The 71,618-nt window shown below is 46.4% G+C and overlaps 2 long non-coding RNA genes across 2 annotated transcripts; one reads left to right on the top strand and one right to left on the bottom strand.

Moving 5' to 3' along the window:
• Positions 1-16,365: 16,365 nt before the first annotated feature.
• On the bottom strand, positions 16,366-23,146 carry LOC145514396 (uncharacterized). The gene is made up of 2 exons (XR_014060123.1): positions 22,338-23,146; positions 16,366-21,260 (listed from the first exon to the last, which is right to left on the bottom strand). It is a non-coding gene; the product is annotated as an uncharacterized LOC145514396 (long non-coding RNA).
• Positions 23,147-23,781: 635 nt separating this feature from the next.
• LOC145514389 (uncharacterized) lies at positions 23,782-24,533 on the top strand. Its single transcript, XR_014060114.1, has 2 exons — positions 23,782-24,097; positions 24,211-24,533. It is a non-coding gene; the product is annotated as an uncharacterized LOC145514389 (long non-coding RNA).
• Positions 24,534-71,618: the final 47,085 nt, after the last annotated feature.

Genomic DNA, 71,618 nt, shown 5'->3' with positions numbered 1-71,618 from the left:
ATGTTATGTCAGAACTCTCCACCATGACCCGATCGTCTTGGGAGGCCCTACACAGCATGGCTCATTGTTTCACTGAGTTCAACAAGGCTGTAGTCCATGCGATCAGTTTGGTTAGTTTTCTGTGATTGTGGTTTTCATTCTGTCTGCCCTCTTATGAATAAGGATAGGAGAGTTGTGAAAGCTTCCTGATGGGGGACAATGACTGTGGGGGAAACTGGGTCTTGTTCTGACGGGCAGGGCCATGCTCAGTAATCTTTAATCCAATTTTCTGTTGATGAGTGGGGCTGTATTCCCTCCCTGTTGTTTGGCCTGAGGCCACAGTGTTGACCCAGGCTTCCACCAGAGACTCCTGGGCTCTCGCAGGGAAGTCTGGCTCCGTCACTTGCGGGGACCCTGCTCCTTCCTCCTGGTGCACACACGGTTTTGTTTGTGCCCTCCAAGGGCCTGTTTCCCAGTCCTGTGCAAGTCTTGTAATCAAATCCCACTGGCCTCCAATGTCTAATTCCCTGGAGGTTCTCAGTCCCTTTGCCAGATCCCCAGGTTGGGAAATCTGTTGTGGATCCTAGAACTTACTTAACAGTGCGAGAATTTCTTTGGTATAATTGTTCTGCAGTTTGTAGATCATCTGCTCGGTGTCTCTGTGATGGGTCTAATGGCAACTTCCTCCAAGAGGGCTTATGCCACATGCTGCTGGACCCAGGTCTGCTGCAGCCAGAGCCCCTGTCCATGCAGCAGCCCACTCCTGACCCTTGCCTCCGCAGGAGACACTCAAACACTCAAAGGCATGTCTGGTCAGTCTCTGCGGGGCCTCTGGGTCTTGGTGCACACAAGGTTTTGTTTGAGCCCTCCAAGTGTCTCTGGCGGGCATGGGGTTTGATTCTAAATGCGATTTTGCCCCTGCTACCGTCTTACTGGGATGTCTCCTTTCCCTTTGGATGTGGGGTATCTTTTTTTGGTGGGATCCAACATTCTCCTGTTGATGGTTGTTTCGCAGAGAGTTGCAATTTTGGAGTTCTCGCAGGAGAAGATGACCACATGTCCTTCTACTCTGCCATCTTTCCCCTTATAAGTTATTACAAGATGCTGAGTTTAGTTGCCTGTGTTATACAATAGGTCCTTGTTGATTATCTATTTTACCTTAATTTTTTAAAATGTTGATTTTACTTATTTCATTTATCTATTTTTGGCTGCACTGTCTTTGTTGCTGTGCGTGGGTTTTCTCTAGTTTCAGTGAGTGGGGGCTACTCTTCCTTGTGATGTGAGGGCTTCTCACTGCAGTGTCTTCTCTGGCTGTGGAGCACAGGCTCCGGGGTGTGTGGGCTTCTGTAGTTGCAGCCCATGGGCTCGGCAGTTGTGGCTCCCAGGCTCTTGAGCACAGGCTCAATATTTGAATGAGAAGCCGTCACACTGCAACAAGGAGAAGCCCACACTCTCCTCAACTAGAGGAAAGTCCACGCAGCAGCAAAGACCCAGTACAGCCAAAAAATAGACAATAAATAAATAAATAAGATTATAAAATAACAACAGCAATAAACCCCCACAAAAATCAGAGCTGGTATCAGGTAGTCCGGTAATTAGGTCTGTTTGTCTCTGGTTCATTGCACTGCTGCTTTCTTTGGGAAATGCAAAAAGAAGGAAAACTACAAGGGGTGGTGTGTGGTAAAGGCAAGCTCCAGGGTGTAAGTAGCATGGCGTTAGAGGAGAATAGGTGCAGGATGCAGCTCAAGCAGAGTTAGGGGCAGGAAAGCAGACTTGGTTGCAGAGCACAGAGCAGGGGCAGGAAAGGGAAACCTGGGGGGACCTGGCCTGCTCACTGTGCTCTTTATCTTCTTTGTTCTCAGGAAAGAAAAGAAAATCATTTCTCTCTTTTCCTTTTCACTGCAACACTGATAGAAGCAACTTAGATGAGAAGGAGTGGCCTTCAGGAGCCCAGCCTCGTTCTCCAGTTCCTGTATAAAAGCAGTGAGTTTGAGACATCACCAGGAGAAAAGCAGATGTTTAACAACTTGTATACCTCCTGTATATAGGGGAACTATCCAGGAAACCTGAGTCACTCCCTGAAATGTCCAAAGCCATCACCTCAAGTAAGATCTTCAGAGAAAAATAAAAGAAAGACCTTGGGGAAAGGGGGAAGCCTGTTATGACAGGTTATCATGCAAACATAGTAAAGAAATGTATGATTGTTGCAGATTTAAGTCAGGACCTCTCCACTGATAAGAATTACTTGAGAGTTACTTGTCATCTACTTCTGGTGCAAAGAGGGATAGCCCTTAAATATGTAGAGTTCTCTGTTGTAAATGTCCTTCACAAAAGGGCAATTGCTACTTAGTTTTCTGAGATTTCTGTTTTTTCTTTTTTAAAAGTTAGACTGAAATAATCCTTATGCCAGAGAGGCATATTTTGGGGTGGCATATTCTACTCATCTTATCATGGATGCACCCCAATTTGCTTATGCTTTCATATATTGAAGGATATCCTGATTTTTTTTTTCAATTTTTTAGCTATTGTGAATAGTGCTGCTGTGCATAATTGCATCCTTGTTTGAATATGGGATACACTTCCAAAGCAGTTGACAACACTGAACACATGATTGTTGGATCCAGTGTTTTGGCTTTGGAAAACACTGCCCAGCTGTGTTATAAAGTGTCCGTACATACATCCCACCAGCAGTGAGGGAGACTTCTTGTTCCTCATCCTCCAGCAGTGGATATTGTCATGTATATGGAGTTTAGCAGTCCTAATAAGTGCGGTGTGATATCTCATGATTTTAACTCAATGTTCCCTAGTTCAGTTCAGTTCAATTCAGTTGCTCAGTTGTGTCCGACTCTTTGCGACCCCATGGACTGCAGCACGCCAGGCTTCCCTGTCCATCACCAACTTCCAGAGCTTGCTCAACTCAAGTCCGTCGAGTCAGTGATGCCATCCAACCATCTCATCCTCTGTCATCCCTTTCTCCTCCCACCTTCAATCATTCCCAGCATCAGGGTCTTTTCAAATGAATCAGTTCTTTGCATCAAGAAGCCAAATATTTGGAGCTTCAGCTTCAGCATCAATCCTTCCAATGACTATTCAGGACTGATTTCCATTAGGAATGACTCGTTTGATCTTGCTGTCCAAGGGACTCTCAAGAGTCTTCTCCAACACCACAGTTCAAAAGCATCAATTCTTTGGCAGTCAGCTTGCTTTATGGCCCAATTCTCACATCCTTACATGACTACTGGAAAAACCATAGCTTTGACTAGATGGACCTTGGTCAGCAAAGTAATGTCTCTGCTTTTTAATACGTTGCCTAGGTTGGTCATAGCTTTTCTTCCAAGGAACAAGCATCTTTTAACTTTATGGCTGCAGTCACCATGTGCAGTAATTTTGGAGCCCAAGAAAATAAAGTCTCTCACTGTTTCCATTGTTTCCCCATCTATTTGCCATGAAGTGATGGAACCAGATGACATGATCTTAGTTTTTTGAATGTTAACTTTTAAGCCAACTTTTTCACTCTCCTCTTTCACTTTCATCAAGAGGCGCTTTAGTTCCTATTCACTTTCTGCCATAAGGGTGGTGTCATCTGCATCTCTGAGTTTATTGATATTTCTCCTGGCAATCTTGATTCCAGCTTCTGCTTCATCCAGCCTGGCATTTCTCATGATGTACTCTGCATGTAAGTTAAATAAGCAGGGTGGCAATATACAGTCTTGACATACTTCTTTCCCAATTTGGAATCAGTCCAGTGATCCATGTCCAGTTCTAACTGTTGCTTCTTGACCAGGATAAAGTTTTGCAAGAGGCAGATAAGGTGGTCTTGTATTCCCATCTGCTTAAGATTTTCCCACAGTTTATTGTGGTTTACACAGTCAAAGGATGTAGCATAGTCAATGAAGCAGAAGTAGATGTTTTTCTGGAATTCTCTTGCTTTTTTATGATACAGCGGATGTTGGCAATTTGATCTCTGGTACCTCTGACTTTTCTAAATCCAGCTTGAACATCTAGGAGTTCTTGGTTCATGGACTGTTGAAGCCTTGCTTGGAGAACTTTGAGCATTACTTTGCTAGCATGTGAAATCAGTGCAGCTGTGTGGTAGTTTGAACATTCTTTGGCATTGCCCTTTTTTGGGATTGAAATGAAAACTGACCTTTTCCAGTCCTGTGGCCACTGCTAAGTTTTCCAAATTTCCTGGCATATTGAATACAGCAGTTTAGCAACATCATCTTTCAGGATTTCAAATAGCTCAGCTGGAGTTCCATCACCTTCACTAGCTTTGTTCATATTGATGCTTCCTAAGGCCCAGTTGACTTCACACTCTAGGATGTCTGGCTCTAGGTGAGTGATCAAATCATCATGGTTATCTGGGTCATTAAGATCTTTTTTGTATAGTTCTGTGTATTCTTGCCACCTCTTTTTAATATATTCTGCTTCCATTAGAGCCATACCATTTCTGTCCTTTATTGAGCCCATCTTTGCATGAAATGTTCCCTTGGTATCTCTAATTTTCTTTGCACATATTCGAGTATTTTAACTGGGATGGGTGGAGAATGTTCAGGAGCAGCTAGCCTAGGGATCAGGCAGCATTTACTTCAAGATGCCTCTGCGTGGTCCCCCAGCTTCCCATTGAGGACCCTCCTTGTGGGAGTAGGAGTGGGAGGTTGGGAGGGAAGAGGAGGGGGTTGGGAGTGTGGAGGAGGGGTGGGAGAGTGGAAGGGCTGCTGTCTGCATGTAAGTCCCCACCCCCGACCATGTTCAGAATTGCTCATTGGTGTAGCAAGCGTCCTAATTGGGTTTTCACCTGTGTAACTGGTGGGTTCTTAATGAGCAATGTGAACAGTGACATTAAATGTCCTCAGTCAGGACTAGATACTTACTACACCACATACAGGTGTAAGAACCTGGGAAGGCATGTGCAGCCAGTAACCCTAGGGACAGGGTTCAGACTTGACCCCTCAACATTTTGGGGCCCAGCCATTGCTTTAGCATTTCTGAGGGCCCAGTGCTGACTCTAAGGGTTCTGTAATCCAGCCTCCATCTTCCTTTAGTGAGACCCACACTTCTAGGATCCCACAGAGCAGGGCCTGTGTGAGTTCTCTGTGGCTTCTCTAACAGACGACCACATGTTGGGTGATTTAAAATAACAGGAGTTCATCCTCCCCCAGTCCTGGAGACCAGACACCTGAGATCAAGGTGGTGCAGGGCTGAGGTCCCTCCAGAGGCTCCAGGATAGGGTCCTTCCTGCCTTTTCCAGCTTTGGGGCTCCAGGGGTCCCGGGGCTTGTGGCCCCCTCCCTCCCATCTCTGCCTCCATCTTCACGAGGCTTCTCGTCTGTGTCCTCTTTCATCTCTTATAAGGACTTTGTCAGTTGGATTGAAGGTCACCCTAACCCTAGATGACCTTACCTTGAGATCCTTAACTACATCTACAAAGACCCTTTTCCCAGATATGGCCCTGTTCTCGTTTCTGGGGGGACATATGTTTTGGGGCCACCATTCACCCCATTATCTGTATATAAAATAACCCTTATTTTAGGAGATCACACAGGCCCATATAGACGGGCACAGACAGCGGCCACACAGGTGGGATATGGAGAGAATGAGGATCCTGGATCACCTGGAACGGATCAAGGCCTGGCTTCATCAGGTGAGGGGAATCACAGGGAGGAGGGGGCACGGTCTTGCTCAGGCTTCAAAAGACCGTGTTGGGTGGGATGTGAGACGCACCGTGAGGGCGGGGAGCTTTGTCAGGGCCTGATGGAGGGATTAGGCTTGGGCCAAGGCTGAGGGTGCAGAGGGGAATTAGTGTGGGGGTTGGCCGTACGCCCTGGAGAAGGAGCTGACAGTCCCCGGGGCACAAGGAACTGGGAACCTGGGAGGCTCCGTGTTCCTGAACCAAACTGGAGTCCACACACCCGAGTGCAGCAAAGCCGGTTGCCTGACACCAGTTGCCGTAAAGGAAGTGCAGCATTAATTGTAAAGGCACCGATACGTGGAGACAGGTAGCTCGTGCTCTAAACCCTGAAGTCCCTGAAGGGTTTCAGGAAAGCAGTTTTACAGGCCACATGAGGGAGGGGGGTCACAGAGTATGTGATTGGCTGGTGCACAGTTCTCTGGTTGGTGAGGTAACAGGAGGCTAACCTCACAAATCCTCAGGTACTGGACACTCTGGGGGTGACGTGTTCATGCTCATCAAGTAGTTAACTACTTCCACTCAGTGGGGCTTTTAGCAGCTGTAAAACAACTCCCTGAGTGTGCCTCCGATACTATTATCTCCATACTTCAGAGAGGAGCTGCAGCAGAGGATACGGGACGGGATCTGTCCTGGGAGGGCCCCATAGGCTCCTGCTTGGTTACACCAGGTGTCTGGGCTCAGCAGTTGGAGAAGTTGGGGCTGCCTCCTGGCTGTGGGCAGCAGCAGGATCGCAGTCCTCGAGGGGCCTGTTAGCCCCCAGAATGAGATGGGGAGGCCATGGATGGACAGATGCACCTGGCCTGGAAGAGGGGTGCAGGCTGGAAATGTCACTGGAATCATCACAGGGAGGAAGGGAAAAGGCCAAGAGGGGGCAGGTGGCTTATAGCACCTACGTGCAGGTGATGGTGGTCCCGTTGGACACAACTCAGAGCCATAAGGAGTGGTGGTCAGGGGCTCAGCTTCATCCTCTTGTTCTTTGCTTATCTGTAACTTCCCAATCCTGCAGTGAGGAGCCTGGCCCCCACCATTTGCATTTGTCAGCTCTTTTCTCCTCTTCAGATTTCATGTACAGTGGGCTCAGAATTGCTAGCTACTGCACTCTGGAAAGATCTCTATAAAATGAAGCCCAGTGTTTATGTGCAGGCCATTTTGCCTTTTGTATATAGATTTCATTCATTTCCAAAGTCAACACATTTTGCCCCATCTCCTACAGTGAGATATTTTTTTTGTGCATTTCTAATGTGCTTAGGTTTTGTTGCATTGTGTATTCTGTCCTGTGACTCTCTTACACTCTAAATAACTGTACTTGAATAGATTGTTTGATCCCTTGGGCTATACAAATCGATGAGTGTAGACAAATGCATAGTGACAGGTGTCCATTCTAAAGCATCACGGGGAATACTTCAACCCCCTTCAGCAGATGATCTGCTTATTATCTATGTAGCTTTGCTTTTCCTAGAATGTCATAAATGAGGTCATACTGTGTGCTCTCTCTCCAGACTGTATTCTTTCACTGAGTGATATGCACGTGAGATTTTTTTTTTTGACTATTAAAAAAATATTTTATTTGATTGCACCAAGCTCTTTACTCACATTTTTTTCAATCCTCATGGCAAATATAGGGGACTTCCATACATACATATATGCATATGTAAATGTATATAAATGCCTGAGTCTTAAATAATTCACATATATTGGTTTGTTGGTTCCGATATATTGGCAAATTGTGTCCCCAAACATATTGTCTTGGTGCCTATTTCATAATTTTCACAATTCCAATACTGTTTTATTTTATTTATTTATTTATTTATTTATTTCTGTTTCACATATGATAATATACATGTTTCAATGCTATTCTCCAAGAACGTCCCACCCTCACCTTCTCCCTCAGAGTCCATAAAATTGTTCCATGCATCTGTGTCTCTTATTCTGTCTCGCATATAGGGTTATCGTTACCATCTTTCAAATTCCATATATATGCATTAGTATACTGTATTGTTGTTTTTCTTTCTGGCTTACTTCACTCTGTATAATGGGCTCCAGTTTCATCCATCTCAGTAGAACCGATTCAAATGTATTTTTTTTAATGGCTGAGTAATATTCCATTGTGTATATGTACCACAGCTTCCTTATCCATTCGTCTGCTGATGGACATCTAGGTTGCTTCCATGTCCTGGCTATTGTAAACAGTGCTGCGATGAACATTGGGGTACACGCGTCTCTTTCAATTCTGGTTTCCTCGGTGTATATGCCCAGCAGTGGGATTGCTGGGTCATATGGCAGTTCTATTCCCAGTTTTTTAAGGAATCTCCACACTGTTCTCCATAGTGGCTGTACTAGTTTGCATTCCCACCAACAGTGTAAGAGGGTTCCCTTTTCTCCACACCCTCTCCAGCATTTATTGCTTGTAGACTTTTGGATAGCAGCCATTCTGACTGGTGTGAAATGATACCTCATTGTGGTTTTGATTTGCATTTCTCTAATAATGAGTGATGTTGAGCATCTTTTCATGTGTTTGTTAGCCATCTGTATGTCTTCTTTGGAGAAATGTCTGTTTAGTTCTTTGGCCCATTTTTTGATTGGGTCGTTTATTTTTCTGGAATTCAGCTGCAGAAGTTGCTTGTATATTTTTGAGATTAATTGTTTGTCTGTTGCTTCATTTGCTATTATTTTCTCCCATTCTGAAGGCTGTCTTTTCACCTTGTTTATAGTTTCCTTTGTTGTGCAAAAGCTTTTAATTTTAATTAGGTCCCATTTGTTTATTTTTGCTTTTATTTCCAATATTCTGGGAGGTGAGTCATGGAGGATCCTGCTGTGATTTATGTCGGAGAGTGTTTTGCCTATGTTTTCCTCTAGGAGTTTTATTGTTTCTGGTCTTACGTTTAGATCTTTAATCCATTTTGAGTTTATTTTTGTGTACGGTGTTAGGAAGTGTTCTAGTTTCATTCTTTTACAAGTGGTTGACCAGTTTTCCCAGCACCACTTGTTAAAGAGATTGTCTTTTCTCCATTGTGTATTCTTGCCTCCTTTGTCGAAGATAAGATGTCCATATGTGCGTGGGTTTATCTCTGGGCTTTCTATTTTGTTCCATTGATCTATATTTCTATCTTTGTGCCAGTACCATACTGTCTTGATGACTGTGGCTTTGTAGTAGAGCCTGAAGTCAGGCAGGTTGATTCCTCCAGTTCCATTCTTCTTCCTCAAGATTGCTTTGGCTATTCGAGGTTTCTTATATTTCCATACAAATTGTGAGATGATTTGTTCTAGTTCTGTGAAAAATACCATTGGTAGCTTGATAGGGATTGCATTGAATCTATAGATTGCTTTGGGTAGTATACTCATTTTCACTATATTAATTCTTCCAATCCATGAACACGGTATATTTCTCCATCTGTTTGTGTCCTCTTTGATTTCTTTCATCAGTGTTTTATAGTTTTCTATATATATAAGTCTTTTGTTTCTTTAGGTAGATATATTCCTAAGTATTTTATTCTTTTTGTTGCAATGGTGAATGGTATTGTTTCCTTAATTTCTCTTTCTGTTTTCTCAATATTGGAGTATAGGAATGCAAGGGATTTCTGTGTGTTAATTTTATATCCTGCAACTTTACTATATTCATTGATCAACTCTAGTAATTTTCTAGTAGAGTCTTTAGGGTTTTCTATGTAGAGGATCATGTCATCTGCAAACAGTGAGAGTTTTACTTCTTCTTTTCCTATCTGTATTCCTTTTATTTCTTTTTCAGCTCTGATTGCTGTGGCCAAAACTTCCAAAACTATGTTGAATAGTAGTGGTGAAAGTGGGCATCCTTGCCTTGTTCCTGACTTTAGGGGAAATGCTTTCAATTTTTCACCATTGAGGATAATGTTTGCTGTGGGTTTGTCATATATAGCTTTTATTATGTTGAGATATGTTCCTTCTATTCCTGCTTTCTGGAGGGTTTTAATCATAAATGGATGCTGAATTTTGTCAAAGGCTTTTTCTGCATCTATTGAGATAACCATATGGTTTTTTTCTTTCAATTTGTTAATGTGGTGTATTACATTGATTGATTTGCGGATGTTAAAAAAACCTTGCATTCCTGGGATAAAGCCCACTTGGTCATGATGTATGATCTTTTTAATATGATGTTGGATTCTGTTTGCTAGAATTTTATTAAGGATTTTTGCATCTATGTTCATCAGTGATATTGGCCTGTAGTTTTCCTTTTTTGTGACATCTTTGTCTGGTTTTGGAATTAGGGTGATGGTGGCCTCATAGAATGAGTTTGGAAGTTTACCATCTTCTGCAATTTTCTGGAAGAGTTTGAGTAGGATAGGTGTTAGCTCTTCTCTAAATTTTTGGTAGAATTCCGCTGTGAAGCCGTCTGGTCCTGGGCTTTTGTTTGCTGGAAGATTTCTGATTACAGTTTCGATTTCCGTGCTTGTGATGGGTCTGTTAAGATCTTCTATTTCTTCCTGGTTCAGTTTTGGAAAGTTATACTTTTCTAAGAATTTGTCCATTTCTTCCAAGTTGTCCATTTTATTGGCATATAGCTGTTGGTAGTAGTCTCTTATGATCCTTTGTATTTCTGTGGAGTCTGTTGATGCACGTGAGATTTAACCATGCTTTTCAAGGTTTGGTGGTTCATTCCTTACAACTGATAAGTAATACTCCATTGCATGTGTATGGGAGGAAAAACAATTTTCACTCTGCCCTTCTGTAACAAAAGATAAATTACCGGGAGAAAAAACAGAAGCATACCTCCTCTATGCTTCCCTGGTGGCTTAGTGGTAAAGAATCTGCCTGTAATATAGGAGACTTGGGTTTGACCCCTGTGTTGGGAATATCCCCTGGAGAAGGAAATGGCAACCCACTGCAGTATTCTTGCCTGGGGAATCCTATGGACAGAGGAGCCTGGCGGGCTACAGTCCGTGGGGTCGCAAAGAGGCAAACACGACTTAGTGACTAAAACAACAAATAGCTTCTGTATATAGGGGAGCTACCAAAGAAACCTGAGTCACTCCCTGAAATGTCCAAAGTCATCACCTTAAATACCATCTTCAGCTAAAAACAGAAGACCCTGAAGAATATGAGAAGCCCATTATGGAAGGTAATTATACAAAACACAGTAAAGAAGGGTATGATTGTTTATAGATTTAAGTTGAGACCTCTCCATTGATAAGTTACTTGAGTTTCAATTATCCTTTTATTTCTGGTGCAAACAGGGACAACCCTTAAATGCAGAGATTTCTCTGTTGCAAATGTCCATCACAAAATGGCAATTGCTATATATTTTCCAGAGACTCCTCTTTTTTTTTTATGGAAGTGGACTTAAGCAATCCTCACAGCAGAGAGGCATATTTTGGGGTGGCATGTTCTACTTGCTTTGACATGGATATACCCCAATTTGATTATGCATTCATCTATTGAAGGATACCCTGATTACTTCAAGCTTTTAACTATTATGGATAGTGCTGCTGTGCCTAAGTTCATCTTTGTTTGCATTTGGGCATGGATTTTTCAAAGCAGTTTCCTAAATACTGGAAGTATGATTGTTGGATCCCAAGGTGAGGTTTGTTTAGCTTTGGAGAAAACTGCCCAACTGTGTTACAAGGTGGCTGTGCATGCATCCCACCAGCAGTGAGGGAGCGTTCCTGCTAGTCCTCAGCCTCCAGCAGTTGGTATTGTCATATATTTAGAGTTTAGCAGTCCTAATATGTTAGTGTGATAGCTCGTGACTTTAATTTGTAATTCCCTAATGGTGTATGATGTTGAGCGTGTTTCTGTTTTGTACTATCTGTATAACTTTTTTGCCTAGGTGTCTGTTCCGATCTTTTTTATTTTTTTAAAAATTATTTTTTATTTTTTAACTTCACAATATTGTATTTGTTTTGCCATACGTTGACATGAATCCACCATGGATGTACATGTTTTCCCCTTCCAGAACCCCCCTCCCACCTCCCTCCCCATCCCATCCCTTCGGGTCATCCCGGTGCACCAGCCCTGAGCACCCTGTATCATGCATCAAACTTGGGCTGGCGATATACAGTTTCAAGTTAATTATTCCTTAACTATTTTGGAGAAGTTTTGGATATTGGCAATATTTCAGTTTGAATTTCCATAGTTTAATGGACCTGGCAGAACTGCCCTGAGGGGCGGAGTCTCCACTTAGCTGTGCCTGCGCGAGTGAGGGAGGCTTGATCTGCAGTTCTCATTGGCTGGCAGGGAGCGAGGAGCCCGCTTCCCTGACCCACTCCCTCCCCAAGCGAAATTCCCGCTCTGACTGAGCACCTGGCTGCCTGTGGAGGCTGACAGGAGTCTGGTCTCCTCAGGACTCATTGGGGTTTCAGCTTTGGGACGTTGTGGGGTTCAGTTCAGGCTGAAGGCAGTCTGGTCTCCTCAGGACTCACTGGGGTTTCAGCTTTGGGACGTTGTGGGATTCAGTTCAGGAAGACAGGGAGTCTGGTCTCTTCAAGACCTGCTCAGGTTTTGTCTTTGGGACATTGTGGGGTTCACTTCAGGCTAACAGGAGTTGGGTCTCCTCAGAACCCATTGGTGTTTCGGCTTTGGGACATTGTGGGGTTAATTCAGGCTAAATAGGTGTCTGGTCTCCTCAGGACCTGCTGGTGCTTCAACTTTGGGACTTTTTGGAGTTCAGTTCAGGGAGACAGGAGTCTGGTTTCCTCAGGACCCACTGGGGTTTCAGCTTTGGGACTTTGTGGGGTTCATTTCAGGCTGGAGGAAGTCTGGCCACTGAGGACCACTGGGGCTTCAGCTTTGGGACATTGTGGTGTTCAGTTCAAGCTGATGGGAGTCTGGTCTCCTCAGGGACCACTGGGGTTTCAGCTTTGATACACTTGGGGGTTCAATCCAGGGTGATGGGAGTCTGGCCCCTCAGGACCCATTATGGCTTTGGCTTTGGGACATTGTGGGGTTAGTTCAGGCTGATGGAAGTCTGGTCTCCTCAGGACCTACTGGTGCTTCAGCTCTGGGACTTTGTGGGGTTCAGTTCAGGGAGACAGGAGTCTGGCCACTGAGGACCCACTAGGGCTTTGGCTTTGGGATGTTGTGGGGTTCATCTTAAGCTGACAGGAGTCTGGTCTTCTCTGGACCCATTGGGTTTTGAGCTTTGATACATTTTGGGGTTCAATCCAGGGTGATGGGAGTCTGGCCCCTCAGAACCCATTAGAGCTTTGGCTTTGGGACATTGTGGGCTTCAGTTCAGGCTGACAGGAGCCTGGTTTCCTCAGGACCTGAAGGGAGGTGGTGCCGCTGAAGGAAAGGGTGAGGAAAATTGGGAAGAAACTTTCTGTGTGTGGCTGTTGCTGAGTGTCTGTCTTCAGAGGACCCAGGACAGTTAGGGCTCGATGTGGAAAGCTGTGGGTTTTTAGTCAGTTTTTGTCTGTGGTATAGAATGGTGTCCAGTGTTGTTCCTTGGTGTGTGGTGTCCGTTTTTCCCAGCATGGTTTATTGAGAGGAGTGTCCTTTCCTGGGTATATGTTCTTAGCTCCTTCCTTGTAAATTGATTACAATTTACAAGTCTTGGACTCTATTGCAATGTTTGATGCAATTGTAAAATAAATTGGTAATCAATTTATTTCTGAGCTCTCTGGTATCTGTGCCTGTTTCTGATACAGTTCCACACATCCTGTGGTGCCTTTAGGTGCGTAATGTAGATTGAAGTCAAGGATGGAAATGCTGCCAGCCTGTTCTTCCTCAGGGTCACTTTGGCTCTTCTGGGTCCTTTGTGGTTCCACACGGATGTTAACATTGTTGTTGTTTCTGTGAAAAATGTCAATGAGATGTTGGTAGATGTGCATGAATGTGTACGTTACTTTGGTTAGAATGGAGATTTTAACAGTATTGTCACCCATGAGCATGGGGTATCTTTTCATATCTGTTCAGTTTAATTGAGCACTGTCTCTTGCAGTTTTTAGCTTGTAGCTCTTTCAAGTCCTTGGTTAAATTTCTAGTTTTAGGGGTATGCAATTGTACAGGGGATTATTTTCTTAATTTCTCTTTCTGATAGTTCATTATTAGTGTAGAGAATCACACATGATCTTGCAGTTCTACTGGTTTATTTTTTGGCCATGCAACTCAGCATGTTGGACCTTAGTTTCCTGACCAAGGATCAAACCCATATCCCCTGCAGTGGATATGCAGAACCTTCACCACTGGACTGCCAGGGAAGTCCCTGAATTCACTTTATAGTTCTGACAGTTGCTTTGGTGTGGTGTTACATGGAAAACTAGAATTCAGACATCTCATAGTTTCAGTTCCATCAGGACCATCCACAGCACCCAAGGCATGGTGGCTACTCTTCCTATGGTGACTTTTAATACCATGTGGACTACTACAAGGCAGTTAGCATCACTACTTTAGTTGAATTTGGTCTGGTTAAGTCTTGGACTCTATTACAATGTTTGATGCCATCTCTGATTTTCTGCCATGTGACTTACATGGTTGTACTGAAAAGTAATTTACTTTCTAGTAAAATTTCAAAAGTGTCAAGTTTAAATAGTGGTACAAAGTTTTCCATATTCACACTGAAAAATGCAATGTGTTTTACCCAAAACAGGGTCACTTTCCCAGGGAACCAGCCCATAACCCCAAAATGGGGGATAGTTATGGTGTCCACATTACAATCCTATCCATAGGACCACTTCAACTTGCATCAGCTGCCCAAACTTTGTGCGAATGTCTTTCTCCATTCTAATGCAGTTTTCTTTTTCTGGGACCACCACTGGGGCTTTCCCTCATGTTAAAAACTTCCGTAGATTTAAAGTGACAAGATGACTGTGATCTGCGTGGCTTTTTCTGTGTGGCGTCTTTCACTGAGGATGTTTTCAGTGCTTTTCCATGTTGTAACCTGTATGATTTTTTCATTGGGATTACAAACATATAATATTTATCATTTGAGTCATTTTCAGTATGCACTTCTATAGCATTAGCTGCACTCAAGTTGTAAAAATATCCTCACCGTTTATCTCCAAAATCTTTTCCTTTTCCCGAAGTGACACTGTGACCATTAAACACTCAGCACCCTCAATCCCTGGCTACCTTATTCTACTTGGAATCTGTCTTATATGGATATCTCGTACTGGTGGAATCATAGAACACTTTTCCTTTTGTGTCGGCTTTGTTTCAACTTCACATAATGACTTGAAGGTTCATTCACATTAGAGCATGTGTGAGAGTTGTCTTGTTTGTAAAGGTTGAATCATGTTCCGTTGTGTATCTACTACACTGTGCTTATCCATTCATCTGTGGAACGCTTGTGTTGCTTCCACCTTTTGGCTACTGTGAATAACGCTTCTGTGAATATGGGATACAGTTATCTGTTCCAGTTCTTGGTTTTAAATATTTTGGGTGTATTCCCTGGACCGGAATTGATGGATTCTATGTTAACTCTGTGTTTGTTTTTGAGGAGCCCCCTACTGTTTTCTGCAGCTGTGGCTCTATTTTACTATATTCCTTTATATGGCATCTTATGGATGTATCTACCTTATTTTGCCTATTCATTCACCTGTTGGTGGACATTTTCATTGTTTTTACCTTGGGCTGTTGAGAACAGTGCTGCTATGAATATTGGTGTACAACTTTATATTTGAACACCTGTTTCAAATTCTTTGTATGTATGTCTAGGAGTGGAGCTTCCAAAACATATGATAATTATATTTCTATATTTTTGAGAAAATGCTGAAGTTTTATACACATCGATTGCACCATTTTACATCTCCACAAGTAAAGTTGGAGTTCCACTTTCTGTACATTTTTGCCACCTTTGTTATTTGTCTTTATTGTCGGTTTTCCCCATGTCCGTCCTGTGCGCCGTATGACGGAGGAAGTCATGATGTGGGACCCACACTTGAGGAGGGGAGTTAGCCTCACACGCTTGATGGACGCTGAGCGTCTGCATCAGTTGTTAGAATCTCTCTGCACAGAGATATTTATTCAACACTACTCATAAAACCTATGTAACTTTTTTTTTAAACCAGTTTGGACACATGAAAATTATTTTAAACGTTTGGTTATAATCTAGCATTACGTTATTAGACTGCTTAATTTATTCTTGCTTTGGCTATTAAGAGCTTTTTCCATGCTCTCCTGTTTTTATTTTACATAATTCAGCTTTCATGGGGTTTTTTGGTGCTTCTTTCTCATATTTTAAGATGATCTTGCTTTACATATTTACTGTCTCAGTCCTAGTATCAGCCACATATTTAAAGAATCCTTATTCCTTTTTATTAGAGAATGGTAATAAAAACTTGTATGTGGGAACTTACTATTCTCAGCAGACAATGCATGAAAATACATATGCATGTATCCCAGACTATGCATACACACAGTTATGAAGATTTTCACAGGGAGCTATGTGTTTCTGTATTAGGCTAAAGATAGTTTATAATTATGTCTCCCACCTGACCTGTTATGACACAGGTATTGTAACCTTCTCCCTTTGTCCACCTGTAACTTCCCACTCCAGGGGTAAGAAACCTGGCTTCCACTACTTGTCATTTATCAAATCCAGTGCTTTTTCCATTCGATGACTGATACAGTAGTTCCAGTCCTGTTAGCTACATGCTCCCATAGGAAAGAACTTACAGAGTCCATTGTTTATGCATGGTACATTTTGCCTGTGGCCTGCAGATTCCATTCGTTTCCGCAATGAACTTAGGTCAGCTCATTTTGTCCTACCACTAAGAGTGGGTGTTTTCTTTTTCTTCTTTTTCAAAAAAATCTCTTGGCTGTGCTATATGGCATGTGGGATTTTAGGTCCCTGACCAGGAATTGAACCCACCTTTCCTGCATTGGCAACGTGGAGTCTTAACCACTGGACCACCAGGGAAGTCCTGAAGTTTTTCATACATTTCTCAATAAGTTAGATTCTTTGTTAAATTCTGCATTCCAGTCTTTGACACTCCCATACCATAAGTAAATAAATTTGAGTAGGTAATACTTTACTTGTTGGATTCTAAAAACAAAAATATATGTGCTTAGACAAATGCATAGTGGCAGGTATTCATCACTACAATACCATATGAAATATTTCAACCACATATTCCATAAATTGTTTATCATGTCTGTTTTGCCTTTTCTAGAATGTCTTATAAATTTGTACAGTGTGTAGCACTTGAGGCTGGGTTTCTTAGTAACGTAAATGTTAGATTCATGCTTTTTTTAATAAATGGGTTGGTAGTTCATTCCTTTGTACTCTGAATACTATTGTATCACATTAGATGAGAGGAAAGATCATTTTCCCTCTGCCCTTCGATGTTCTTCATTGAGATCCTCATAACGAAGGGGAGATGAACTGGAGAAAAACAATTGGAGGTTTAATATATGCCATGCATTCGTGTATACTTGAAAGATACCTGGAAAACTGAGTCACTTCCTGAAATGGTGCAAGTTAAGTTCAGTTCAATCACTCAGTTGTGACCAGCTGTTTACAATCCCATGGACTTCAGCACACCAGGCTTCCCTGTCCATCACCAACTCCCAGAGCTGGCTCAAACTAATGTCCATCGAGTCTGTGATGCCATCCAACCATCTCATCCTCTGTCGTCCCCTTTTCCTGCCTTCAATCTTTCCCAGCATCAGGGTTTTTTCAAATGAGACAGTTCTTCACATCAGGTGGCTAATGTGTTGGAGTTTCAGCTTTAGCATCTGTCCTTCCGATGAATACTCAGGACTGATCTCCTTTAGGATGGACTGGTTGGATCTCCTTGCAGTCCAAGGGACTCTCAAGAGTCTTCTCCAACACCACAGTTCAAAAGAATCAATTCTTCAGTTCTCAGCTGTCTTTATGGTCCAACTCTCACATCCACACATGACTACTGGAAAAACCATAGCTTTGACTAGACGGACCTTTGTTGGCAAAGTAACATCTCTGCTTTTTCATATTCTGTCTAGGTTGGTCATAACTTTTCTTCCAAGGAGCAAGCGTCTTTGAATTTCACGGCTGCAGTCACCATGTGCAGTGATTTTGGAGCCCAAGAAAATAAAGTTTCTCACTGTTTCCATTATTTCCCCATCTATTTGCCATGAATTGATGGGACCAGGTGACATGATCTTAGTTTTTTGAATGTTGAGTTTTAAGCCTACTTTTTCACTCTCCTCTCTCACTTTCATCAAGAGACTCTTCAGTTCCTCTTTGCTTTCTGCCAGAAGTGTGGTGTCATCTGTGTATCTGAGGTTATTGATGTTTCTCCCAGCAATCTTGATTCCAGCTTGTCTTTCATCCAGCCCAGCATTTCACACGATCTACTCTGCATATAAGTTAAATAAACAGGGTAGCAGTATACAGTCTTGACGTACTCCTTTCCCAGTTTGGAACCAGTCCCTTGTTCCTTGTCCGATTCTAACTGTTGCTTCTTGACCTCCATACAGATTTCTCAGGAGGCAGGTCAGGTGGTCTGGTATTCACATCTGTTTAAGAATTTTCCACAGTTTGTTGTGATCTGCACACTCAAAGGCTTTGGTGTAGCCAAAGCAGAAGTAGATGTTTTTCTGGAACTCTCTTGCTTTTTTGATGATCCAACAGATGTTGGCAATTTGATCTCTGGTTCCTCTACCTTTTCCAAATGCTGCTTGAACATGTGGACATTCGTGGTTCATGTACTGTTGAAGCCTGGCTTAGAGAATTCTGAGCATTACTTTGCTAGCATGTGAGATGAGTGCAATTGTGATAGAATTCCAGTTGAGCTATTTCAAGTCCTAAAAGATGATGCTGTGAAAGTGCTGTACTCAATATGTCAGCAAATTTGGAAAACTCAGTAGTGGCCACAGGACTGGAAGAGGTCAGTTTTCATTCCAATCCCAAAGAAAGGCAATGCCAAAGAATGCTCTAACTACTGCAGAGTTGGACACGACTGAGCGACTGAACTGAACTGAACTGAATTTGAACATTCTTTGACATTTCCTAGTCCTGTTGTCACTGCTGACCTGAATGTCTAGTGGTTTTCCCTACTTTCTTAAATTTAAGTCTGAATTTGGCAATAAGGAGTTTATGATCTGAGCCGCAGTCTTATGACTCAGTTTATGATCTGAGCTCCCATTCTTGTGTTTCCTGACTGTATAGAGCTTCTCCATCTTTGGCTGCAAAGGATATAATCAATCGGATATTGACCATAGAGTCTTCTCTTGTGTTGTTGGAAGAGGGTGTTTGCTATGACCAGTGTGTTCTCTTGGCAAAACTCTGTCGGTAGAGCAAAGGATAACAGGAAGAGCATCAGGGACTCAGATTCAGCAACAAGACATTAGTTGGGGCCAGCAACAGGGCCTTAATTAGGGACAGTGTTAGGACCTCAGAGATAACTTCATGGCCTGAGTAAGAGATAGTTCAGGCTGTTAGTTAGCTGCACTTCAGTGACTTTCTTAGGGACATAGTCAGGGCCTTAGTAATAAGATCAGGGTGTTATTTTGTGACAGCTTAGGCTATAAGGGGCAGTATCATGGCCTCAATTAGGGGCAGTGACAGGCTTAGGGCCATCATAAAGTATAGTTCAGGCCTTAGCTAGGGACAGTGTCTGGGACTTAGCTAAAGACAGTTTCAAGGCTTCAGTTAGAGATAACTTGAGGGCCTTAAAGAAGTTCAGGCTGTTACTTAGCAGCATCTCAGGACCTTAATAGGGCTAGCGTCACGTTCATAGTTGTGACCAGTGTCAGGGTGTTAGTTAGGGACAGCATCAGAGACCTACTTCAGTACATATTCAGGGCCTTAGTTATGGACAGGATCATGGCAAAAGTAGGCATATTGAGGGCTATTAGGGACACCATCAGGGCATTAGGATGAGTCTCAGGGTGTTATTTAGAGGCAAAATGAGGATGTTAGTTAGGGAAAGAGTCAGAAAATTGGTTACAGACAGTACCAGCCCCTCAGGTAGAGACTTCTTCAAGGCCTTAGTGCCTTGAAGTGAGGGAGAGCATCAGGGGTGCAACTTCAGTGCCTGAGAGAGGGAGTGCATCAGGCCGTCACTTAAATACAGAGTTAAGGGCTTAATGAGGGAGAGCGTCAGGGCCTCAGAGAAACTTTGAAGACCTTAGTAAAAGACACTTTAGACCATTTTTCCCAGGGATATTGTCAGGGTGTTCGTTACAACCAGCATCAGGGCCTTAGTTAGGGAGAGAGTTAAGAGGACAGTTTGGGAAAGCTCAGGCCATCATGGACAGCTGAGGGCCATAGTTAGTGTAGGGTCAGGGCCTGGTAGTGAAATCGAGTGGACCCTGAGGGGCTCCTGGGCCCAGAAGCCTTTCCCATGTTCCCTGTTTGTTTGTCGGGAATAGACTCCCAGCTCCATGACCTACCCTGAGCTCCAAAGGGCAGATTGGAAGAGGTGCTAATCAGGGAAGGGAGGGAATGCAGACAGAAGGAAAGAGCACTCAAAAAAGAGTATTTTGTCTTGAGTCAGGGTCCTGTTTCTGTCAAAAGTTCAGTTCAGTTCAGTCACGCAGTCTTGTCCAACTCTTTGCAATCCCATGAATCGCAGCACGCCAGGCCTCCCTGTCCATCACCAACTCCCGGAGTTTACCGAAACCCATACCCATTGAGTCGGTGATGCCATCCAACCCTCTCACCCTCTGTCATCCCCTTCTCCTCCTGCCCCCAATCCTTCCCAGCATTAGGGTCTTTTCCAATGAGTCAACTCTTTGCACGAGGTTGCCAAAGTATTGGAGTTTCAGCTTCAACAACAGTCCTTGCAATGAACACCCAGGACTGATCTCCTTTAGGATGGACTGGTTGGATCTCCTTGCAGTCCAAGGGACTCTCAAGAGTCTTCTCCAACACCACAGTTCAAAAGCATCAATTCTTCAGCACTCAGCTTTCTTCACCGTCCAACTCTCACATCCATACACGACCACTGGAAAAACCATAGCCTTGACTAGACGGACCTTTGTTGGCAAAGTAATGTCTCTGCTTTGAAATATGCTATCTAGGTTGGTCATAACCTTCCTTCCAAGGAGTAAGCGTCTTTTAATTTCATGGCTGCAAACACCATCAGCAGTGACTTTGGAGCCCAAAAAAATAAAGTCTGACACTGTTTCCACTGTTTCCCCATCTATTTCCCATGAAATGATGGGACCAGATGTCATGATCTTAGTTTTCTGAACGTTGAGCTTTAAACCAACTTTTTCACTCTCCTTTTTTCACTTTCATCAAGAGGCTCTTTAGTTCTTCTTCACTTTCTGCCATAAGGGTGGTGTCATCTGCATATCTGAGGTTGTTGATATTTCTCCCAGCAATCTTGATTCCAGCTTGTGTTTCTTCCAGCCCAGCATTTCTCATGATGTACTGTGCATATAAGTTAAATAAGCAGGGTGACAATATACAGCCTTGATGTACTCCTTTTCCTATTTGGAACCAGTCTGTTGTTCCATGTCCAGTTCTAACTGTTGCTTCCTGGCCTGCATACAGGTTTCTCAAGAGACAGGTCAGATGGTCTGGTATTCCCATCTCTTTCAGAATTTTCCACAGTTTATTGTGATCCACACCGTCAAAGGCTTTGGCATAGTCAATAAAGCAGAAATAGACGTTTTTCTGGAACTCTTTTGCTTTTTTGATGATCCAGCAGATGTTGGCAATTTGATCTCTGGTTCCTCTGCCTTTTCTAAAACCAGTTTGAACATCTGTCAAAAGGGATACACATAAAAATATCTCTCAACTTTTTACCCAACTAAACATCCTCTCCAGCAAAATGGAAAATTGTAGCATTCTTTATTCCAGAGAAGCTTACTAAGAGACCACCTGAGGTCAGATGAAGGGAGTTCCGGCCCTGTACACACCCTAATCCTTACAACTCTGCCCTTTAACCATTGCTATAAAGTGAAAGTCACTCAGTCTGACTGTTTGTGATCCCATGGACTATACAGTCCATGGAATTCTCCAGACCAGAATACAGGAGTAGGTAGCCATTCCCTTCTTCAGGGCATCTTCCCAACCCAGAGATCAAACCCAGGTCTCCCGCATTGCAGGTGGATTCTGTAGCAGCCGAGCCATCAGGGAAGCCCAAGAATACTAAAGGGGGTAGCCTATCCCTTTTCCAGGGAGTCTTCCCAACCCAAGAATTGAACCAGGGTCTCCTGCATTACACGCAGATTACTTACCAGCTGAGCTACCAGGGAAGCCCATATCTATAAAACTCCTAATTAAATCCTCCTGCCTTGGAGCAGTTTTTGAGGGCATGAGTTTTCTGTGGCCCTCTTTGCTAGCAAAGCAGTATAGCTTGCTTTTCTACTTCACATGAAACTCTATCTCTGAGATTTGGTTTAGCACTGGTGTACAGAGGTGGCGTTTTGGGATCAGACTTGGTGCTCATTGTTGGGCTGACTTGGGGATGGCCCCTGTGGGTCCTCTGATTTTATCAGATGCTCCAAGATTTTCTCCATGCCAGCCTCTTTCAAGAGAGTGGAAGGTTGGAGAATTCCATTAGAGGGCAGATCACCTGGCATTCTTGCCTGGAAAGGCTGAGACCGAGTCATACCCCAATCTGGCAATTGGAACTCCAGGGCAGGAGCAGAGAAGAGGAACTGCCCTAGCCGCTGCCAAGACCAACTCTGTCTTGAGGACGATCCTCTGTTCATCCTGTCTGGACTGTTCCAAATGTCCTACCCCAAGGAATTAATCTGGGAAACCAGGAAAGTAGCACTTGCGGTGTTTCTAGAACTTAGACTGTGTGATAACTCACTAGCATGCACTCTGTGGTTCTGTAGACTTAGGATAATCTTGGTTCCCATTTTGGTGGTTGTTCATTCCAGGAAATCTCATCTGGAAGGTGCTTCTGAATTCCTTTGCTTTGAAGTGATCTGTATTTGTGTTTGAAATAACTTCACTCTGTTTATGTAGGTATTGTATGGCATATTTTAACAGTTCTTTTAGAGTCAGACCCAAGTGAGGACCAGAGATAGAGTTGAAAGTGTAGTCAGCTCCATAGTAACAGCATAGCGAAGACCAGAGTCAGGTCGTAGTGAGGTCCAGAGACGTGAAATAGTGAGGACCTATGTCAGGATGTAGTGAGGACCAGCAGTTGGCCAATGAGAGGACCATTGGCAGGCGACGAGAGGGGACCAGCGGCGGGCCGTCGAGAGGACCTGGCGACCCGATTCTGGCCGATGAGAGGACCTGGGGGGGGACCCACGGAGAGAACCTGGGCGGCGGGGGGGTGGTCCGCGGAGAGGACCCTGAGGGGAGCAGTCAAGCGGACCTGGGGTGGGGAGTCGTAAGTGGACGAGTGGTGGCGGACGGGGTCTGTGGAGAGGACCTGAAAAGGGCAGTCAAAGGGCATAGAGAAAGGAAAGAAGTCAGGGCCGGTCACAGGCAGCGTCAGGTCCTAGAGAGGAAGGACGTCAGGGATCAGTGAGAGGCGGCGGCCGGTCCTAGAGAGGAAAGACGTCAGGGATCAGATCAGTGAGAGGCGGCGTTCGGTCCTAGAGAGAAAAGACGTTAGGGATCAATGAGAGGCGGCGACCGTCCTAGAGAGGAAGCACGTCAGGGATCAGCGAGAGGCGGCGTCCGTCCTAGAGAGGAAGGACGTCAGGGATCAGCGAGAGGCGGCGTCTGGTCCTAGAGAGGAAGGACCGCAGGGATCAGTGAGAGGCGGCGTCAGGTCCTAGAGAGGAAAGACGTCACGGAGCCGTGAGAAGTGGCGTCACATCCTAGAGAGGAGAGACGTCAGGGATCAGCGAGAGGCGGCGTCCGTCCTAGAGAAGAAGGACGTCAGGGATCAGCGAGAGGCGGCGTCCCGTCCTAGAGAGGAAGGACGTCAGAGATCAGTGAGAGGCGGCGTCCGGTCCTAGAGAGGAAAGACGTCACGGAGCCGTGAGAAGTGGCGTCATGTCGTAGAGAGGAGCGACGTCAAGGATCAGCGAGAGGCGGCGGCCGGTCCTAGAGAGGAAGGACGACAGGGATCAGCGAGAGGCGGCGGCCGGTCCTAGAGAGGAAGGACGTCAGGGATCAGTGAGAGGCGGCGTTCGGTCCTAGAGAGGAAGGACGTCAGGGATCAGCGAGAAGCGGCGTCCGGTCCTAGAGAGGAAAGACGTCACGGAGCCGTGAGAAGTGGCGTCACGTCCTAGAGGGGAGCGACGTCAGGGATCAGCGAGAGGCGGCGTCCGTCCTAGAGAGGAAGGACGTCAGGGATCAGCGAGAGGCGGAGTCCGTCCTAGAGAGGAAGGACGTCAGGGATCAGCGAGAGGCGGCGTCCGTCCTAGAGAGGAAAGACGTCAGATATCAGTGAGAGGCGGCGTCCAGTCCTAGAGAGGACGACCGCAGGGATCGGTGAGAGGTGGCGTCTGGTCCTAGAGATGAAGGACGTCAGGGATCAGGGAGAGGCGGTGTCCGGTCCTAGAGAGGAAGAACGTCAGGGATCAGTGAGAGGCGGTGTCCGGTCCTAGAGTGGAAAGACATCACGCAGCCGTGAGAGGCGGTGTCAAAGTCCTAGAGAAGATTAGGGTTAGAGAGTTAGGGTTTAGAGTTAGAGGTTGGGTTACGGTTTGGGGTTAGGGTTAGGGTTCAGTACCCACCTTGAGGCCAGGGTGCAGTCTCACGGTGTCGTCTCCCCGCAGCGGGGCAGGAGGCTAGTGTGCCAGTCCCAGCCACCTGCCCTGAAGACCAAGGAGCAGTCCAAGCACGAGCTGATGGACAAGGACAAGGAGGAGCAGCTGTTTTTCTTCACATAGCGCGCGGGGCTCCTGCTGGCTGAACAGAAGCAGAGACGGAGGCGTGCGGAGCAGAGGCAGAGCCTGCACACCAGCACTGGCCCCCTGCCCTTCGCCCCTTGCCCCTCGCCTTTCGTCCCCCGTGTTTTGCCTTGAGACTCACCTTAAATAAAAGCTGTGTTGCTCAGGTACCTCCAGGCCTGTCTCGGGAGGCAGGCACGGTAACAAAATGTCTGTCTCCCCTCATTTGTCACTTAAACCAACAAATGATAAGGGATAGAGGAAGAGATGGTTGGGTGGCATCACCGACTGAATGGACATGAGTTTTAGCAAACTCCGAGAGATAGTGAAAGACAGGGAAGCCTGGTGTGCTGCAGTCCATGGGGTCGCAGAGAGTCAGACGTGACTTAGTGACTGAACAATAATGATAAGGGATGATGAGCCCATTTGGATTTCTTGTCAGTCAGCTGCTGAGACAGACGTCCTGCGGTGACTGGGGTGAGATCAATTGCAGTTCTGCACAAGGTGAGATGGGAGATCAACTGCATGTTAACCTGAGGCGACAGGTAAAAACTCCAGTGTAAACCGAGGTGATGTGTGTGATTCAGCCTAGATCCACCCTGGGATCTTCTTCAGCTCCACCCAACACTGATGGGTTGTAGGATGACTCCTAGCTGCCAAGGAACTCAAGTGTGGGAACAAGCACTGTTACACTTGAGGTGAGATGTAGGCTCAGACTCAGGCTCTCTGAGGCTAATGGTGAAGTTCATCCATTTTTTCTACCCAAGGGATGTAGAGGATCATCTCTAGATGGAACTGAGTGGAGGTGTGGGGTCAGCTCAACACACAGGGTGAGGTGTGGGGTCAGCCCAAATCCACCACAGGGTGAGGCGTGGGGTCCACCCAACTCCACTGTGGGCTGAGGTTTGGGGTCAGGCCCAACTAGACAGGGGGGTGAGGTGTGGTGTCCGCCCCAGCTCCACTGTGGGGTTTGGAGTCGGTTCACCCCGAACTCCACTTGGGGTGAGGTGTGGGGTCAGCCCCCAAATCCAGGGAGGTGAGGTGTGGGTCACTGCAAGCTCCACCATGGGTTTAGGTGTGGGGTCAGCCCCCAACTACACATGGGGTGATGTGTTGGGTCAGCCCCAGCTGCACCATGAGGTTTGGAGTGGGTTCACCCCCAACTCCACTTGGGGTGAGAAGTGGGTTCAGCCCCAGTTCCACAGTGGGGTGAAGTGTGGGCCAAGTCTCAGCTCCACAGTGGGGTGAGATGTGGGATCAGCCCCAGGTCCACCTTGAGGTGAGATGTGGGGTCAGATCCAACTCCACCTGGGGTGAGTTGTGGGTCAGCACTAGCTCCATAGTTGGGTGAGGTATGTCGTCAGCCCTAACACATATGGGATGAGGGGTGGGTTCAGGCCCATTTCCACTGTGGTGTGAGCTGTGGGATCAGCCCCAACTCCACTTGGGGTGAAGTGTGAGTCAGCCCCAGCTCGATCGTGGGGTGTGTTGTGGGGTAAGCCCCATCTGCACCATGGGGTGAGGTGTGGTGTGAGCCCTAGCTCCAACTTGGGGTGATTGTGTGGTCAGCCCCTGGTCCACCAAGGCATGAGGTGTGTAGTCAGCCTCACTTCACCATAGGGTGTGATGTGCCGTAAACACCATCTCCACCATGTGGTGAGGTGTAGGGTCAGCCCTAGCTCCCCTGTCCGGTGAAGTGTGTGGTCAGCCACAGGTCCACCGTGGGGTGAGGTCTGGGGTCATTCCTCAACTCCGTGGGATGAGATGTCATCATCCCCAAATCCACTGTGGGGTGAAGTGTCGTGTCACCCCCAAATCAACTGTTGGGTGAGTTGTTGTGTCAGCTCTGAGTTCACCATGGGTGAGCTGTGGGTGCAGCCCCCATTCAGCCGTGGAGTGATGTGATGAGTCAGCCCTGGGTCCACCGTGGGGTGAGATGTGGTGTCCGCTACAACTCCACCATGGGGTGAAGTGTATAGTCAGCCACAACTCTACCTTAGGGTGTTGTTTGGGGCAAGCCCCAGCTCAACCGTGGGGTGAGGTGTGTGGTCAGCCCCTGGTCCACCGTGGGGTGAGGTCTGTGGTTTACCCACTACTCCTCTGTGGGGTGAGTTGTAGGGTCAGTCCCCAACTCCTCAGTGGGATGAGGTGTCGTGTCAGTCCCCAATTGACTGTGGGGTGAGTTGTTGGATCAGCTCCGGGTCCACCGTGTGTGAGTTGTGTGTTCATCCCCACCGTGGGATGAGGTGTGGAGTCAGCCCCAGCTCCACTATGGCGTGAGGTGTCGGGTCAGTCCCCTACTCCTCCATGGGGTTAGGTTTCAGGTCAGTCCCAATGCCACTGTGGGGTGAAGTGTGGGGTTGGCCCCCAACTCCTCCATGGGGTGAGGTATGGTGTCACCTCAACTCCACCATGGGATGAGGTATGTGGTCAGCCACAACTCCACTGAAGCATGTGGTGTGGGGCAAGCTCCAGCTCCACCATGGTGTGAGGTCTGTGGTAGGGCCTTGTTCCACTGTGGAGTGAGGTGTGTGGTCAACCCCACTGTGGTGAGTGTTGTGGGCTCAGACCCAACTCCACTGTGGGGTGAGGTATGGGGTCAGCATGAACTCCACCGTGGGGTGAGGTGTGGTGTTGGCCCAAACTCCACCATGGGATGAGTTGCTGGGTCAGATAGAGGTCCTCTGTGGGCTGAGGTGTGGGGTCAGCCCTGGATCCACTGTGGGTGGGGTGTTGGTTCAGCCCCAACTCCACCTTCGAGTGAGTTGTGGGGTCAGCCACAACTAACCATAGTGTGAGATGTGGGGCTAGCCTCAGGTCCTCTGTGGGGTGAGGTATGAGTTTGGACCCAGCTCCGCCATGGGGTGAGGTTTGTGGTAAGCTCCATCTCCACTGTGGGATGAGGTATCATATCAGCCCTAGCTCCTCCATGGGTGAAGAGTAGGGTCAGCCCTATCTCCACCATGGGCTGATGTGTAGGGCCATTCCACAACTCCTCCATGGGGTGAGTTTGGGATCAGTCTTAACTCCACCATGGGGTGAGGTGTGGGATCAGCCCCAACTCAACTGTGGGGTGAGGTTTGCATTTAGGCCTGTCTGAATCGTGGGATGAGGTGTGTGGTCAGCCCCTACTCTACCGTGGGGTGAGGTCTGGGGTCATCCTCAGGTCCTCTGTGGCATGAGGTGTGTGGTCAGCCTGAACTCCACCATTGGGTGAGGTGTGAGGTCTGCCCCAGCTCCTCTGTGGCGTGAGCTGTGGGGTCAGTCCCCAACTTCACCATGGGGTAAGCTGCGATGTCAGTCCGAATTCCAGCATGGAGTGAGGTGTGGGGTCCACGCCTAACTCCAATGAGGGGTGAGGTGTGTGGCCATCCACTGCTCCACTGTAGGGTGAAGTGTGTGGACACCCCAAGGTCCTCCATGGGTGAGGTTTGAGTTCCATCCCCAACTCCTCCGTTGGGTGATGTGTGTGGTCAGTTGGCAACTCCACCTTGGAGTGAGGTGTGCGGTCAGTTCCCACCTCCTCTGTAGAATGAGTTGTGGGGTCAGTTCCTAACTCCTCGATGGGGTGAAATGTTCTGTCAGCACCAACTCCATCGTGGGGTGTGATGTGTGGTCAATCCCAGTTCCACTTTGGGGTGGGGTATGGAGTCAGCGCCAGCTCCACTGTGGGGTGAGTTGTAAGGTCAAACCACAGGTTCACAGTTTGGTGAGGTGTGGGTTCAGTCCCCATCACCACCATGGGTTGAGGTGTGGATTCAGCACTAACCTCACTGAGGGGTGAGGTGTGGGTTCACCACCAAGTCCACCATGGGGTGAGGTGTGGGGTCAACCCACAAGAGTACCGTGGGATGAGGTGTGGGGTCAGCACCAGGTCCAACGTTGGGTGAGGATGGTGTCTGCCCACAATTCCTCCGTAGGATGAGTTGTGGTGTCAGCCCCAACTCCACCGTGGGGTGAGGTGTTGGGTCAGCCCCAGCTAAACCGAGGTAATGTGTGTGGTCAGCCCTGGATCCACTGTGGAGAGAGGTGTTGGGTCATCCCCGGCTCCACCGTGGGGTGAGGTGTGTCCACAGCCCCAGCTCCAACATGGGGTGAGTTGTGGAGTCAGCCCCCCAATCCTCCATTGAGTGAGGTGTGGGGCCACTCCCAGCTCCACCGTGGGGTTAGGTGTGTCCTCAGACCCAGCTCCACCGTTGGGTGCAATGTGGGGTCAGCCCAACTCCACCATGGGGTAAGGTGTGTTCTCAGCCCCAGCTCCACTGTGGGATGAGGTGTGGGCTCAGACCTAGCTCCTCCGTGGGTGAAGTGTGGGGTCAGCCTCAACTCCATCATGGAGTGAGGTGTGGGATCAGCCCCAGCACCACTGTGGGATGAGGTGTGGGATCTGCCAAGCTCCACCAAGGTGTGAGTTGTTGGTCAGCCCCAGTTCCACCATGTGGTGTGGTGTGGGGTCTGCCCCCAGCTCCTCTGAGTGGTGAAGTGTGGTGTCAGCCCTAATTCCACCATGGGATGAGGTGTTGGGTCAGCCCCAGGTCCACCATGGGGTGAGGTGTGTGGTCATCCACGACTCCACTGTAGGGTGTGGTGTGGGGTAAGACCCATCTCTGCCGTGGGGTGAGGTGTGGGGTCAGCCCTATCTCCACTGTGGAGTGAGTTGTGTGGTCAGCCCCAGCTCCACCGTGCACTGAGGTCTGGGGTCTACTCACAAGTCCTCCGTGGGTTGAGGTGTGGGGCCAGTCCCCAACTCTTCCATGGGATGAGGTGTGGTGTCAGCCCCAAATCCACCGTGGGGTGAAGTTTGGGTCAGCCCCACTGGGGGTGAGGTGTGGGGTCAGCTCCCAATGCCACCATGTGGTGAGGTGTGGGGTCAGACCAACTCCTCTCTGGGGTGAGGTGTGTGCTCAGCCCCCAGCTCTACGTGGGGAGAGGAGTGGGATTAGCCAAAACTCCATGTGGGTTGAGCTGTGGGGTCAGCCCCATCTCCACCTGGGTTGAAATGTGGTATCAGACCCAGGTCCACCGTGGGCTGAGATGTGGGCTCAACCCCCAACTCTACGTGGGTTGTTGTGTGGGGTTAGCTGCAGCTCCACGTGGGATGAGGTGTGGGGTCAGATCCAACTCCACTTGGGGTGAGTTGTGGCTTCAGCAAAAGCTCCACAGTTGGTTGAGGTGTGTCGTCAGCCCTAACACATGTGGGATGAGGTGTGGGGTCAGGCCCATTTCCACCGTGGTGTGAGCTGTGGGATCAGCCTCAACTCCACGTGGGGTGAGGTGTAAATCAGGCCGAAATCCACTTGGGGTCAGGTGAGGGGTCCACCGAACTCCACGTGAGGTGAGGTGTAGTGTCAGCTCCAAATCCACCATGGGGTGAAGTGTTGGGTCAGCCCCACTGGGGGTGAGGTGTGGGGTCAGCACCAACTCCACCATGGGGTGAGGTGTGGGATCAGTCCCCAACTCCTCCGTGGGGTGAGGTTTTGGGTTAGTCCCAACTTCATCATGGGGTGAGGTGTGGGGTCAGCCCCCAACTGCTCCATGGAGTGAGATGTGGGTTCATTTCCCAACCCCTCCATTGGTGAGGTGTGTATTCAGCTCCAACTCCACCATTGGGTGAGGTGTGGGTTCCTGCCTCATCTCCATGGGGTGAGGTATGGGGTCAGCCCCAGCTCCACCATGGTGTGAGGTGTGGGGTAAGTCCAACTGTGGGCCGAGGTTGTAGGTAAGCCCACCGTGGGGTTAGGTGTGGTGTCAGCCCCAAATCCCCTGTGGGGTGAGGTGCTGGGTCAGCCCCACCAGGGGTGAGGTGTGGGGTCAGCCCAGCTGCACCATGATATGAGGTGTTGGGTCAGCCCCAGGTGCACTGTGGGGTGGTGTGTTGAATCAGCCCCAGATCCACTTGGCTTGAGGTGTGGGGTTGGGCCCAGCTCCACCGACAGGTGAGGTGTGAAGTGAGCCTCAGCTCATCCGTGGTGAGACGTGTGGTGTCAGCCCCAGCTCCTCCGTGTGGTGAGGCGTGGGGTTAGAACCAGCCACCCCATGGGGTCAGGTGTCGGATCAGTACCAGCTCAACTGTTGGGTGAGGTGTGGTGTCAGCCCCAGCTCCACCGTGGGGTCAGGTGTGGGGTCAGCCCAAGCTCCATTGTGGGGTTAGTAGAGGGGTCAGGCCCAGCTCCGCCATTGGGTGATGTGGGGTCAGCCCCAGCTTCCCCATGGGGTGAGGTGTGGGGTCATCCCCACCGTGGGTTGAGGTGTGGGGTCATCCCCACCGTGGGGTGAGGTATGATGTCAGCCCCAGCTCCACCGTGGGGTGAGGAGTCGTAAAGGGAAGAGAAGGGAGTGACAGAGGGCGAGATTGTGTGGATGGCATCACCAACTCAATGGACATGAGTTTGAGCAAACTCTGGGAGATCGTGAGGGACAGGGAGGCCTGGCGTGCTGTGGCCCATGGGGTCACAGAGTGTGGGTCACGACTTGGGGACTGAACAACAAAGAGGTACTCATAAGCAAAACTCTTGAGGTTGCTATTGCAGGGAATGGCCAAAGGCAGCAGGGTTCTTTCATGCCCAGTTGTGATTACCTAGGAAATGAAAGCTTTCGAGTTTTAACTCAGGACTGTAATTTAATATGGAATGTACCTGAAGAAACACCCAACAGCTTGTGTGTTCTTCCTGAACATTTTTATTTATTTATTTTAATAATTTTATTTATTTATTGGCCATGCCCTGCAGCTTGTGGGATCTTTAGTTCCCTGCCCAAGGATCAAACCTTCGCCGTCTGAATTGGAAGCACAGAATCTTAACCACTGAACTGCAGGGAAGTCCCCCTGAGCATTCTTTTTTAAAATGAACCTTTATTTTATATTGTAGTAACACTGATATACTATGTGTTGTTGGTGGCAGGTGAACCGAATGTATTTTCTATTTTGTTGTTGTTGTTCAGTCGCCAAGTCATGTCTGACTCTTTTTGTAGGAGCATTCCCTTTTCGCCAGGCCCTGTTACACTAGTAAAACATCTATTTGTGTATACATAAGCGTACATAATTACAAATGTCTAGGTACATAGATATATAAATGTCCAGATTGATAGTGATATAAATATCTAGGTACATAGATATATAAATGTCTATATGCATAGATGTATAGATATATAAATATCTAGATGCATAGAAACATAAATATCTATATACATAGACATATAAATGTCTATGTACATAAAAACATAAATATCTATGTACATACAGATATAAATATCTATTATAGATACATATAGACATAGATATTTATATACATAGACATATAAATATCTGTATACATGGAAGAGGTTACACAGTGGAAAACGCAAGAGACAACCTTATGGACAAAATAAGAGATACAGATAATGGCATTTATAAGAGCATCCTAGGAGAGAGAAACATAAACAATTTCAAACAAAGAGAACAAAAGCTAACCACGATTCATGTAACTAGTTTTAATCAGGTGGCAATAAAACAAGTCCACAAGGGAGTCAGTAGATGATGGCAAAGTCTGGAAAGGGTCAGATAGTGAAAACAAGTTCAATGTTTCATCTTTGTTTACAAAGTATACCTTATCAATTTATGGATTCATAATGTTGATACCTCCTTAAGTATGTATCATCCTATATATATCCTCACATGCCCGCATTCAAACTGTTTCAACTCAAATCATTCCAAGCATAACTCCAACTTGTTGCAACTCTGGTTAGTCAGTTGTTGCAATTTCACGAAAAAGGCACATTGTGATTCTTTCGTATAGACCAGTAAAGGCTAGGATTTCTGTCTAATGTTTTTTTAGAGGCCTTAGAAATCATTGAAAATTTCAACTCTTCTCCCTGCTTCACCTTGTTCTGAATCAATTGATATGGGAAAAGCTATGGAAAGAGTGTTTAATATAATCTGAACTCACCAGGTATCTATTATTTGGTATATATGAAGATCTGAGAAGTAGACTTTGATGGATATAAAAAGAAATATTGTGGATGTAGAACATAATTAGAAATTGTGAGAGTCATTTGACCAGAGAACAATCACAATGGATCAACTTTATCTCCCACACCCATGAGGACAAGTTTATCTTGGTAATAAGATCAGCAACTGAGGAGTTAAAGTGTTATCACTGTGAAAAATGATTATGAAAAGAAATCTATGAAATGTTCTCATAGATAGAACACAACTTTCCAAGAGGCTTTACATTTCAGGTAAATGTTTTATTATTTGAAACCTTGAGTGGATTACAGACTTTGTGTAAGTTTTACAGACTGTTCAAAGTAACATTCTATTCCATCCTGGAATGAATACATCACTTTTTGATTCATGCCCTTGTGACACACTTAATCAGACTTGGAGACAATCTATGTTGGAGAGTGCTCTGAACCAATTTGTGCATACCAGCTGCAGATCTGACAAGAAACAGTTACTCTCACGTGGTTGTTGCTGTTCAGTTGCTAAGTTGTGTCTGACTCTTTGTGACCCCATGGACTGCAGCACGCCAGGAATCCCTGTCCTTCACCATCTCCTGGAGATTGCTCAAACTGCTGTCCATTGAATTGGTGATGCCATCCAACCATCTCTTCCTCTGTCGTCCCCTTCCCCGTTTGCCTTCAATCTTTCCCAGCATCATGGTCTTTTCCAGTGGGTCGGCTCTTCACATCAGGTGGCCAAAGGATTGGAGCTTTGGTTTCAGCATCAGTCCTTCCTATGAATATTCAGGACTGATTTCCTTTAGGATGGACTGGTTTGATCTCCTTGCAGTCCAAGGGACTCTCAAGAGTCTTCTCTAGCGCCACAGTTTGAAAGCATCAGTTCTTTGGTGCTCTGCCTTCTTTGTGGTCCTACTCTCACATCCATACATGACTACTGCAAAAACCAGTGGCTTTTACTCTCACATATGGGATATCAAATTTGCTTTTACATATTGCCTACTATATTTAGACTCTTGGTTCATACTTCATGTAACCATGAGGTGTTGTATTTAAATCCAATTTGAAACAAAGCTTTAAGAATGTTTTGCCTACCAGTAGCGTTCTATTTTCAGCAGTACCTCTTACCTTGGTGTGACATCTGAAAACTCAGAAATTCTTACATGTTGATATGAATGTCAATTTCATTTTAGCAGAGTTTGAACAGAGAAGTGAAAAAATCAGGATGCCTATTTTATCAGATTTCTCCAGGCAGAAAATTGAAGCTTGTTGCTGTTCAGTCACTCAGTCGTGTCCAACTCTTTGCGACCCCATAGATATCAGCACGCTGGGGTTTCCTGTCCTTCACCATCTCCCAGAGATTGCTCAAACTCATGTCCATTAGGTCGGTGATGCCATCCAACCATCTCATCCTCTGTCATCCCCTCTTCTTCTGCCCTCAGTGTTTGAAATTGAAATTGTCAGAAGGCAGAGTTCATGCAGCTTATGGGCTCCTTGACTCAATCTTTTTGCAGGAATTTTCTTATTTATTTTTTCAAGTGTGACCTTTCCTTCATATAACAGCAAATAACAGAATTAGAAGAAACTAATTTGAAATGATGGATTGTTTCTACCCTGACAATCTGAACACAAAGGAACCAGTGGGAAACGCAAAGATCTGGGGACCAGGCTTTTAAGAATATTTTAGGTTGGCAAATAATAACAATATGCTTTCAATTTCAACAATTTTTATTCTGATAAAGAATATCCTTTTCTAGAAGTCTTCCAGTGTGGCTGCTTCCTGCTGGAAGCCTTGGATGATGGAATCAGGGCACTTTCTGTCTGTCTGTACAGGACCCTGGGCTCAATTCTAAGAAATCCCTGGATCTCCCCTGGATCCTGACTGCCATGTTCTCAAAGATAGTGGTAACGGTTTGATTTTGCCTGTTGAAGTGTTTAATGACAAAGATTCTTTCAGTTTCCTGGTGTGGGTGACATGTGGAGCCCAGTGATGATTTTTTCTTTAAGAAACTTACTTGCTAGTTCCCACATGAGGGTGAGGCCCCTGTCCAATGATGAGAGACCCTGCATGTGTGTGACCTGTGCCTCCAGGGAGAGCAACCTTATGCTAGTTTAAACCTGACCACATTCTGCCTATATGGTAGATTTAGACCTCCCTAAGTCTTGTCTAGGGGCTTCTCTGGTGGCTGAGATGGTAAAGAATCTGCATGCAGTGCAGGATACCTGGGTTTGATCTCTGGATCAGGAAGATCCCCTGGAGAAGGGAATGGCAACCGACTCCAGTATTCTTGCCTGGAGAATCCCATGGACAGAGGAGGCTGGAGGGCTACAGTCCATGTGGTCACAAACAGTCAGACATGTCTGAATGATGAACACCTTGACTTTTCAAGTCCTGTCTGCACTGATTATGTTTAGACAAGACTGAGTGCTTTCTACAATGATTCCATGTCTTGCCTATTGAAATAGTGTGGTAATATTGACACCGACCATGTTCTGTGTGCACTAGGACGTGGAGACCTGGATGCAGACTGGGCCTGTCCTCTGTCCTGGATAACTCTGTGCCTGTGTCCGAATGTCAGTGCTCAGAGGCCTGGGGTCTGGAGCTGAGGTGGGCTCCTCTGGGTAACGTGCCCTCCTCTGAGTGGGGTTCTGTGGCCCTCGCAGGGGTCAGGGCTGCAGTAGGGCTCTTAGTCTTTCCTCCTGCCAGGTTCACCTGCCCTGGGGCTCATGGAGACACCTCAGGTGGCCTACCTGGTAATTAGTCCCATTTTCCAGCACATTCAGTTTGAGTAGGAAGGCAGGTTCACCTGGTAAATTGATTCCGGGGTACTTCGATGAGGCAGAAAACCAACGGGCAGCAGGTGAGGTTGCTCATGTGATCGCCTTCCCGTCGGCCGTCCCTGCTCAGTAGAGACCAGTCCTGCCCCTCGTCTCCTAGCCCCGTGCCTGGTGTGTTTTCTCAACACCTCAGTGGGAAAACGAAGGACCGAGCCTGCTGGAACCAAGGTAGTGTGTTCAACATTATCGTGACAGCTGTAAAAACAGTATCAGACAGAACCAAAGGGCGGGAGAGGAGGACTTCCCTGGGACAAGTGTGGGGAGAGGAGACCCTATGCTTCTTTCTACCATCCTAGGAGGTTCCAGGAACCCATTCATTTCCGCCTTAGGGGCTCAGCCAGCAGAGACCTGGTGTCCTAACCAAGAGTTATGCGACCCCAGATGCAGGGTCCGGGGATTGTGTGAGTCTCACCCCATCCACGTGGGTCTGGATCCCCTACTCGGAGACCCTGTGTCTGCTCTTGCCCCTCGGAGATTCCCAACATCTGAATTGAGGGTGTTGCCCTGATTAACCTGTTGTCCTTTTTCGTCTCTTCATCTTGGGACATTCACATGAGGTCAGGCACCTTTGAATGGGTTGCTGCTCTGTGTTCTGCTGAGTGAAAACCTTTGGTGGTGTCATATTAATGTCATAGCATATCACATATCTAATCTATAGGGTCGCCACTGTCTGGGGTTCCCTAGATGGATTTCAGGTAATTTAATTTTTATTTTCTATTGGAGTCAAGTTGATTTTCATTGTTTTGTTAGTTTTAGCGGTACAGAAACTTAATTTGATTTTACATAGAAGCGTATCTATTCTTTTTCCATTTTTTTCCTCGTATAGTTTATTACAGTCTGTTCAATAGAGTTCCCTGTTCTATTCACTAGGTCCTATTTGATTATTAATTTGTTAGATATTAGTGTGTATAGTTAATCCTAAACTCTTAATTATCCCTTCTTTCTAACTTTCTTTTGATAATCATAGTTTGATTTTCTCAGGCTGTGAAGTCTGTTTTGTACATTAATTCATTGGTATGAATTTATAGATTGCACCTGTAAGTGATATCTCATGATATTTATCTTTCTCTCTGAGTTCCCTCACTTACTGTGATGATTTCTTAGTCCATCCATGCTGCTGACAGCATCCTTATTTCATTCTATTTTATGGTTGAGTAGTATTCCAGTGTATAGATGTACCCTCTAGTCTTCATTATTCTGTCAGTGGACCTTTTGGTGGATTCCATGTCTTGCTTATTGAAATAATGCTGCCCTGAAAATCAAGGGGCATGTGTCATTTTGGAGGGTGATTTTCTGTGGACCTGCGCTTCCCTTGTGGCTCAGCTGGTAAAGAATCCTCCTGCAGTGAGGGAGATTTGGGTTTGATCCCTGAGTTGGGAAGATCCCCTGGAGAAGGGAAAGGCTACTCACTCCAGTGTTCTGGCCTAGCGAATTCCATGGACTGTATAGTCCATGGGGTTGCAAAGGGTCAGACATGACTGAGCTAATTTCCCTTCACTTTCTCTGGACCTAAGCCAATGAGTGGGATTGCAGGGTCATATGATACCTCTATGTCTTGTGTTTTGTGGAGGCTCCATGCTGTTTTCCATAGTGGCTTCACCATTTACATACTCAAAAAGATTGTAGGAGGATTTCATTTTCTGTATATTCTTAGCAAATCTTTTATTTTATTTATTTATTTTATCTTTATTCTTTATAGATCATTTTGATGATGGCCATTGTGACCAGCATGAGGTGATACCTTATGGTAGTTTTGATTGGCATTGATTTAATAATTAATGATTGGTGTGGAGTATCTTTCCATGTGCTTTTGTTATTTTATACTTTGTGAGTACAATTTACCTCTTGAAAATGGCTTCTTGAATCTAGGCGCTGTTTAGAATTCTTTTCTGATGAAATACCCGGGACATTTCTTGAGGGCAGATGTCATTTAAAGCCCTGTCAAACTTGTGACTATTTAGAGCCCTTCAGCACCTGTTCTCTGGCTTCCCTGCTCACTCAGTGGTAAAAGAATCCACCTGCAATGCAGGAGACTTTCAGGAGAACTGGGCTCAATCCCTGGGTTGGGAAGATCCCCTGGAGAAGGAAATGGCAAACCACTCTAGTATTCTTGCCTAGAGACTCCCATGGACAAAGGAGCCTGGCCGGCTACAGTCCGTGGGGTTGCGAAGAGTCAGACACGACTGAGAAACTAGAGAACAACAACTGCACCAGTTTTGACATGTAAATCTTGGTCTGTGCCAGCTAATTACTCCCCCACCCCCTGCCACCTTTCCATGTGGCCACCTTTCCATACGTTTCTGAGTCTGTGAATCTGTTTGCCTTTTGTGATGACGTTCATTTGTATCCATTTTTAGATTCCACAGAAGTGATACTCTCTATCATCTGTCTTTCCCTTTCTCAGTTATTTCACTTAGTTTGATCTCCTCTAGTTTCTTCCCTGTAACTGGAAATGGCGTTATTTCATTCTTCTTTATGTCTGAGCAATATTGCATTGTGTATATGTGCCTCATATACACATACAAACTTAAGTTGCTCCCTTGTCTTGGCTGTTTCTCTGTGTCCGTCTGTCTGTCCTTGATCACTGAAGTCGCTCTCCTGTCTTGACTGTGTATGTACCTCATTTTCTGGATCCGTCTGTCTGTCCTTGTTCACAGAATTTGCTCCCTTGTCTTGGCTGTGTATGTACCTCATTCTCTGTATCCGTCTGTCTGTCCTTGCTCATTGAAGTTGCTCCCCTGTCTTGTCTGTTGTACCCAGTGTGTATGTACCTCATTCTTTGTGTCCGTCTGTCTGTCCTTGCTCACTGAAGTCGCTCCCCTGTCTTGTCTGTTGTACACAGTGTATAAGTGCCTCATTCTCTGTGTCTGTCTGTCCTTGCTCATTGAAGTTGGTCCCCTGTCTTGACTGTTGTACCCGGTGTGTATGTACCTCATTCTTTGTGTCCATCTGTCTGTCCTTGCTCACTGAAGTCGCTCCCCTGTCTTGACTGTTGTACCCGGTGTATATGTACCTCATTCTCTGTGTCCGTCTGTCTGCCCTTGCTCACTGAAGTCGCTCCCCTGTCCTGACTGTTGTACCAAGTGTGTATGTACCTCATTCTCTGTGTCCGTCTGTCTGTCCTTGCTCACTGAAGTTGCTCCCCTGTCCTGACTGTTGTACCCAGTGTGTATGTACCTTATTCTCTGTCCGCCTGTCTGTCCTTGCTCACTGAAGTCGCTCCCCTGTCTTGACTGTTGACCCAGCACTGGCGTGATCTGTGGAGTGCAGTGTCTTTTAAAATGTTGCTTTTTTCCCTTGATCTCCTTCTAGGTGTTGGATTTCTGGGTCACCAGGTACTTCTATGTTTAGTTTTTAAAAGAACCACCATAATGTTCTCCCTGACTGGTGTACCAATTTACATTCCCACCCACGGTATTGGAGGGTTTCTTTCTCTCCACACCCTCTACAAAATTTATTGTTGTAGGTTTTTGATGTGGCCATTCTGACCAATGTGAGGTGATGCCTCACTGTACATTTGATTTGCCTTTCTCCAAGACCTAGTGATGCTGAGCATCTTTTCACGTGCTTTATGACCGTCTCTATGACTTCTTTAGAGAAACATGCATTTAGACCTTTGGCTGATATTTTTGTTGAGTTTTTTTTTTTTTCTTTAGCTGAGGTGTACTAATAATTTGTATGTGTTGGAGAGAAAGTTCTTGTGGAATCAACCCTGAATATTCATTGGAAGTGGAAGGACTGAAGCTGAAGCTCCAAACTTCTGGTCACCGGAGGTGAAGAGTCGACTCATTGGGAAAGACCCTGATGCTAGAGAAGATTGAGGATGGGAGGAGAAGGGGCAGCAGAGGATGAGGTGGTCGGACGGCCTTACCCACTCGACAGACATGAGTTTGAGCAAACTCCTAGAGACAGTGAGGGACAGGGAAGCCTAGCGTGCTGCAGCCCATGGGGTCACAAAGAGTCAGACGTGACTTAGCAACTGAACAACTACAAAAACCTGGATCTCCCTGAATATTAACTGCCTAGCAATTCAGCTGGCATTTAATATTCAGCTGCACAGTATTAAAAGACAAAAAGATATGACACTGAAAAATGAACTCCCCTAGTTGGTAGGTGCCCAATACGCTACTGGAGAAGAGTGAAGAAATAAATCCAGAAGGAATGAAGAGGCTAAGTCAAAACAGAAACAGTTGTGGGTGTGTCTGGGGGTGGAAGTAAAGTCCGATGCTGTAAAGAGCAATATTGCATAGGAACCTGGAATGTTAGGTCTATGAATCCAGGTAAATTTCATGTGGTCAAGAAGGAGATGGCAAGAGTGAACATTAACATTTGAAGAATAAGTGAACTAAGATGGATGGGAATGAGTGAGTTTAATTCAGATGACCATTGTATCCACCACTGTGGGCAAGAATCCCTTAGAAGAAATGGAGTAGCCCTGATAGTCAACAAAAGAATGTGAAATGCAGTACTTGGCTGCAGTCTCAAAAACAACAGAATGATCTCTGTTCATTTCCAAGGCAATTCATTCAATATCAAAGTAGTCCAAGTCTATGCCCCAACCTCTAATACTGAAGAAGCTGAAATACCGAGTCTATGAAGACCTACAAGACCTCCCAGAACTAAGGCCAAAAAAAGATGTCCTTTTCATCATAGGGACTGGAATGCAAGTTTTCTATGAAATCTCTACTTTTTCCCCCCAACTTTATGCCTTAGAAGGTAGAGCAGAGTGGTGAGCATCAGGTCCATGTGAGTTATTTATATCAGATACACTTTTCTGTGAATATGAACAGGAAGATAGGGGATAAATTTTATGAATTATCTCTTAGAGACAAAGATTTCTGTGTATATGTTGAAGGAAGGAATGAAGGCAGGCAGGCAGAGGATTTTCCTTGTGGATTACTTGTTACATATATTGATTTCTTTTCAATTTAGGTATGGACCTCCTAATGCATCCCATCCCTTCACTTTAATTTTTTTCTGGAACCATTTGTTTAATTTGAATTCTCAGAGTCTCTTTCAGAATTGGAAATTTGTTGACTTGCACATCTATTTTTTAGTTTACCTGGACAATACCTCATACACCATGTTCTACCTCTGCCTTAGTGTATGATCCTTCAAACTCCATCCCTGTGACTACCAGTGTCATAATTCCCTAACTTCAGCAGCAGTTTTATATGAGTGAGAAATAGTCTACCGTATACATGCAGCACATCTTGTTATTCAGTTGCTCAGTCGTGTCCGAATCTTTGTGACTCCATGGACTGCAGCATGCCAGGTTTCCTTGTCCATCAGCAATGCCCAGAGCTTGCTCAAACTCATGTCCATTGAGTTGGTGATGCCATCCAACCATCTCACCCTCTGTCGTCCCCTTCTCCTCCTGCCTTCAATCTCTCCCAGCATCAGGGTCTTTCCCAATGAGTCAGTTCTTCGAATCATGTTACCAAAGTATTGGAGTTTCAGCTTCAGTATCAGTCCTTCTAAAGAATATTCAGGACTGATTTCCTTTAGCATTGATTGGTTTGGTCTCCTTGCATTCCAAGGGACTCTCAAGAGTCTTCTCCAACAGCAAAGTTCAAAAGCATCAATTCTTTGGCATTCAGCTTTCTTTATGGTCCAACTCTCACATCCATACATGACTACTGGAAAAACTATAGCTTTGACTAGATGGACCTTTGTCGGCAAAATATTGTCTCTGCTTTTTAATATGCTGTCTAGATTGCTCATAACTTTTCTTTCAAGGATCAAGCATCTTATAATTTCATGGCTGCAGTCACCATCTGCAGTGATTTTTGGAGCCCCCCCAAATAAAGTCTGTTAGTTTTCCATTGTTTGCCCATCTATTTGCCATGAAGTGATGGGACCAGATGCCATGATCTTTGTTTATTGAATGTTGAGTTTTAAGACAGCTTTTTCACTCTCCTCTTTCACTTTCATCAGGAGGCTCTTTAGTTCCTCCTCACTGTCTGCCAAAAGGGTGGTGTCATCTGTGTATCTGAGGTTATTGATATTTCTCCTGACAATCTTGATTCCAGCTTGTGCTTCATCCAGCCCAGCATTTCACACGATGTACTCTGCATATAGTTAAATAAGCAGGTTGATAATGTACAGCCTTGATGTACTCCTTTCCCCATTTAGAGCCAGTCCATTGTTCCATGTCTGGTTCTAACTGTTGCTTCTTGACCTGCATACAGATTTCTCAGGAGACTGTTCAGATGGTCTGGGATTCTCATCTCTTGAAGAATTTTCCACATTTTGGTGTGATCTGTACAGTCAAATGCTTTGGCGTAATCAATAAAGGAGATGTTTTTCTGAAATTCTCTTGATTTTTCTATGATCCAATGGATATTGGCAATTTCATCTCTGGTTCCTCTGCCTTTCTAAATCCAGCTTGAACATCTGGAAGTTCATGGTTCATGTAGTGTTGAAGCCTGGCTTGGAGAATTTTGAGCATTACTTTGATAGCATGTGAGATGAGTGCAATTGTGTGGTAGCTTGAGCATTCTTTGGCATTGCCCTTATTTGGGATTGGAATGAAAATTGACCTTTTCCAGTCTTGTGGCCACTGCAGAGTTTTCCAAATTTGCTGGCATATAGAGTGCAGCACTTTCACAGCATCATCTTTTAGGATTTGAAATAGCTCAACTGGAATTCTATCACCTCCATTAGCTTTTTGTAGCAATGCTTCCTAAGGCCCAGTTGACTTCACATTCCAGAATGTCTGGCTCTAGGTGAATGACCACACCATCGTGGTTATCTGGGTCATGAAGACCTTTTTTGTATAGTTCTTCTGTGTATTCTTGCCACCTCTTCTTAATATCTTCTGCTTCTCTGAGGTCCATACCATTTCTGTCCTTTATTGAGCCCATCTTTGCATGACATATTCCCTTGGTATCTCTAATTTTCTTGAAGAGATCTCTAGTCTTTTCCATTCTATTGTTTTCTTCTATTTCTTTGCATTGATCCCTGAGGAAGGCTTTCTTATCTCTGCTTGCTCTTCTTTGGAACTCTGCATTCAAATGAGTATATCTTTCCTTTTTTCCTTTTCCTTTCACTTTTCTTCTTTTCACAGCTATTTGTAAGGCCTCCTCAGACAACCATTTCGCCTTTTTGCATTTCTTTTCCTTGGGGAAGGTCTTGATCCCTGTCTCCTGTACAATGTCACAAACCTCCATCCATAGTTTTTCAGACACTCTGTCTATCAGATCTAATCCCTTGAATCTATTTCTCACTTCTACTGTGGAATCGTAAGGGATTTGATTTAGGTTATACCTGAATGGTCTAATGGTTTTCCTTACTTTCTTCCATTTAAGTCTGAATTTGGCAATAAGGAGTTCATGATCGGAGCCACAGTCAGCTCCCGGTCTTGTTTTTTGCTGACTGTATAGAGCTTCTCCATCTTTGGCTCAAAGAATATAATCAATCTGATTTCGGTATTGACCATCTGGTGATGTCCGTGTGTAGAGTCTTCTCTTGTGTTGTTGGAAGAGGGTGTTTGCTATGACCAGTGCATTCTCTTGGCAAAACTCTGTTAGCCTTTGCCCGTTTCATTTTGTACTCCCAGGTCAATTTTGCCTGTTCCTCCGGGTATCTCTTGACTTCCTACTTTTGCATTCCAGTCCCCTATGATGAAAGGGACATCTTTTTTGGGTGTGAATTCTAGAACATCTTGTAGGTCTTCATAGAATAATTCAACTTCAGCTTCTTCAGCATTACTGGTTGGGGCCTAGACTTGGAACTGTGATATTGAATGGTTTGTCTTGGAAATGAACAGAAATCATTCTGTCATTTTTGAGACTGCACCCAAGTACTGCATTTCCAACTCTTCCGTTGACTATGAGGGCTACTTCATTTCTTCTAAGGGGTTCTTGCCCACAGTAGTAGCTATAATGGTCATCTGAGTGAAATTCACCCATTAGAGTCCATTTTAGTTCACTGATTCCTAAAATGTTGATGTTCACTCTTGCCATCCCCTGTTTGACCACTTCTAATTTACCTTGATTCATGGACCTAACATTCCAGGTTCTTATGCAGTATTGCTCTTTATAGCATGGGACTTTACTTCCATCACCAGTCACATCCACAACTGGGCATTGTTTTCACTTTGGCTCCATCTCTTCATTCTTCCTGGAGTTATTTCTCTCCTCTTCTCCAGCATCATGTTGGGCACCTACTGACCTGGGGAGTTTATGTTTCAGTGTCCTATCTTTTTGCCTTTTTGTACCGTTCATGGGATTCTCAAGGCAAGAATACTGAAGTGGTTTGCCATTCCGTTCTCCAATGGACTACATTTTGTCAGAACTCTCCACCATGACCTGTCTGTCTCGGGTGGCCCTACATGGCATGGCTCATAGTTTCTTTGAGTTAGACAAGGCTGTGGTTGTTGTGATCAGTTTAATTAGTTTTCTGTGTTTTGGATTCTACCTGAACTATCTATCTGGATTCTACCTGAACAAACAGAAAAGGCCTTGAGTCTCACTACTATTTCCCCATAAAGCATCACACAAACACCCAATCCAGACTCATCATTTTAGGCTCCACAGTACACTACTGAGGGTACTTCTATGCCAGGAGGCAGGGTTGTCAGGAAGGAGGCTTGAGCTAAGATCCCCAGGACCAGCAGAGGTGAAGACTGGCTAAATTTTGCCTTGAAATTTCTAGCGGCCTCGATCCCACAATGTAATTTTGTCCCAGCCTGACACAGCACACACTAAACCTTTAAAAATTGTTCACTGCCAGACTGTTTTGACCCCACCCCAGTTTAGCAGTGGGACTCAAGCCTGCTTGGCCTCCAGGGATGCTGTAGCGTCCCAACTTAGGGAGGTCGAACGTCATACAGTAGACACTGCTTTCCTTCCCTTTTCTTTAACATCTTGCCAATACTATCCGCAGCATAGTCCAATTGACTTGCTGTGACGGTTGTCACTGCACAGTCGCCTGATTCAGGTATGAAATCATCTATGGGTTTTCTCTATGGTGTTGGGGAGACTATCTGCTTTAGGAGGTCGAGCTTAGTGGTGAGCATCAGGTCTTCATGCCTTTTATACTTCAGGTACCCTTTCTTTTTTTTTTTGCCAATGGAAAGCAGGAAGATAATAGATAACTGGTATGGATCATCTCTTAGCGCTACAGAGTTGTATGTCTGGATGGAAGGGAGGAGGAAACGGTACAGCCCACGTGGGTGATTCATTACAGGTACAGATCTGCTTTAGCTTTGAGTACTTACTTGCTAATTTGTTCCAGGCCGTGCTCTTTCTTTCTTTCCAAAACCCTTTTTTTGACTTCGAATTCTCAGCATCTCTTCCTGGGATGTCAGTTTGTCGCCTTCTCTCTCTGTCCTCACTTGGCCTAGACTAGACCTCATATACCCAGTTCTTCCTCTGCCTGACTGACTACTCTTGGCCTCTGATCCTTCATGGGCCATCCATCTGTGTCTCCCAGGGTTGGAGTTCCCTACTTTCCATATCTTTTTTTTCTGTGAGTGAGAAACCGTCTACCGGAACTGTGTACAATGTTTTCTTTAAGCTTCAGTCTCTCGTTGGGGATTTTGCAGGTTGCACATCTAGGCTCCTGAAGGAAGCAGTGGTGGCGGTCTGTTGGGGTGCATGCGCCTTTTGATCGATGGAGCTCTCAGGATACAGGCCAAGGTGTGGGAATGACATAAGGCCTGACTTGAGAGTGTTTCTCTCAGGCGTTCAGAGTCTGCTGTCTCCCTTCTAGCGGCTGCTGTCAATGGGTGCTCCCACCCACAGTCCAGGGTGGTTCTTCTTCCTCCAGACTCTCTGCCACGTTGATTGCCTATAGCCTTGCCATGTTGGCATTTGTGAATGTTGCAATGTGACTTCCCATTGTCCTTTCGATTGGCATTCCTGCGTTAATCAGGGATGCTGAGCGCCTTGTTTGGTGGGGGAGGTTGAGTGCATCTGTGCTTTCTGGTTTTTTCTTTGTTTCTTCTCCTTTAAGGGTGTCAGGGCGATTTTCCTTTGGCAGTTGGCTTCCTGAACATCAGCTGCCATTCCCTGGGGGCAGCTGGCTGGAAGGGAAGCCCAGGCCTTGTGGATTGACCTGAGGTTCCTGTTGTCATATTGTAGTTACAGGAAATGGCCACAAGGTGGCAGCACTTTCCCATGCCCACCTTTGGATCCTGGGCACAAGCAGAGCCTTAGGGCCAGCTGGCTTCCTGGCTGTGTAATAAATGAGTGGGATGTGCCTGAGCAAAGAAGATTGGCCTGAGTCTCACCCCTTTCCCCCTACAGCATCTCACAAACAGCCCTTCCAGACGAGTCCCTTCAGGGTCCACAGTGCACTGCTGGGGGTTCTTAGGAGTTAGAAGGCTGCATTCTCAGGCAGGAGGCTGGAACTGGGCTTCCCAGCACCAGGAGAGGGAGAGGCTGCCTGAATAACCCCAGTTACGCAGATGACAGCACCCTTATGGCAGAAAGCGAAGAACTAAATAGCGTCTTGATGAAAATGAAAGGGGAGAGTGAAAAAGCTAGCTTAAAATTCAACATTCAAAAAACGAAGATCTTGGCATTCGGTCCCATCACTTCATGGCAAATAGATGAGGAATCAGTGGAAGCAGTGCGAGTGTTTTTTTTTTTTTTTCCCTTGAGCTCCAAAATCACTGCAGTTGGTGACTGCAGCCATGAAATTAAAAGACGCTTCCTCCTTGGAAGAAAAGCTATGACCAACCTAGACAGCACATTAAAAAAAAGAGACATACTTTGCTGACAAAGGTCTGTCTAGTCAGAGCTATGGTTTTTCCAGTAGTCATGTAGGGACATGAGAGTTGGACCATAAAAAAAGTGAGCGCTGTGGAATTGGTGCTTTTGAACTGTGGTGTTGGAGAAGACTCTTCAGAGTCCCTTGGACTGGAAGGAGATCCAACCAGTCCATCCTAAAGGAAATCAGCTCTGAATATTCATTGGAAGGACTGATGCTGAAGTTGAAGCTCCAATACTTTGGCCACTTGATGGGAATACTGACTCACTGAGAAAGACCCTGATGCTGGGAAGGATTGAAGGCAGGAGGAGAAGGGGATGACAGAGGATGAGATGGTTGGATGTCATCACCGACTCAATGGACTTGAGTTTGAGTTAGCTCCAGGTGTTGGTGATGGACAGGGAGGCCTGGTGTGCTGCAGTCCATGGGGTTGCAGAGTCGGACATGACTGAGTGACTGAACTGAACGAAACTGAGGCAAAAAGGGCCTGAGTTCCTCAGCTTTACCCTACTCTGGCGATCCCAGAACCTCTTATTTAAAAATAGGAATTTTGCTTTGGCTCGATTTATAAATTGAAAAAGGTCTGTGGTGAATACCTTATACAATCTTTGAAGGCATAAAAATTTAACTCTGAAGTTACAGAACATAGAACTTCCTAAAAGAAATTTCCAGCCAGTGAAGAGGGGAATCCTGTAGGGTCATGCTTTGAGAACTGCACCCCCTCCCATGAGGAGTCCAGGGGCTTATATAAGACGAGGGCTTGCAGTCAGGACTTAGTGATGGGGAACAGAGGTGTTAGGATCTTGTCAAAAACAGTCATAGGCTGGTGTCAATAGCCCAGTAATTGAGTCTAGCAGTTCAGTGACTCTGTGGCCTTTCTGATATGTAACTACAAGGGAAAGGGAGTGTTGTGAGGATAAGCAAAGGATAAGATGTGCAACACTGTGTCCTTACATGGCAGGGAGAGAGACAGAGAGACACACAGGCAGAGCAGACAGTCTTTTAGAGAGAATTTTCTGAGAACAGAGGACTGAGGTAGGGAGGGCCACTGATGGGAGAGCAGGCAGACTTCCTGACCGACCAGGAAGAGCTGATCTCTTTCATGGGCTTGAGCTAATTGTTATAGTCTCAGGACAAAGAAAGTTCCTATGAAATGGGATGGTGTTCTCATTGGTTGGGGGTCTTTTGATTGTCCACCTTGCCTAATATGGAGGTTGGAACTTGCTATTTAGGGGAAGAATGTGAAGTGAAAAGTGAAGTGAAGTCGCTCAGTCGTGTCCGACTCTTCGCGACCCCGTAGACTGTAGCCTACCAGGCTCCTCTGTCCATGGGATTTTCCAGGCGAGAATACTGGAGTGGGTTGCCATTTCCTTCTCCAGAAGATCTTCCCGACCCAGGGATTGAACCTGGGTCTCCTGCATTGTAAGCAGACAGTTTACCGTCTGAGCCACCAGGGAAGTCCAAGGGACAGAATGACGAATGACAAACAGAATGGCCCATGACGGTGGTTGCCATGGAGCTTTGCTAATTCTGGAAATATTGCCCTATGACCCCAGCATGTGGTTCCATAGTTTATGCTTCAGAAAGACCATGTTGAGATGGGGTGTAAGATTCACCGTGGGGGCAGGGAGCTTTGTTAGGGCCTGATGGAGGGATCAGGCTTGAGCCAAGGTTGTGGCCCTAGAGGGAAATCAGTGTGGGGACTGGCCATAGGCTCTGGAGGGGGAACTGGCAGTTGCTGGGGCACAAGGAAGTGGGAGACTGGGAGGCCCTGGGCGTCTGGGCTCAGCAACCAGGGGAAGTCGGGCTGCCTCCTGGGTGTGGGAGCAGCGGGATCACAGTCCTCTGTGAGGCCTCTTGGCCCTCAAGGTGAGACGGGGATGCGGTGGCTGGACAGATGCACCTGGTCTGGGAGAGGGTCCAGGCTGGAAATATCACTGGAATCGTTGCAGGAAGAGGAGAGGCCGGGCAGGGGCATGTGGGTCATAGCAGACTCCACGCGGGTGACTGTAGTGCAGTCCTGGTGGAATAAACTCACAGCCAGAAAGGGCTGCCTGTCAGGAGCTCAGCTTCTTTCTCTGTTCCTATAAAACCCCCATGTCAGTCTGAAACCCTATCAGGAGACTTCTGAGACCAGTGTCGCATGGTTTCTTCAAAGGGCATGTGACCATGCTCAGTCATGTCTGACCCTGTGGACTGTAGCCCGCCAGGCTCCTCTGCCCTTGGAATTTTTCAGGCAAGAATACTGGAGTGGGCTGCCATTTCCTCCTCTAGAGAATCTTCCCAACCCAGGGATCAAATCCCCTTCTCCTGTGTCTCCTGCATTGGCAGGTGGGTTCTTTACCACTGAGCCACCCGGGAAGCCTGTTCATCAAAGGGTCCCAGGGGAAACAGAACCACTGCCGGCCCCGCCCATGTCCTCACTGGCGATGAGCCCCATCAGGGCCCCGAGGCTCACAGACGACAGGGAGCTCTTGCCCTCAGGACTGGCTCCTCCTTCCAACCAGCTGCTGGTTAGAGGCCCAGGCATCCCCATCCTGGCTCCAGGCTCCAGCGCCTGGCTTCTGTGATAGTTTAGGGGTAAGGAAGACCCTCACACTCCTGTACTTGCCTGGGGTCAAGAATGTCTTAAAATCAGCACCTCGCAGATCATGGAGGGCTGAGTGTTTCCAGCGAGTATGGGGAAACCATGGGGCGTGAGGTTCCTGCGTGTGCAGGGCCTTCCCAGTGCAGAGGTCTGTGCGTTTCCCCAGCCAGTCGGCTCCCCACGTCATCCTCCCAGGAAGCCCAGACCCAGGGTCACCAGGGCAGAGGCCCTCTCTCCCTTTATGTGTAGCTGTCAGTCCCACAGTGAGGAACCCGGTGCCCACCCTCCGCCGTTTCTCTGTGTGCTGCTCCTTTCCAGATGACATGTTCAGAGGTTTGAGCATTCTCAGCTACCACACCCTGGAGAGACCTCTGTAAAATCAAGCCCACTGTTTATGAAAGCTCCGTTTTGCCTTTAGTCTACAGATTCTGCTCATTTCCAAAGCTGTCAGCGCCTTTTGCCTCATCCCGCACAGTGAGGTTTTTCTATGTAGTTCTATTACAGTCAGATGCAGTGTCCCATTGTGTGTTCCACTCCTACACCCAAAATAACTAAAATCAAATAGATTATAATCGACCCCTTGGGCTATACACATCTGCAGGCTGAGACAAATGCATAGTGACAGGTATCCATTCGAAAGTATCACATGGAATCCTTTAAACCCCCACCCCATGATCTGCTTATTATCTGTGTAGCTTTGCCTCATCCAGGATGTCATAAATGGGGTCACAATGATGAAGGAGATAGCTGGGCTCCAGGTTAGACACTAGCAACTGGCCTCCTGTTTGCATTTGACGGGACATGAAGAAGTGGGCTTCAGCTGGATACTCACAACGGTTAGCATTTCCTGAGATAAGAGATAGCTGGACGCCAGTTAAGGCATTTACAATCAGCCTCTTTTGCCTTCTGAAATGGAAGTAACAACAGAAACAGGGTAAATAGCCAGGGTTTGTCTCTTGGAAACACGTTCAAGTAACAGTTATGGCAATAGTCAAGGTAATAGTCAAGGCAAGGAAAAAGAGGGGCAAAACCCTGTGTGAGAAAAGGATTCAGGAATTGCTGCTCCCCGTCTTTTGGGACAAAGGAGATACTCCACATGCACAGGAAGGCTCTTTGTGGGTTGAAAGTCTGGGGACAGTGCCAGGCCAGAATGAGTCTTGTGCCTCCCTTCACTTTGAGGTCCATCTTGGCTGACGGGTGTGTGCATGCCAAGGGGAGGGTCCCAGCATAGATCAGGTTGAAAAAGAAACCAGATAACTGGATGATGGAAGACAAAGACCTGGAAGAACTGACCTGTATGAATGACTTAACCGCCTCTTTACTGCGCTGCTCCTCCCCGGGAGGGGGGGCTGCCCACACACTTTCTCTCCGGATGCGCGTCACTGCCTTGCTTCTGTCTCAACTAAACAAATGGTTTCTCTATGTGCTCTCCCACTTGTTGTTACACTATGTCTATGATAATGAATTTTATACTTGCATTTACAGTCTCTGCCTCCGGGATAAATGCATTTTTCCCTGGGACAAAGAGTCAAGGGAAAACATCTTCTAGCCTGTAGCCCTTGCTGCTCTGGTGTCTAGGATTCCTGGTTTTCATCCAGGCTGGCCGGGGTCAGTTCCTAGGCAGGGAATTAAGATCCTGCTTAATGCCCTGCTCACTGTGTTACCAAGTCCAAGCTCACTCTGCTCGTCACATAACAGGCCAATGAATCCAAGAGACAAGGTATCGAGGCAATGAAGAGACTTTAATTGGGGAGCCAGCTGACTGAGAAGATGGCAGGCTAGTGCCTCAAAATATCTGTCTTGTCAGGGCCTGGTGGCCAGGCTCTTTTATGGATCAGAAATGGGGGCAGGTGAGGAAACAAAGCAAAAAGACTTTTCAATCCTTGCAGATGTCTCCTAGAATGGCAAGCCTCAGGCAGGGGGATGTGTTAGTCTCACTTCCTTACAGTCCTTCATAGGGGGCTCAGATTATCTCCCAGAGGCAGGCCATTATGTATATTTATTATAACAAAAAAGAGTTACAGTCATAGAAGCAGAGCCAGTGGAAATTTAAAATTAACCCTCCCTGGTTACAACTGCTGCCTCGTTGAGTTCAATAGTGTGTGCAGCTTCTTTACACTGGATTCTTTCACCAACAGTGTATGAGCTGATGGTTCATTCCGTTCTATTGCTAAGTGGTGTTCCATTGCTTATGCTTGTAAAGAAAAACAATTTTCCTTGTACCCTTCCAGATTTTTGGTAGAGACTTCCCCTGTAAAAAAGAAAAAACAGATTACCAGGAGAAAAACAGAAGTTTAATAACCTGTATACCTCCTGTATGGGTTTTCCTGGCAGCTCAGATGGTAAAGAATCCACCTGCAATGCGGGAGACCTGGGTTCGATCCCTGGGTTGGGAAGATCCCCTGGAGGAGGGCACAGCAACTCACTCCAGTATTCTTGCCTGGAGAACCCCCCTGGACAGAGGAGCCTGGCGGGTTACAGTCCATGGAGTCGCAAAGAGTCGGACATGACTGAGCGACTAAGCACATACCTCCTGATACCTCCTGTATATACAAGAGCTACCCAGAAGAAGTGAGGTACTCCCTGTAACGTCAAAGGCCATTATTTAAAATACTATCTTCAGATAAAAACAATAGGAGAAAGTCCTTGGGGGAGGTTATCACGCAAAACACAGTAAAGAAATGTATGATTGTTTGCAGATTTAAGTCAGGGCTCCACCATTGAAAAGAGCTAGTTGAGGTTTAATCATCCTTCTATTTCTGGTGCAAAGAGGGACAGCCCTTAAATATGGAAATTTTTCCATTGTAAATGTCCTTCATCTCCATACAGTTTTCTGAGATTCCTGTTTGTTTTTTTTTTAATGAGACTGAAATATTCCTTATGCCAGAAAGGCATATCTTGGGGCGGCGTATTCTGTTTGCCTTGACATGGATGTATCCCACTTTGCTTGTGCATTCAAGGATATCCTTATTTGTTCAAGTTTTTAGCTATTATTAATAGTGCTGCTGTGCATAATTTCCTCCTTGTTTGAATTTGGAGATAGGTTTTCAAAGCAGTTGACTAAATACTGAGCATCCCAAGGTGAGACTTGTTTAGCTTTGGAACAAACTGCCCAGCTGTCTTGCACAGTGGCTGTACAGGCATCCCACTGTTAGGGGAAGCACAATGACTGAAACCGCCCACCCTGCCCAGGCACCATGGTAACCATTTGCTTGAGTTGTTTTATGACTGGAGGTCCTGGTAAGGAACATGGAACTCATAAGCCACCACCAACCAAAAGAGTTCGGGAAAGGTCAAAAGGAGACACCATATGTCCAGCCACCTCCTAGAATCCTCGCTGGCATCCATCTTGGCTGAACAGGGTGTGCACTGCTGTAGCCACGCTCTCCGGAGGCAAACTCACTCAGAAGGACAAGCAAATAGTGGAGAGCAATTTATTACACGGGTGGGTCCAAGGCAGAGTCTCCTCTTAGCCAAGGACCCCGACCAGTTTTTGTGACAACCTTATATACCATAAGTGTACGTGCCTAAACCCACATCCCCAGATTCCTTGAAACTAGTCTGGATAGTGTAAAGGAGAGATATAATCAAGGCTAGCTGTGATTTATATGCAGTAAGTCTTATTTGGATAAACAGGGTAACATATATCAATAGATATTGTACAGATAATTTGTTTTGCTTTGGGGTAAATTAGTACACTCCCTTGGTGACAGTCCTGAAGGCCTTTTATCCGGGGGTCAGTTTTCCAATTGATACGTCGTCTCCATGGATACTGGGCATATAATTTAGTGTCCATCGGGTGAGCACCCAGGCATATAGTCCAAAGTTCACAGTGGTTTCAAGACGGAGACTGATTTTCAAGATGGAATCTGTTCGGCCTACTTTCCTCCTTCAGCACCACCAGGCAGGACTCTGAGTCAGAATGATTGGCCAAAGACAACCCGGAAAATAATCCCATCACCATAAAACCTGGGTTCCCTTCCCCTACTGCTCTCCACCCGGGCGCCCTTCCCAATAAAATCTCTTTCTTTGTCAGCACGTGTGTCTCCTCGGACAATTCATTTCCGAGTGTTAGACAAGAGCTCAATTTCGGGGCCTGGAATGGGTCCCCCTTCCTTCAACACCACCAGCAATGAAGGAGAACTTCTGTTGTTCCTCACACTCCAGCAATCGTTACTGTCATATATTCAGAGCTCAGCAGTGCTAATAGGTGCAGTGTGTTAACTCATGATTTTAATTGTTATTCCCTAGTAGTATGATACTTTTGTATAATTTTAGTATGATATTGAGCATCTGCATATCTCCTTTGGCCAGGTGTTTCTGTTTAGATCCTTACCCATTTTTTTTTTTTTTAATTTAAACTGGGGCTATTTTAGAGGTCTTTGTCTATTTTAGGTCCAAATCCTTTATTAGATATGTGTTTGCAAATATTATTCTCCCAGTTTGTTGCTTGTCTTTAGACTTTCTGAATAAGGTCTTTCAGAGGAGAAATCTTTTATTTTATAAAGTCCACATATTTTTTTTCTTTTGTGTATTGGCGTTTTCTGTGTTACAACTCAAAGCTCATGATCTGCAGACCAAAGCCAAGGTCATGTATATTTTCTTATATATACAAGTAATTTTGATTGTTTTGCATTTTACATGTCTGTTAATGAATCTGAGTGAATTTGGTGTAAGTTTTACAGTTTGTGTTTACAGTCATTTCATTTCATATGGTTTCCAGTTGATTGTTCTGCAACTATTTTGGAGAAATCATAAGATATTCATCTCTATTTCAGTTTGAATTTCTTATCTGCAGCAGAACTGCACATATCTGCTCCATGGCCCCCTGGAGCCTGCTCCCTCTGAGATCCAGGAAACAGGAGGACCCACCAAACCCAGCCCATCCCTCATCAATGAGGTCTGGCTTCACGCTGTCTCTTCAGACTGCGTTCTTTCACGGAGTAATATGCACGTGAGATTTAACCATGCCTTTTGAGGGTTGGTGGTTCATTCCTTTCTACTGATGAGTAATACTCCATTGCATGTGTATGGGAGGAAAAACAATGTTCATTCTGCCCTTCCATAATAAAAGACAAATCACCAGGAGAAAAAACAGAAGCATACCTCCTCTATGTTTCCCTGATGGCTTGCAAAACAGGGGAGATGGGTTTGATTTCTGGGTTGTGAAGATCCCCTGGAGAAGGAGTTGGCAACCCACTCCAGTATTCTTGCCTGAGGAATCCCATAGACAGAGGAGCCTGGGGGGCTACAGTCCATGGGATCCCAGAGTTGAACATGACTTAGTGACTAAAACAACAAATGCCTACTGTATACAGGGGAGCTACCAAAGAAAACTGAGTCAGTCCCTGAAATGTCCTAAGTCATCACCTTAAATACCATCTTCAGCTGAAGACAGAAGTAAGACCTTGGGGAATGAGAGAAGCCAGTTATGGAAGGTTATCATCAAGACACAGTAAAGAAGGATGATTGTTGGTAGATTTAAGATAGGACCTTTCCATTGATAAGTTACTTGAGTTAATTATCCTTCTATTTCTGGTGCAAACAGGGGCAACCCTTAAATGCAGAGATTTCTCTGTTGTAAATGTCCTTCACAAAAGGCAATTGCTACTTAGTTTACTGGGAGTCCTCTTTTTTTCCCCTTGAAGCCGATGTAAATAATCCTCACACCAGAGAGGCTTATTTTGGGGTGGCCTACTCTACTTGCCTTCAAGTTTTTGACTATTATGAATAGCGCTGCTGTACCTAAGTTCATCTTTGTTTGCACTTGGGCATGGATTTTTCAAAGCAGTTTCTTAAATACTGGAAATAATGATTGTTGGATCCCAAGGTGAGGTTTGTTTAGCTTCGGAGAAAACTGCCCAACTGTGTTACAAAGTGGCTATGCATGCATCCTACCAGCAGTGAGGGGGCATTCCTGCTGTTCCTCAGCCTTCAGTAATTGATATTGTCATATATTTAGAATTTACAGTCCTAGTAATATGTGTGATGTGATATCTCATGATTTTAATTTATAATTCCCTAATGGTGTATGATGTTGAGCATGTTTTTGTTTTTGACTATCTGTATATCTTTTTTTGGCTGGGTGTCTGTTCAGATCTTTATTCGTTTTTTATGGGGTTGTTCAAGAGGTCTTTGTCTATTTTGAGTCCAAATCCTTCATCAGATATGAGTTTTGCAAATACTTCTCTCCCAGATTGTGGCTTGTCTTTTGATTTTCTGAATAAGATCTTTAAGAATCAGTTCAGTTCAGTTCAGTTGCTCAATCTTGTCCGACTCTTTGTGGCCCCATGGACTGCAGCACACCAGGCCTCCCTGTCCATCACCAACTCCCGGAGTTTACTCAAACTCATGTCCATTGAGTCAGTGATGCCATCCAACCATCTCATCCTCTGTCATCCCCTTCTCCTCCCACCTCCAATCTTTCCCAGCATCAAGGTCTTTTCAAATGAGTCAGCTCTTGGCATCAGGTGGCCAAAGTATTGGAGTTTCAGCTTCAGCATCAGTCCTTCCAATAAATATTTCAGGACTGATTTCCTTTCGGATGGACTGGTTCATGCTCCTTGAAGACTACTGGACTCTCAAGAGCCTTCTCCAACACCACAGTTGAAAAGCATCAATTCTTTGGTGCTCAGCTTTCCTTATCGTCCAACTCTCACATCCATACATGACTAGTGGAAAAACCATAGCCTTGACTAGATGGACCTTTGTTGGCAAAGTAATGTCTCTGCTTTTTAATATGCTAGGTTGGTCATAACTTTTCTTCTAAGGAGAAAGCATCTTAATTTCATGGCTGCAGTAGTTGTGCATGGGCTTAGTTGCTCCATGGCAGGTGGGATCTTCCCAGGTCAGGGATTGGACCCATGTCTCCTACATTGGCAGGTGGATTCTTAACCACCAAGGAAGTCATTCCCCTCCCTCCTTCCTGCCAACCTCCTCCTTTAAAAAAAGACTAAAAGCTACTTGTTTAGTAAGTTTTCAGGGGTCTGAGCTCTGAGGTCAGCGTCTGTGGTGTCATTCTCCCAAAGGCTTCAGATACCGGTTGGGCTCATGAGTCTGGCAACCATGGTGGGTCTGGTGGCTGAAGACAGGCTTGGCTTCTGGACCTCTGCCCTCACCGACTCACGTAGGGGCCCCGAGCCCTGGCAGCCAAGCAGAGCTGCGCGCAGGTGGGGCTGGTACAGCCGTGGGACCGCTGCAGTCAGAGTGGAGCTTGCGGTGGAGGCAGCTGGCTGTCCGTCCCCGTGACTGCTGCTGTCCTGTGTGCCCGTGCAGGGCAGTCACGGTGTCAGGTGAGGCCTGGCCGCTGTCATGGGGACAGGATGGGACCTCAGACAGCTCACATCCCCACCCCACCCCTGCTTCAGGTCGTGGCTTGTGGCTGCTGGCAGCTCCCTGGGCTGGGAGGCTGTGTAAAGCACCAGTCCCATTGCTCAAGGTCAGCTGAGACCCCAAGCTCTGGGGTCACACACCGTCCCCACCACCATGCAGGTCGTCCCACTTCTGTGAGGGAGGGCCTGTGCGGGGCTGTGGGTGATGGGGGATTTGGGGGTGTTGTGGGCTGGCCCAGGAGTCAGCTTTTTGAGGGGAAGGGAGGGGAGCAGAGGGGAGGGAGAAGCTATGAATTGCTCAGGCTCCCAGGGGATTCCAGGCTCAGCTCCGGTGGGAGGTGCAGGTGAGAAGCCCCTGCAAGTTGCTCGGTCCCCACCGTATTTCAGTTGAAGCCCCTCTGCCTGCACCACCCTTAACTCTCCCTCCCGCGGCCCCTGCCTAAAGCCGCAGAAGATGGGGAGTCTATACGACCTCCCTTCCTGTAGGGAAACCAAGCCACAGACAAACGTGTTCCTTTGAGAAAGCATGAAAGAAACGAGAAAATAATAATGGGTGGTTATTAGTGACATGGTTCATGTAGAGACGCTTCAGAAGCCTGGCACAGGGAGGGAACTGAGGGCCGTCGCCCCCAGTCCTGGAGTTTGCACCCTCCGCCCCCTGCCCTGTGGCCCACTCTCCCCTTGGTGTCTTCTGGTGACTGGGCGGACTTCAGCCTCCTAAACACATCCTGGAAGGATGAGGCCAGGGCAGAGGTCATTCACAGAGGGGAGGGTGTGGTGGACTCTTTAGATCGCCATTGTCTCCACTCTGTGTCGGAGCTCAGTTCTGGGTCTAAGCAAGAGTGGCTTCCTGATGCGGTCCCCACCTTCACTCACCGGGGGGCCTTTGTGTCCACCTTGTCCCTTCGTGCAGCCTGGTCACCCCTGGGACCCGTGCTGTGCGTATCTGCTCTGCTCACAGCACACCCCGGGGTCCATCAGACTTCACTCATAAAAGGGACGTGTAAGGATGAACTATTCCATAGTTAAGAATTTCAAGGTCATGACACCGTTGGCCAGAGCATGTGGACACAGGTACGAGGCCCGTGCATAGAGAAGCCGCTGTGTGGGCTTTGAGGACCCTCCGTGTGGGGGTGGGATGGGGGTCGGACACACGCGGCTCCAGGCTCTGTTCTTGGCAGGCGGACGGCTGTCGGCACTGCCTGTCTGTGGAGGGGCTCTGGGGCTGCCCAGCTCAGCAGGAACGGCAGTGGTGGGAAGGGAGGTCACCCTCCCTTAGCAGCCCTGACTTCACACCCACTCATCAGGGCAGCCAAGTGCCTAAACGGCCCCTTCCTCATCTAGCTCTGAAGACCTGGAAGGTGTGGGGGCTGAAGGACATGCAGAAAACAAAATTCTGTAAAGCAATTATCCTTCAATTAAAAAATTAGAAAAAGTTAAAGAAAAAAACACAAAGAACAGCAAAGGTGGGGTTTGCATTCTCAGCCAGCCTCTGCCAGATTCTCCTTGTGCTCATGCATCAGACTAAAATGCTGCTGACTCCACCGCGTATCACAGATAAGAATAGAGACACAGAGAGGCTGAGCATCTTGCCCCAGGTCACAGAGCTGCTGAGGGCAGGGCTGAGAACTGGATCCCTGTGGTTGAATCTGGAGTCCAGATGCTGTGATGACCCTGAGGGAGTGGCAAAGACCAGATGGTCCAGGCTGAGCAAGGCACACACACACACACACACACACACACACACACACATGCATGAGGCCTTCACCTTTGAGGCCACAGAAGTCAGAGGAAACCAGAGGGCAACCAGGAGAGGCCAAAGGAGAGTCGAGGTCTATAAGGAGGAGAGACCACACTTCCCAGGAGGCTGAGGAATTCTCTTCCCTGGTGAGTCTGTCTCAAACCCTAGATTCCTCTCCCTGGACCCAGGAACCGACTGTCCCATGACCTAACTGAGTTGGCTCCAGAATTATGCCTTCCCAGGGGTTCAGCTACCACTGGACCCCACTGCTCTCAGTAATAAGCGGGGAATAAGTACGTAGTCTGGGCTTCAGATTTGTTTGGAGACAAAATTTATTAGGAGTACAAAAAACCATGAAGGCAATTGGCATGAACATCTCCAGAACACTTAAGAAACCCTCTGCTGTTTATCTACTTCCTCTCCTGTCATGAAAGTGGAAGGTCTATTTAATCAATTCTGTGTTTATCACACTCTTTCTTTAAAATGTTTATTTATGTATTTATTTATTCGGCTGCACTACGTCTTAGTCGCAGCATGTGGGAGTTAGTTCCCCAATCAGGTATTGAACATGGGTCTCTGCATTGGAATCTTGGCCACTAGACCACCTGGGAAGTCTCTCCTCATACTCTTGGGGACAGTAACGGGTCATAGACCTCCTCTGAGGCCCCCTTAGAGCTGAGGCATGGGGTGGCTGCAGTAATCTTCCTGTGGCTAAGATGTGGTTTGTTGGTCATGACTCACTCACACTCCCTGCACACATAGGGCTTCTCCCCTGTGTGTGTCCTCTGGTTTGTGATGAGACTTGACCTATCCTTGGAGACTTGCCCACACTCTCCATACTTGGCTTTTATAATCCTTGAGACCCCTGCCCCCATGAATAATTTGCCTGTGTCCTCTGGATTCAGTTTCTGGCTTGTGCTGGGCTCTTCTGTCATTCTCTCATGCACCCCAGAACCCCTCACTTGCCCTCTGGGTGAGTAGGAAGAGGCCCTTGAAATCCTCTTCAGCCTTATGCTTTTCAGCAAAGGTTGGGGCCTTTTTTTTGCCTCTTGACCCTCAGGTTTGTCACTCGGGCTGTGTGGATCGGAATATCGCTGCTGCTGATTTTGATTCCATGGGCAGAGATCCTCTGCTTGGAGATGGTCTCTTTCAGATGATCTCAGGAGTGTCTGAGAGGGGCGACTGTGTTGGACGTGTTCGCTGAAGAATTTCTGACTGGAGAAGGCCAGAGAGCAGGAGGCACATGAGTGGATATTGGGCTTCGGTTTTGCTGAAAGAGGAAGCTTTTGGTCAGGTAGCTGGTTTGCCATGGTAAGGCCTGCCCACTAATCATCTTAGTGTTGACAGCGCACGATTTGTCTCCCATCAAGTGTGTCTTTACAGTCCACTTTTCCATTCTATTCTTATTCTCTACATCTACAGAAATCCAGGAAGCCTGTGTCAACAGCCTTTTCTACATATCACTCAGACTAGGGACCTTCCAGCAGCATCAGAGGCAGCGTCTCTCCTGAGAGAGGTGGATCTGCAGGGACCTTTCCCTGCGTGTAAGTATCTGAAAAGTCATGTCACCGTGGCCACAGGTATTTTACCCTACTGAGAGATAAGACTCTTGATGACTTAGGTAGAATCTTCCTGAGAGGCTCCCTGTGAGGGGAAAGGGTCTATTAAGTTAGGGGCGCCTGGCCTGAAGCTCTCTGCATATGGGAGGCAGCACATGGGGTGGTTACAGCAGGTGTGAATAAAGGTGACTTTGCAGCTCCTGGTTCAAAGAGCAGCCTTTGTGCCGATCTCTGCAGGAAGTGGGTTTCAGACTGGATGAGACCGAGTGTTCCAGTTCCCACTGACTACAGGTGTCTGGCTCCTGCTGCCCCAACTGGTTCACAAATTGCTCCTCTCTCAGTTTTCCATAAATCAGAAAATAAAGGCATGTCCTTTCTCAAGCCTCACCTGTATTCAGACCTCATTTATTTCATTTAGTCTTAGTTCATTTAACATGCACTAGGAATTCCTGTTTAAAAATACACCTCCAGCCAGACTCCTCACACCCTCACTCCCGTGCATCTTCAGCCAGCCCACTCTCCCTTCATGTCTGGGAGTGAACTGACTTCTGGGGGGACTCCCTGCTGCTGTCTCTTCCCAAAAGCAAACCAAAGCATCGTCACAGAACAGAGACCATGCCGCTTGCAGCTGAAAGCCACACGGTTGTTCTGTGTCACCCAGGAAGACCCCTGGGGCCTGCACGTGGACACGGGCCCTGAGGTTTCCGTGTCCCATCCAGCTCCTTCCTCGCCCTCTGTGCTTCCTCCTGCGACCACTGGCATGGGCTCTTTTCCCGGCCCTGGGGCTGCGGCACTGGCTGCTCCCCTGCCTGAATCCTTTCCCAGGGGTGTTATCTCTGCAGAGACCCTGCCCCACCATCCTGCCCCACACCCCACCCTCTGCTCACGCTGATCCGAGGCACTTTTCCTGCGCTGCTTTCCTCAGAGCACCAGCCCCTGTCTGGTATGAAGCCCGTGCTGCCCCAGGGCAGTGGTTCTGTCTGTTTCGGTGCGTGGAGCCCTGTCTGGCACCGAGTATGAGCTCACATGACCACAAACTGAAACAGTGACTGAATGCAAATCACTGTCCACGTGTTGCTTAGAAATGGGAGGAAATGAGGGAGAAACAGGGAGAGGTGAGGGGGCGGGTCGGTGCTGGGAAACTTGCTGTTTGCCTCTGAGCCTTTCAGCAGAAGGTGATGTGGCATAGTTTTTGCGTGAAATATTGAAAAGTAGAACTAACATTTTAAATATAGAAATCTTTCCTAACAGTCATATGAAATGAATCAAATTCTGAGGCATTTTAATTGCGACTTGACTGACTGTAGACTGAATTGTACTCTGCTTCGGAATCGGACCAGGGAGGCTCCCCAGGATGGGCTGGGGCGCTGGAAGAGGGGTGGCGCTCACCTCTCCCGGCCGCGATCTCGCTCTTCCCCCCGCTGTCCCGCTTGATGCCGAGGTCCTGGCCGTACTCGTCCCCATACCAGACCAGCAGCTCACAGCCCGGCCTGACCACCTGGCAGGTTCGGTAGAAGATCTGCCTGTGATACTGGAAGGCCACCAGGTTCTGCTCCTTGTCGTCCCGGGCACAGTTCACATACCTGGGGTCGAGGCCGGGAGAGGGAAAGAAACCTCAGGTGATGAGTGCCCTCCACGGTCGGGCCATGCCCAGCTCCTTGCCTTCAGGCTCTGAGGCCGCCGTGGCTCCCACCGCCCCTCATGGGGACCTTCTGTTCACACCTTCGACCAGGCCGTATGAATTCCTATTTCCAGATCCTGTTTCTGGTCCTCTTCCTGGCTGGAATGCTTTTCTCTCCTTACCTAATTAGCCATTTTCCAGAGCCCAGTTCCAGACTCGTCTCCACCTGGACTGTCCATGAGGCTAGTGACCTCCAGCTCCCCTAAACTCTAAATTAAGTTCTCTTTCATTCCACAGGACTTGGTGCTTCTAGGCTAACACACAGCCCTCAGCGCTCACCCCAGCCTGCCTTCTCTCTCGAGGCTTTTCTTCAATCTCCCCACGTGTATCCAGGGTCCTATTTACTTGCCCACCCTCTCCCATCGAAACTTGGAGAGTGCTCTGACATAGCTTGAGACCCAGAACAGTAATAGTTTATTCACTTTCTGCCTGCCCTGATGAAAGGAGAGGCCCGCAGAGAATGGCCATGCTCACGGCCATCCTGCCCCTCATTCCTTCCCAGGCCTCAGGGCTCACTTCTCACTGGAACCGAGCCTGGGGAGCTTGTTGCCCACATGGGCTCAAGGTCTCCCATGTTAGGTTATCCTGGCGCTGTGCAGTTACTCAAAGATAGAAAAATTAAAGTTCAGTTCAGTTCATTTCAGTTGCTCAGTCGTGTCCGACTCCTTGCGACCCCATGAATTGCAGCACGCCAGGCCTCCCTGTCCACCACTAACTCCTAGAGTTTACCCAAACCCATGTCCATCGAGTCGGTGATGCCATCCAACCATCTCATCCTCTGTTGTCCCCTTCTCCTCCTGTCCCCAATCCTTCCCAGCATCAGGGTCTTTTCCAATGAGTCAACTGTTCGCATGAGGTGGCCAAAGTATTGGAGTTTCAGCTTCAACATCAGTGTTTCCAATGAACAACCAGGACTGATCTCCTTTAGGATGGACTGGTTGGATCTTCTTGCAGTTCCTAAAATCAATTGGCTAATGTCTCTCTGCAGTATGTTCTCCAAAAGGACATGGGTTGTGTGATATGCTTCAGTAATGAAGTTCACTGTCTAAACTGAAACATAAAGTGCTTGGTAAGTGTCAATTAAGTGAGTTAAACTGTCCCTGGTGAATCTAGCTCCTCAAGTTGTTTTCAAGTCCCCCAGCATATAGACTTGTGTTTTGAGGGCACATGCTATATTTTTAGTTCTTTCTTTCTAATGTCGTTTGAAATGAGAGAGTGTGATATGGAGGGAAAAGAGGAAAGAAGATGTGAAAGCTATTGAGGGAGATAGGTTGAGAAGGAAAGGGGTGTGGGCTTGACGGAAGAGCGACATCTACAAACTACAGACTCACTGCACTCACCTCATCCAGTTGGCCAAAGAGGTGTCCTTTCCATCCACATACTCATAGCAGTTTCTCCCTTTGGTGATCTGAGTGTCAGAAAAAGAGTTACAAGTTTTCTTCTCTCTTTTTTTTTGGTAGGAAGCAATAGAAGAACTATTTCTCTCTGCTGTCATTGGTGCTCTTCAGCCTGCATGGATTCAACTGCTTTCATCAAGAGGCTCTTTAGTTCTTCCTCCCTTTCTGCCATAAGGCTGGTGTCATCTGCATATCTGAGGTTATTGATATTTCTCCCGGCAATTTTGATTCCAGCTTGTGCTTCATCCAGCCCAGCATTTCTCAGGATGTCCTCTGCATATAAGTTAAATAAGCAGGGTGACAATATACAGCCTTGACATATTCCTTTTCCTATTTGGAACCAGTCTGTCGTTCCATGTCCAGTTCTAACTGTTGCTTCCTGACGTGCATACAGATTTCTCAAGAGGCAGGTCAGGTGGTGTGGTATTCCTATCTCTTTCAGAATTTTCCCCAGTTTATTGTGATCCACACAGTCAAAGGCTTTGGCATAGTCAATAAAGCAGAAATAGATATTTTTCTGGAACTCTCTTGCTTTTTCCTTGATCTAGTGGATGTTGGCAATTTGGTCTCTGGTTCCTCTGCCTTTTCTAAATCCAGCTTGAATATCTGGAAGTTCACAGTTCATGTATTGTTGAAGCCTGGCTTGGAGAATTTTGAGCATTACTTTACTAGCGTATGAGATGAGTGCAATCGTGCGGCAGTTTGAACCTTCTTTGTCATTGCCATTCTTTGGGACTGGAATGAAAACTGACCAAACCACCTAGATGTTTTCAATTGCATATGCTAAAAGAACCAGCTTTGCAGTTTCCAAGAGAAAAAGTGTCAATTTAACCAATTTTCTCTGAAGTCCAAAGAATATCATGGCCATCCTGCATCAAAAAGTCATCTTTCCTTTATGTAGTCATAGTTTCATGCCTAAATTATAGACCAAATAGTGCTCAAATTGACTCTGCTATCAGGGGCAGGTCAGCTGATAAAAAGCTTAGATTGTCCCTCTGGAGGGAAGTGAGACCTTGGTCCCATCAGAAGAATCTGAGGGCTTAAGGGAATTTGCAGGAGTGGGGAAAGCTTGGTCCATCCTACATGTACCATAATCTTAAAATAATGCTTATTTACTTTACAGAAGTAAAAAAAAAGATGATAAAAACAAATATAAATCACTGAAAGGTAAAGAAAGTCATGATCTGTGATCGAAAGCTGCATTCTAAGAAAACTGTGTTCTCTTAACCTAGAGACTAGGCTAAATTCCAGTCTGGTACCAGCTTACCAGATAACAAACAAAAAAGTTGTTTACGGGTAAGCTTAGAAAAGTCTTTTCCATATATCCTGAAGTAGCAGTATTTTTGCAAAGGCATCCGTGTGAAATCATAGAAGGCATGTTTAAAACCTGATTGAATTGAAATTGACAAAGTAATCTCGTCATTGCTGTGACTTGAAACACTTTAATATGATAACTAGAATTATAACTGACAGCATTTTACCAGAACATATCAGATTTTCATGAATGTCACATAATTTCTAGGATATCTATATTAGTATCATCAACCATACAATGTAATTTGAGAAGATTCATCACTCCTTCTGACAACACTTCCCATGTAGTTTAACATGTTAAATGAACTCAGCTTGTTTAATGTATCTCTTTGGGAGGTCTCAGGGGCCCTTTGAAGCATCCCAAAGTTAGCTAGAAGTCAATTATTTAGGACGGCTTGTTCATAAATATCCAAAGGGTTTATAACAGTCAGGTAGGAATCACATAAGTCACTGTGAAACAATACTTAGCCACTTAGCCAAAGTAAACAAAAGATTTCAAAGGTAAACCTAGAACAGATCACTTAAGAGGTAAAGAAACTTAAAATCCATCAGCAAAGGCAGTTCAACATCTCAGGAAAACTTGTACTACACACAAAGCTCTTTTCTGGGGGTCCACCTTCCATAAAACTTCCTTATCCCTTTGTGTACACATTCCTTTGCTTCTCCCATCCTGAAACTGCCACCTGTAAGTCAGAACTACTTCTTTTTCCTTCATAAAATGTGATTTCATTCCTCATACCTTCTTTAATAACAAGACATACATTTTCCTTAAGCAACCAAGAACTGACTTTTATATTGGCATTCTATAGATTGGTGAACATACATATCAGTGATACTATCTAAAAAAAATTTTGCTTTCTTATAGTGAACATCTCAGGATGGCACCAGACACTGTTCATGGATAGTCAAACATCTCTTTAGTTTCTGCGTAAGAGGAAGGTCCTGTCAAGTAGTGAATGTTTCAGAACCTTAATTTATTTGGAAATGACCTAGCTATTCAATACACTGTCATCACTTAGTTTAGCACAACGATAGAAATTCAGGTAAGCAAAATCTGGAGAAACTATTGTAAATTCAGTTCAGTTCAGTTGCTCAGTCGTGTCTGACTCTTTGCGACCCCACGGACTGCAAGATAACAGGCTTCCCTGTCCATCTCCAACTCCCTGGGCTTGCTGAAACTCATGTCCATCGAGTCAGTGACGCCATCCAACCATCTTATCCTCTGTCCTCCCCTTCTCCTCTGCCTTCAATCAAGACTATTATAGACAGATATTTTAAAGCATAATTATTTTTAATAGTTTATCTAAAAGCTCATATCGCATTTACATTTTTTAGGAGTTTTTTGTTTGTTTGTTTTTAGAGGTACTTTCTTTGTTGACAAGCTTGTGACAGATATAACAATATAGCAATATTTAACTTATAATAATCCTAGACACTATAAAAATTTTATGCTTAATGTTAATGACTCTTAGACATGTCTATACTAGAGTAGCAAAAAAAAAAAAATACTAGATATTTAATATTGACTATTTCCCAGTTCGCATGAATCTAAAATTCATTTAGGTCAATTTTTTGCTGTATTTAGAACTGTTTGATTTGTAAGGGCTTCCTTTTCTTTAGATTATTTAAATAAGAACTCACAACTTCAGCAATATTATCAAAAAACAGAAGACTCACACTGAGACATACATAAATCCACACAGACAGACAGACAGATCTTGTAGTTTTCCGCCTAAGATTTAAAATATCTCTTTGACCTCCTTTTTTGGGGGGGGAGGGGGGCTTGAAGTTCTCATTTGCCCAAGGCTGAGATCTCAGGCAAAGTGGGCAGTGTTTTTCAAGGAAAGGGTTAACTTCAAGCTTTGCCCTAGGCAGGCCTTTTAACAAGCTAATTGTTCTTAATTGCATATGCAAAACAACCAGCTTTACAATTTCCAAGAAATTTTTTTTTTATTTTAACCAATTTTCTCTGGTTCTATAGAATATCATGGCCATCCTAGGTCAGGTCATCGTTCCTTCCTGTAGTCATAGTTTTATCCCTGAATTATAGACAGATCAGCGGATAGAAAGCTCGGGTTGTCTCGGTGGGGTGGATTTGCTCGCTGATGGATTTCACCTGGCGGCAGTAGCGAGGCCCGCGGGCCTCTCCTGGGAGCGGGCGTTTGGGCGGAGCATACCTGGCCGCGTCGGGGGCGGAGCGCGCCTCCTCCGAGCCCCTAGGCTGTGTGTCTCGGGTCTCAGGGGTCTCCATTGCGGCTGGGAACGCCCATTTCGTGGGCTCCTGGGTCCGCATCGATTGACATCCGGTGAGCGGAGCGGAGGGGTGCGGACCACAGGTAAGGGAACTGCGGCTCTGGCGCGGGGAGGAGTAGGGAACCACGTATTCCGCCCTGTCTGTTGGCACAGTTTCGGAGCCCCCTAACCTGGCGGTGGCAGAAAGGCCTCGCCAATGGGGTCAAAGCCTTTACCACTTTACCCCGTCGCCTAAAGCTCAGACCCACGTGGTTTTCCCAAGCAGCCTAGTGCCTGCAGCGAGGTCCCCAGGAAGTCCAAGGGATTTATCCTGCCTGGTGATTTCACCTGCTGGGACTCCACAACCCTTCCGCTGGCCGGCTGGCCCAGCCCTGCTTCCGGCAGTTTGCAGCCCAGCGGGCCCTTGACCACCTTCTGGGATGGGAAAGGGAGGGGTCCACGAATTGCACCCTAGAAACTTATTAGGGTGCATGGATTTAAAAGCCTGGCGGCCACCCAGGCGGAAAAGAAGGGAGGAGGGCACCTGGCTGCCCTTTCATGGTGGCATCTGTGGCTGTCCTGCTGAGAGGGCGCCTTTCCATGGGGACCCTGTGCAATAAGTGTGGTGTTTTGGAACTGAATAATTAGAACGTGTAAAATTTTTAAATTATGTTGTGCTTTAATTAAAAAAACACAAAAGCTCCAAGTTTTTTGCAAATTGAGGTCTAAAAATTGAAGGCCTATTTTCCTTCCACTGTGGCATTCTATGAAGAAATGTGCGTGTTTTTCAGAAAAGAGTCAGAAAAGTGAGGGAAACAGAAAACGCAGAGGTGCCCCTGTAGTTTGGTGAAGGCCTTAGGAGGTCACTCATAAATGCTGCTGGCTGTCAGGAGGCAGTCTCTTCCTGTGGCTGATGGGCACAGAGCTCTGAAGGCTTGTCCTTTGCATGGATGTTCTTGTTTATGGAAATCCAACTCGGAGCCATCTCCTGATATGTAAGAATTTCCCAGGCTAGACCCCTAGGCAAATCCCGCAGGGCCAGGGACTCCTTCCTTTATTGTATTTGTCTGTTTGAAAAGCAGCAACGCCATATTTTTCTGTAAATCTGGTCTATCATCCCGGGCTTGGAGTAATATTTCCCATCCCTCTCAATAGCCTTGGGTTCCAGGAATGAATTATAGTCAGTTGTCCATGATTTTACAGATGAGGAAACTGAGACCCAGAGAGGGCGGAGGACGGTCCAAGGGAGAATGTGATATCCTTCTGGGAACCCTGGCTCCGGGGTTTGTAATGAGCCTCCTCCCCAGCATGTGTCAAGTGCCGTCCGTTTCCTGTGCGCTCTGTTTCTATTTCTGTTCCCTGGTGGCTCAGTTGGTAAAGAGTCTGCCTGCAATGCGGAGACCCGGGTTCAATCCCTGGGTCGGGAAGATCTCCTGGAGAAGGAAATGACAGCCCACTCCAGTATTCCTGGCTGAAGAATTCAATGGACTGAGGAGTCTTGTGGGCTACAGTCCATAGGGTCACAAAGGGTTGGCTGAGTGAGCGAACACTTGTTTCTATTATTATTTCATCAGCGCCACCTCAGATCATCAGGCATCAGATCCTAGAGGTTGGGGGCCCCTGCTTTAGTTCCCTCTTTCGTCTTCTACGTAGCTCCAGCCTGCTTCCTCCTCCTCTACCTGCTGGAGAACTACCTGCTGGGCTTCTCTGAATGTGACTAGGAGTCTCCTTCACTCACTTGCTTTTCTCTGAGCCTCCTCTCATCTCCTAGCTGGGTTTCCCTGATCTCCATTTAGGCACTTTTGCCCCAGGTGGTGCTAGTGGCAAAGAACCTACCTGCCAATGCAGGAATTCGATCCCTGGTTTGGGAAGATCCCCTGGAGGAGAGCACGACAACCCACTCCAGTATCCTTGCCTGGAAAATTCCCCTGGACAGAGGAGCCTGGTGGGCTCAGACAGTCAGACATGACTGAAGCGACTTAGCACAGCACACCGGAGGCCCTTTGAACTGCAGACTCATGTGATTGTTTTGGCTCCTTGGAGTCCCTTGTCACTCCACGTGTATGTTAGGGTCAGCTTGTGTATTGCTTCCTAAAGGCCTCAGAGGGTAACAGGCAGGAAGGCCAGGGGTCTCCAGACAGAGGGAATAGGCTGCAAGTGTCGGTCGTTTTTATCTCTCTCTTAAGAGGCAGGAGGAGGAAACAAACTAGTGTTCCATTTTTTCCCCTTCTTGATACAAATTTAAAAGGAGATTTCTCTTAAAAACCTGTGTTGCCATGACGACTCCTGGCTCCACCTGAACTTAACTTTTCTCAAACCTTGAGCTAAGCAATGCATTTTTCTTATGGAAATGTTTGTCTTAAGCTATGTTAATGTGCTATGTGTTTACCCTAGACTCTGTCTTCAAGTTGGTTCCTCCTAAAGGCTCAGAACTGACTTGACAAACCCGTATGTTTTACTCATACCTTGTTCTCCTAATCTACGTTAATGAAACTATATATTTTCCTGGAAATCTGCCTTTCTTCAAGATTCATGTCAATCATTTTATGGCCCGGGATGACTCACCTGCTGCCAATGTTATGTCATGCATGTTGTGGGTGAGGGGCCTGGTGCCGTTTTCTGAGACATTGTCTTTATTTAATTAGCAGACTGCTAGTGGTCGTATAACATCTTGCTAAAGACTAGCAAGGGGTACTCTTTCTGCCTCCTTCTGATGTCTATGTCAGCAGCTTTCTCTATCTCTTTTATACTTTAATAAAACTTTATGACACAAAAGCTCTGAGCAATCAAGCTTCATCACTGGCCTTGGATTGTATAATTTCCAGTGTGCCTGTCTTGTCATCCTCATTACATCCGTGGCAAAGTATTTTATTAATGCTGATATTATTGAAAGGGAATTGTTTTTTTAAATTCCTTTTCAGATTGTTATTTGCTAGTGTGTACAGATAGAACTGTGTAATCATTCATTTTTATCAGTTTGGACAGCTTGATAGTTGTCTTTACGTTCTTTACTTTCTCATAATTTAAGATTACCCTGGCTTATATATTTACTGTCTCACCCCTAGTCTCAGTCATTTCTTCAAAGAACTTCTGTCCTTTTTTTTTTTTAACATTAAATTATTTTTGACTATGCTGGGTCTGTGTTGCTAGATGTCTAGTTGTAGTGAGCAGAGGCTACCCTCTCGTTGCCATCCCATGACTTCACATTGCAGTGCTTTCTCTGGTTGCAGAACTTGGGCTCTGGAGCATGCGAGCTTCAATAGTTGTACGGGGGCTTAGTTGCCCCTGGGCATGTGGAATCTTCTAGGACCAGGGATTGAACCCGTGTTCCCTGCATTGGTAGGCAGGTTCTTTACCACCGGGCCACCAGGGACGTTTCCTGTTCCTTTTTTATTAGAGAATGATATTTAAAACATACATGTAGGAGCTAAATATGCTTGGCTGACAATACATGGAAATATATACATGTATTCCAGCTTACCTTTGAACATATTCAGTTAAAGGTAATTTGTGATGATGTCTCCAACTTGATCCACCATGACGTGGATATTGTAACCTTTCCTTTTGTGTATCTGTAACGTCACATTCCAATGGTAAGATACCTGGCTTCCACCACTTGTCATGTATAGAATTCAGTGCTTGTCCCATGGGGTTACTGAAAAAACTGTCAGACTGTCTTCCAAAGGGGGCTGTGCATGCATCCCACCAGTGTCTTGAGTATGTTTTTGTATGATAGTTTACTATCAGTATACCCTCAGTGGCCAGGTGTCTATGTCAGTCTTTGCCAGTTATGAATGGGCTTGTTTGCTCTAGTGTTCTTGGACAATTTGAGTACAGATTCTTTGTCAGATATGCATTTTTTAGGAAAACGATGTTATTTATTTTTGGCTGTGTTGGGTCTTTGTGTGTGGGCTTTTCTCTAGTTTTGGTGAGCATGGGCTATAACTAGTGGTGTGAGGGCTCCTCACTGCAGTGGCTCCTCTTATTGTGGGGTACAGGCTCACGGGCTTCAGTAGTTGCAGTATGTGAGCTCGGCGTTGTGGCTTCCAGAATCTAGAGCACATGCTCAGCAGTTGTGGCACACGGGGTTAGTTGCTCTATAGCATGTGGGATCTTCCCACACCAGGGATCACACCTGCATCTCCAGCACTGGCAGGCGGATTCTTGACCACGGAGCCACCAGGGCATATTTTAGATTCTAGCTTTCCACACATGTATCTGGTGAAAGAGGCCAGGATCAAGAGGCCTGGCAGCTGGGAGTCCTCAGGCACAGTTCTGGCTGTGCTATCAAAAGCTCTGGGCCCTTTGGCGAGCGCCTCAACTTTCCTGGGACTGTTTCCTCCCCTCAGAAATGCCCTGCTGTTGGACTGTAGCCCACCAAGCTCCTCTGTCCCTGGGATTTGTGAGGCCAGAATGGCCTCACAAATGGCCGGGTGCCATTTCCTTCTCCACAAACTAGCATTTTGAAGATATTTTCTCCTGGGTATTGGTTTTGATGAAGGAAAGGGGATCCCTTCCGGGGCTTGAGAGTGGGTTCTTGTCTGACACTTGGAAGTGAGTTGTCCGAGGACGGAGCGCTGTCCAAGCAAGAGGCTTGATTGGGAAGGGCTGCCGGGGCGGAGGGCGGGAGGGCGAGGGAAACGGAGAGAACTGCTCTGCCACGCGGCTCACAGTCTCAGGTTTTATGGTCATTGGGTTAGTGTCTGGTTTGTCTCTTACCCGTCATTCTGAATTGGGATCCTTCCTGGGGGCACACACATCCCTCAGCTGAGAAGGATTCCAGTGAGGAGGATCCTGGGAGGTTGGTAGGACCTCTGGACTGGAGTCCCCCATCTCCTTTTGACCTCTCCAGAGTCCTGGTTGGTGGTAGCTGGTTAGTTCCTGGCTCCTTACCAGGACCTCCTGTTGTAAGATGACTCTTGCAAGTGTTTTCTCTTCTCTGGGGCCTGGCAAGGGCGGGTGGTGAGTGGTTCGTTTAACAGTTTGTCTTTTGGTTCTCTCGAGTAAGGTCCTTCACAGAGTAATTGTATAAAATTGTAAAAGTCAATGTTTTAAGTAATTTATGTTAATAATTTGGTAAGTTGGCTTTTTTGTTGTGTGTTAGAACTCATCACCAGACCAAAGGTCATGTAGGTCTTTTGTTGTTTTCTAAAATTTTTATAGTTTTTAAAATTGAATTACAGTGTTGTAAAGTTTGTGTTTATGTTCATTTCATTCCATATGTTTTTTTAAGTTATTTATTTTTAGTTATTGATCGTTGTTTTACAATATTGGTTTCATTTGTCGTACATCAACATGAATTAACCGTAGGTGTATGTGTGTCCCCTTGCTCTTGAATCTCCGTCCCATGTCCCACCCATTCCCACCTGTCTAGGTTATTACAGAGCGCCAGTTTGAGTTCCCTGAGTCATACCGCAAATTCCCATTGGTTGTCTGTTTACAGATGTTGGTGCACATGCATCCATGCCACTCTCTCCATCCATCCCACCCTCTCCATCTTGTTCCCCACCCTTGTCTGTAAGTCTGTTCTCTATGTCTGTATCTCCATTGCTGCTGTGTGAACAGATTCGTCAGTACCGTCCTTCTAGATTCCATATTTTTCTCTTTCTGACTGACTTCCCTGTTTAATACGCTCTAGGTCCATCCACTTCATTAGAACTGACTCAAATGTGTTCCTTAGGCTCTAATTGTTCCTTAGACTTGTTTTGAGGAGGGTCATGGAGATATTCTGCTCCATTTCAGTTTGGGCTTCCAGTCTGAGTGCTCACAGCACAGCTGCTTCTGGGTGAGCCCTCTGGGCTCTGTGAGCGCGGGGCTGCCCGCTCTTCTCTGGCGGCCCACAGTGGGCACCATACGCTCCTCTGACCCGCGGGCACAGGGCGCTTTACCTTCAGACTCGGATTGGTGACCAACTGGCGGGAGGTTTGTCTCCTCAGGGCCGTCAGGGCTCTGGCTTCTGG

This window comes from Giraffa tippelskirchi, chromosome 7, assembly GCF_054371585.1.
Source record: "Giraffa tippelskirchi isolate mGirTip1 chromosome 7, T2T-mGirTip1v1.2.pri, whole genome shotgun sequence".
Lineage (NCBI taxonomy): Eukaryota > Metazoa > Chordata > Mammalia > Artiodactyla > Giraffidae > Giraffa > Giraffa tippelskirchi.
The sequence above is the reverse complement of the archived record's forward strand: the minus strand, read 5'-3'. Positions and strand labels throughout refer to the sequence as shown.